This window comes from Ptychodera flava, chromosome 11 (genome assembly GCF_041260155.1).
Source record: "Ptychodera flava strain L36383 chromosome 11, AS_Pfla_20210202, whole genome shotgun sequence".
NCBI classification, from domain to species: domain Eukaryota; kingdom Metazoa; phylum Hemichordata; class Enteropneusta; family Ptychoderidae; genus Ptychodera; species Ptychodera flava.
This window is the reverse complement of record NC_091938.1, coordinates 8,885,847-8,950,791: the sequence shown is the minus strand read 5'-3', so window position 1 is coordinate 8,950,791 and position 64,945 is coordinate 8,885,847. Positions and strand designations below refer to the sequence as shown.

The following is a 64,945-nucleotide window of genomic DNA, read 5'->3' as shown; positions in this document are numbered from 1 at the left end:
AATTTATGTTTACTTTCAGCCGTCTGTGTTTGCAGGTGTACGCAGATAGGCCGCTGGTGGCGCACCACGAAGGCGAACCAGCATAGGTGGACTCTGACAAGACAGCCTATGGAAAGTTTAGACATTTTATGTATTGACGCGTTAACTTCTTTTTTTCCTGACGCGCTGTGTCCTAATGAGCTTCAGACGACGCCAATCGTACAATTATACCTGCACACTGCAGGTTCTAGATACAGCACGTATTTCGTCCGACATATTTGCGCTCAAGTTGCACCATAGCTTCACCCAACGGACACCCTCAATGGCTGTGAGCAGGTGAACACTGCAGTTCGCGGACATTCATAACACCTCAAAACAGTGAGTATCGATATTGGAATTGTTGCCTGAGTCCTATAGTCTCCGAAAAAAATATTTGTTTCGTCTTCCAGTTAGGAGGCGTCTTTCTCGTGAGTGCCTAAATTGTGCAGTTTTGAGTGCAGGGCTCAGTTTTGTCCGAAAAAATGGCCAGTTGATACTCCCGTCAGGATTTACTGTGAATGAGTAGATTGATGGTGTTTTTTCATCATTTGTCCGCTGTTGGTGTCATCACCGTAGAATCACACAACAGTTTCGCTTCTTGGCACGCAAAACGGTGATGTATGCAATACTTAAACAAAGCACCTCACTCGGAAACTCTGACACGGAATCAACGGGTTTTGATGTTGCAGCCACTGATTAAACGGTCAGGCGCGGTTGTTTTCCCATATTGATCGAAACGATCCGGGTCCTTGTGTCAGGTATGAAGATCGATGGTGCCGATCCAAGCACAACTCCATTTCTCTGTTATCCATATTTCAAAATGTTGATAGCTAAGGTTAATGTACTCGTCGGTTTTTCTTTTCCATACAGTGAAAACCCGCCATTTAATCAAGGACTTTTCGTAAGTGTTCACGTCACGAGCCAATTAGCAGTCTGAGTTTGAAATAAAACTCTGACATGGTTTGAGGTGATTCAAATCAAACTTAACTCACGAACAATGTGGTTTTGTATACATATTCATACTAAATTGCTTCGTGATACGATCAAATGCGACCGCCTTAAGCTAATTTTATCATTGATTTTATCATGTCCAGAGAAAATATATAGACATACGCTACTGGTCTTGTTTAAATTTCTTGATACAACTACTAGAATGCAAATTACTTCCCTGAGTAAACATGACTTCGAGAATAGTTCGCTAAATATTAAAACAAATTAGAAAGTTAATTGTTTTGACTCAGGTGCATCTAGTCCCTAATTTACTAATTCATTATTACAATTATTGTGAACTAATTGGAATCCTTGAGAAAGGACCTAAACATCCCCATAGACCATTTATAATAGGCCAGCATTTTCGAGGGTGAGAGCGCCCTCGTACGACAGGTCTACCAATAAGTATGAGTGACCGTGACACCGTGGCCATAAACATTTTGGATGTCTGCACAGAAGCCTGTATGCGCCTCTTACATGTTAATGACTTGTTATCGGCAGCTACTGTGTCATTGACCTTGACTTGTTCAGGTAGTACGCACCTCTGAAACTGAAATACTTAAACTTTTACTTAAACTTCTCTCCCGCCGAAACTTTCCAAATTCACTATCAAAATCAAAATTAAAGTAAGTGGTTACCGTGTAAATTTTGGCACACGAGTCACAAATTCACTTACACTGAGACACTTAAGATTCAAAAGATGGTCGCCATAGCAGTGTTAACAATTTTAAAACAACTTGGTGAAAGCTGTTTCAAATGTTTACACAAGCGGTAGACCGGAAAAATATTGTGAACATTTGAGATCTCGAACGTCTGCCCCCGAAACGCATCCTACCTTACCACTCTGACTCACAAATGAAACGTTTTTGTGGATCTGAGATTAACAGCATTAAAGATCTAGCATTGGGGAAAACTTTAATAACCAATGGCGTACTCTTCTATTCACAGTGCACACCCTCTGCAGATGAAAGGTTGGTACTGGAAATACGTTTTATGCGACTTCTCTTCCCCGGCGGTGAGACCTACAAATGACGGAATGGCGTGCAGCAAGGACGTCGGGAATTCTCACTTTGATAAGCAGTGAGAAGTAACAACGGATTCTGAAACCATTAAAAAGTTATGATAATAAGGTGATACTGGATTTTTCCGATGCATTTCTTCTTGGTCAACCCCTTGAAGTATATACCGCAACGGAAAGTGTCTAGGGTCCGAAAAGCGCTTTATGTAAGTGCCCTAGCTGTCTTTTTCGCAACATTTTTGGTTTTACGAAACCGACTTTCCGAAAAGTCGGTTTTCATCAGGGAAATCGGCTGTAAGTCGGACGTCAATGATCCGAAAATAACTGAAAATGGATTCTACAATACCACTGGAGAGCTCCTCGCCGAAGCCAGCAAGCAAAGTACCTCGGGTTTTCTCGGCAACAGTCGGAATCGGGGGAACACGACGCGCATTCTTCTCATGGCGTCGTACAGGTCTGGGTCTTCGTTCATAGGAGAGCTCTTTAACGAAAACGAGCGCTTTTTTTACGTGTTCGAACCAGGGCGTATCTTGAAAAACTATATAGTCGACAACGGCCTACCCGAGGCAATTTTCCATGCTTATCACATCGAAATGCTGAAACATATTTTTACGTGTGATTTTAACGATATGGACTTCTATTTCCAAGAAGTTTCTCATATGTCGATGCGAAGTCGAAAACGCGAGATCCGGACGTCCGTTGATGAAGTAAATTGCACCCGGAACGACAGAGGGCAACAGGTATGCCAACAGTTCACCCCCGACTTATTACGCAGTCTCTGCCGCCAGAGGGCGCACATAGCGGTCAAATCTATTCGAATTAGCCGTATCAATGACATCATTCACCTTGTTAAAGATGTACAGTTATCGATAAAAGTGGTTCATATAATACGCGACCCACGAGGAAGACTAACTTCTTGGATGGATAGCAAACGAGGCGGTAAAAATATCTATGACGAAGATGACATCGACCAGGCGGCCATCGCCACTACAAAATCTTACTGCAAAAATTGGCTGGACTCCTACTTTACAGGGATGACCCTAACCGAAAGAGCTTACTTCAAGGACAGTTACCTGTTTGTCCGATACGAAGACATGGCCGAGCATCCACACCAGACCGCTGACAAGCTTTACCGCAACCTCGGACTTCGTCTACCGGACGAAGTCCGGCGCTGGATCGGCGAAAACACGGTCGCGTACAAAGCGGACGGGGGCATGTACGGAACGAGTCGCGACTCCAGGCGGCAGTCTCAGGCCTGGAGAGAGAAGCTGACCGCACGAGCAGTGAGGGTTATCGAACAAATACCCGTATGTGGGAAAATGATGACTGCCCTGGGTTACGAATTCGCCGGAGCGAGTGACGATATTTTAAAAAATAGGAACAGAACCCTCGTGAAACAAGTGCCCGACTTCCATCTATGACGTAAACACTTGGTTCGAACATAGACAGCCGAGAGCGAGTCTCGCTCATATATGGTTCGCAATAGAGTCCGTAGATGTATAAATCTGTGCACGTTCAACAAGGAAAAGCACTATGCAGATTATTTGATCTGAAACAAAATTTGCATACAAACTCCTTGTGTCACGTATTAAGGATGTTTATAACATCTTCTGCCCCTGCATAGGAATAAAAATGCGAGATTCTCACGAGACCAAGACAAAGACAACGGCTGAAATGTTACTTCGGGTGATGCATAAAGCACCGACAACCCTCTCCCATCTTTATTTTCATTTCATTGTCATTGAAATGTAATGTTTAAATATATTGTCGAAATTTGCATATAGTGAAATGTAATGTGAATTTCAAAAACAAGATAAACTGACCTGTACAATCTTTCAAAGCCTCACCGAGCTCGTATTTTGTATGTAAAACGTCCGCAATCGATGTTAGGCGTTTGCGATAACAATTTCTTCCATCTAAATAAGCCTTGAAAGTGAACGACTTGAGCGTTTGCTCTATAACTTTCCCCAATGAAACTTTCAACCATTATCATACCTCATCAAGAATAATAAATCAGGGGTCAGCTGCAAAGTTTGGTACCAGAGAAGCAAATTACCTAAGATTTCCCGACATTTGAAATTCAAAATGGCCGCCGTTTATTAACTCTATGGGCAAGTAAAACTTCCGAGTTTCAAATAACTAAGACGATGGAAATGTTCCTCACACTAAGAACTTTAAAATGAGCACCACAAGTGGTAGATCAGAAAAGTGTTGGAAAAATTTCACCGTCGAATATCTGTGCCCGAGGCGCGTAAAGTTGAAAAGTAGTTGTTGGCAAAAAAAAATCTATTACACTCTGAATAAGATACAAACAAATGATTCGCAAAAAGGTCTGTTTCTCTTTAAAATGGGTAGTTTTTTAAATTCAAATATTTAAAAGATCAAACTACCTTTGCAATTTTACAGAATTTTCATCACTCTACAGTCAAATTTTACACAAATGTCATCAGGCAAGTCATTTTGAAACTCGTTTTCTTGTAGGTGCGATCCTTGCATAGTGTTATCCGATATTAGAGCACTTCATTGATTACATAAATAATTAATTTCTACAGACAAATATTCGACATTTTGGTAAAAAATGGATCATAGCATTTTATTTCTAAAAAAATTGCGATCAATCGAAACTGGATTTGATTTATTTTACTCGGAACCAATGTATTTAATTAAATCCGATATGCCATTTGTACCCTCTTTACACTCAACGCTACAGAGCGGTCGTAAAATCATACGTAGGATGCCATATAGGAAATTTAGGAATTGAGCTTAAAAAAAATAAGAAAACTTTAAAAGAGAGAAAACAAGTTGGCAAAACGTTGTACCATTGTGCTTACTAAGAATAATTACAATGGTTTACTGGGTGTTATATAATGTTGTGGAATTCGTACAAGTAAATATTTGAAACTGAATATTCACCCAGACCTAGAAAGTGCCAGGAGTCTACCCAACTTGACACGATTCCGTGGTAGGCCCGCGGTACGATGACAGAGGGCGTTGCTAGACACCTACCCATAACCTCCACTACTGTCATTTTCGGGAAAGGTTGCAACCGACTGGCAAAAATTTTTTGCAGCTCACCAATTCTGACGAATACAAGGTTTAGCCCTAAAACAAAACCAACTATATATAGTTTCACAGTCCCCTCTATTCTGGACTGCATTTTCTCTTTCTCTTTTATTTCTTTTCATTTTTTTTTTTTTTTTTGTTCCGTGATTTACTCAACAAGCTTTGAGCATGCGTGTGTTTTGTTCATAACATGGTATAGGGCTCGTGCAGAGAAACTCCCATGTTTCTTATTTTGACTGGAAGATAATCAAGAAATTCGATGGGAAGTAGAAAAGCAAGAGGGGAACAAGAGAACTGGTTAGTTTATTTTGAATTCAGGAAACAAGTGTTAATGGTATGGTATAGCAGGCGACTTTTACCGTCAATCTTGTTGGCCCTTTACTCTGAATATCAAATTAATTGGTGATCGATCCGATTTGTTGAAATTTAGCGCTTCTATGGTAGGGAAGCCCAGAAAGTTACGTTAAAGATATCGTCCTTGTTCCTTAAAATGCTCATCATTAGCCTTGGAGTTCATATCACAAATTACAAACTGTTAGAAACGTAGGATTCTGCTTTGTACAGTGATTGCCTATACTGTAATTTTTCGACACACAGACGGATAGGTGGCGCCAGAACCTCAAGCCATAAGTCAACTATTACCATTTTACCATTAATCTGTCGACACAACAAGAAATGGACGTACTCGCTCCCGAAATCGATTCTAGAGAGCGCGATCTCGATCAAAAGTTGCGGGAGGAATTCGCAAAATTGGCGGCAGACTTGGAAGAGAAATGTCGCCAGAAGGCATCGGCGCACGCCTACCTGGCATTCCGGTGGGATCGACTTGGCAACTGGATGGAGTTGGTGGCCGTCACCTTGGGCGTCGCTGGTACAATTCTTGCTGGAAGCATGTGGGCCGAGATGGTCTCCGGGACGGCTTGGCTGAGATCAATCGCCATAGCAACGACTCTACTGGCGAACGTGCTGCTCACAATGGTGAACATCTTCCAAAGCAGTCCCTATTGCCCACGGAACCGGAGCCTGTCTCACGCGAGGTCGGCAAACAGGCTCCGCGAGCTGGAGAAGAAGACAGAGGCGTGGAGAAGGATAACACTGGTCGACCCAGCTGTCAGAGCCGACGTGCTCTTCCTGCAGTACGGAGCCATACTTCGGGAAGCGTTCGGTGCCGGTGACGATCAAATCTCGGGCTGCGATAAGCCGACGAAGAACGGGAAACAGTTGCGGAGGAAAGCGAACCAAGACACGAGAATTGGAAACCGACGCGGGTCCAGCTCTCTAGATTTTGTAAGTTCCGTGTAGGACTGCTTCATCGCTCGGACATTATAATTTCATCGTGTTTCCAACGAGCAAAAGGTGCTCATGAAAATCAGTACAATTGCGCCTCGGGGATAAATAATCGTTTTGGAAAATTTAAGTATTTTTTTCCTCTGGTCTTTCGATTATGTGGAGTTTCTTTGAAAACTGACTCAATGAGAAAATTAGTTTGTATCGAAAGTGAACTCTTCCTTAGAGTTACCATCTCTCTTGCATTTTTCTCAAAGTTATTTTCTAAACCAATCGTCCGATTACTTTCAAATTTGCTTCGCAGGTTTCTTTGAGTGAACTTACTAGGTTGTGATTTCAATAATGGACATGAAAATTGCATCTGTATATTCAAGGATGTTTTCTTTATTTTGGTCAATACATTCTCTTTAATCGCTTGTTAGACAGCTTTCTATGTTTATGTAGATTTAATTACGGGGATGGCTGAATTCAGATGTGCACTAGTAATGAGAAATTTGCATATTGTCTCATTTTTAGTCACAACATTTTCACTTATAGTGCACGGAAGATAGCTGGTCAATTTTGCATGTAAAAATTTAGACACGATTTACATGACGGTACACGACGAGAACGTGCTCGATAACGTCATAAAATTTCATGTGCAACCAAAAATAGGTGAAGTGGATTGTACATTTCGCTTGAGTATCTCACTGTGTGTCGATCAGACATCGCAGAACGCTTGGTAATCTGTCAATGTGCGCGTAAAAACACGATCGATCAGCGTGACAAAAGGGTGCGTTCTAGAAACGTCACTTTGACAAGGTTCTATCAACAGCATGTGCAACGACCTTACGCTCGCTAACGATAGAGCATCAGAGAATGGATGAAGCTCTGGAACAAACAAAAAAAGGCGCGAACGTAAATCGATTTTTGGCAGGTGTGACAGTATTGGGCGAAACTAATTGTTATAAAAAGATATCGCATCGACACAATCTTCGTTTTTTTCCGTATGGTGGCACTGAACGCTTTTCATAATGAGACGTGGATAATTCAGAAACGTCTACATGGCAAACGGAACTCATTCAGTTGCGTTAAACCCCAGACTCCTACCCATACCGCCTTCTAAACGCCATAGACTACTCTATAGAAAATCCGATAACAAAGTTATGATTTGAATTTCCGAAAACAAAAACACGATGAATTACAGAAATTGTAACTTGTTAGAATTCGAAACTCTGTCGGGTCATTTCTGAACCACAAACAAATACTCTGAACCCCAAAATATGAACGGTGATTATAAGTATCACGCATCTACGTGGTTTTCATGCCGTTACCGTGGCATTCGCATACCGCGACTTTCTCGGTGTAATAAAACTAGAGCTACAACCATTCCCTTTGAACGGAACGAGTGTCGCCTGTGTCATCCGAGACCCCGCAGGCTTAAAGGTATACAGTCACCTGTAATCTAAATATGCCCATACATGGTCAAAGGGGCGTTCCTTGGTATTCAAAATGCCCATGTGAGGGCGCTGTTTTTAAAAAGGGGCCACCCGCTTAAAATCTGTGATTGGTTAGATTTTCTCTTTCCATGGTAACTGTGGCAAAATTGGAACAGGTGACAGTATACCTTTAAAACACAATAGGTTTTTCTCACCCCAAATCTCTCGGAAAAACTGACGGGGTTGTTCCCATTTTGATTTCATTTCTATATTTCTTGGCTCAGAGGATCAACTTAAGCAAAACAAGAATTTTTAAAATCGTCAATAATTCTGAAACACCGAACAATAACGAAGGTAACCTGTCGTGCGCAGTGCAATTTTAATTTTCTAACGTACCTGTAGTATAACGCACAAAACGCGCCGCCACAGTGCGCTACAGGCAGTAGCAGAGAACCTGTTTAAAAGGGGCAGTCCTCCATCCCTGGTTCTCGCATGAGTATCTGTTGACATGACCAATCACGTTATGTTAGTCCTGTGTTCGCCTTTGAAAGTTCTGTCTAATTTGCTGAGAGGTAAAGCTGATGAAAGACCTGCCAATTCTAAAGAGCAAGCGTAGGTTCAAGGAGTCTAATGGTGTCACATTTTTGCAAGAGTGACGTATTTGGTGAAATGTTACAATTTATTGGGTGATACATGGCCTGTAACCTCCATAAATGTAATAATCTCCACAAATGTAAAATCAACCACAATTGTAATAAAATCAACCACAAATGTAATAAAACAGTCAACCATTAATGTAACAACCCACAACCACAAATGTAATAAACAAATTAACCATAAATGTAATAAAACTCAACCTTAAATGTAATAAACTTGAACTTGCATATGTGATCATTTGTTTATCAATGCCCTGAGTAAATAATAACTTTAAGAAGACTAGTGTAATGTTATTGCATACTTTCCTGAAACTAGGTTTCCTTTCCGAAACACAGAATAGAATACTTTGAGAACGCTATCAGAAAATTGCGAGGTACCGATCAAACCGTTAGATGATGGAAGTGGAACAGCAACACTGATAATTACATAATAAGGAAGCGTCAAAATAACTGTTCAACCAGTGATACCACACAAAGTTTATGACAGATGACTCAGAACAAATAACAGAAAAATATACAACCTTATAACAGAAACTTACGACACAAAACATGTTGACGAGAACATATATCAATATTTCAATCTAGTAAAAACAATACGGACACTACCTTGAACACAGTAAAACAAAATTAGACATCCTAACATCACCATTGAAGGAACAAACTTCAAGTGAGACAATATAGGAATATAGAAAATCTATCGATTATTCCACACAATTTATCCACTGAAGACGAATTTGAGGAGACTGACTAAGAAAGTACGGCAAATTTTCGAAAAAAAAAACTGCGTTAAAGGATCGTAGTGTTATACAGTCTCCTCCACTCTGGAGTAGAGACTGCACTGACGTTTAGATTACAGCTGTGTCTCGCCGTGGCCAATCAGTTCTGTACACAAAACAGGGAAACGTAAAATACACTTTCAAATATACAAAACACACTAAACTCAAACAATTAAGATATGAATAATGTGTGGAATTGTTTTCCTTATTACATCGATAAATATTTAAGAGCAAATACCTCCATTGCAACGACAAAGTAGATTCATTACATTTATGGTTGACAGGTATTACATTTATGGGTGATTTTTTATTACATTTATGATTATCATTTATTACAATTGTGGTTGGTGTTTTTGCTACATTTATGGTTGATTTTTGTTACATTTATGGGTGATATTACATTTATGGGTGCACTTTATTACAATTATGGTTGATGTTACATTTATGGAGATTATTACATTTGTGGAGGTTACAAGGCCGAGCCAAGACAGGCATTTCTCGAAAGCCGGGAAAAAAGAAAATCAAGATGAACATGGCAAGCTTTCGACAAATCATAAACGCTCACCTCCAGATGAGGCCTCCGTCCTGCAGCGCCCTCACATCACTGTCGACAAGATGGCAAAACCAAGGTCGTCTAGCACCATTGCAAAACAAATATGTGTGTTTCCATATACATGCCTTCAGGAAGGGTCGGTCGACAACTTTTCCCCATGTGCGGCCTAAAAAACACATCAAATTTGGCAAAACAGTGGGAGAATTTTATTTTTTGAAATGCTAAAAAAATTAGGGTTGGAGGATTTAAACAGGGAAAGTCGTGTAAACGTATCTTTTCATTTCGCCTATGAAAACGTTGAGACCTACAACTCCAAACACTGATTGACACTCTATTGACTTTGATAAAACTGTGAGGAACAAAAACAGGGCCGGATGTTTAGCATGAACTTATGATGATGATGATGATGATGATGATGATGATGATGATGATGACGATGATGATAGTGATGATGATGATGATGATGATGATGATGATGATGATGATGACGACGACAGTGCTGCCGTTACCGCTGCTGCTGCTGCTGCTGCTGATGATGATGATGATGATGATGATGATGATAATGATAGTGATGATGATAGTGGTGGTGGTGAGGAGGAGGAGGAGGAGGAGTTAGGTTGACAGGATCCGAAGTTAGTTTGCTACATTCCGAAAGTTAGGTGGGTAGATTCTTGGGCTGGTTGCCCCAGGTGATTTCGAAGTTTTCATCTTGATCCTTTGCGACTGAACTTCGGATCTTATCAACCTAGGTTCGAATTCAAACAAGCCTAACTCCGAATCCTCGCAACTTAACTTAAGAATCTGTGAGCTCAGTTTTGGTGTTGACTGCGTCATACTGACCAATACCCTACCCTTTATGATAATCAGTTAATGAAAAGAGAGTAGGGTATTCTGTAATCTTTATTCTTACTGGTCTATCCCATCAAAACATCTTACTGCTAGCTCCATATTCGCCAGGAAGAGCTGCATACTTGAATTAGACGGTAGAGGGTGAAGACTCCGTCTAAAGTACTCCCTTCCTACCTCCATGATTAATGTAGATCGCACATCGAAAAACGAAAGACTTACACTTTTCCTTAAAATTTTCTTAAGCAAACTTGCAACCATTCTCTTTCAAAATCAAGAATAGAAATCGAAGGTCACCGTGCAAATTTTGGTATTAGAGATATAACCTACCTGACTTTACCAATATTTGAAATTCAAAATGGCCGCCATCCCTGTGTTATCTTCGGGGGATAAAATTTCCATTGAGTGCCTGAGTCAGGCGATAGGACAGGCTACCAAAAGATATGTTGAACAGTTCTGGCGTTTGTTTCACCTGTCAACTCAAATTGACCTCGCGATTAGCCTGAATGTGATATAGAACACGTGTTCAAACAAGATAACAGAAAGAACATGGAGGTCGGTTCAGTTCGGTTATACATTACCGAATTGAATCCGATGATCGTTTTCGTCTGAATGCATTGGACTGATTGGAATTCATCATTCAATCGAGCGTCTGACATAGCGGTTGAAACTGGTAACGCAACACTTCTATGTACGATGTGATCAACGTTGACAACAAAACTAAGCTGACACCTTAATGAATTGCATGACCTTTGACCTAAATATGCCCTTCAGTGTCGGAACCTACAGGTATCTTTGTTGAGCGATGTGTGCTGCTGTTTCCGAACTTATCTGATCATAATTTCACGGTGAGTTTATTCCTGACACTACATCTGGTCTGGCCACAGTTTCGAGGAGGGACAGTGCTCTGCCCAAGCATTTCAGAAGCGCCTTACACATGCTGGGTGGATTTGAGCGAAAATAGACCGCTAGCCAAACAAAAGCAGACGATTTATCAAATTGTTGGGTTTTAACGATGGGTACAAAATCGTCAAAATCGGTCCGATTCGGCTCAACGTCCGCCACGGTGTTCAGGGATAGAGATTCCGGCTATACTACGTTGAATCTGAAAGACAAGAGCTTGGATCAGCTACCCGTTCAGGTGTGCCGCCAAATGAAGTTGGAAGTCCTTGACGTGAGTATCAACCAGCTTCAAACGTTGCCGGTTGAGATAGTAAAGCTACAAAAACTCCGGGTCTTGTCACTTTACTCCAATCAGTTTCAAGTGGTTCCAAGGTGCGTGTTCGAACTGCGCAGACTCGACAAACTCATCCTGGCTAAAAACAGAATCTCTGCGATTCCGACCAGCATTCGACAGTTGACAAACTTGAGCTCGCTGTCGCTGAGCGGGAACCGTCTGGAAGATTTTCCGACGGTGTTGTGTTGCGACGAACTGATTGGTCTGAAACGACTTGATTTGAGTCACAACAAGATAAAGTACGTTCCGAATAATATCAACAAACTGATCTACCTTGAAGTGTTTATAATATCGAACAACGAGGTTGAACTACTTTCCGACTCAATATGTAAACTGCCCAGACTGGCCGTATTGCAGTTGCAAAACAACAGACTGACGTCACTTCCGACTAAGATGGCCACAAGACTGACCAATTTGGACGAGGTGAACGTGTATGGAAACAACCTGCCTGACGAGTTGGTAGAAGTCACGTCCAAGGGCGTATTTGCTCTGAGACAATATGAAAATACAAAATGATATAAATTTTCGTGGAATAATATTTTAAGTGACAAGACAACATTAACAACTTTTTTCTGTTTTTGAGGAGCAGAGATCGACAATGAAGAAAATGAAATGTTGAAGTCGCAAGATGGCGCACTTCGTACAAATTACTTCTCCTTCCACCATCCAAATAACCAGAATTCATGCAATCCAACATATGAAAATTAACTTTATGATTGGAAAGCAGACAGGATAGATTGACAGGGACCCAAAAATAACGATATGGGCAATGAGCGTGGTCGCCTCCCAAGAGGTCTATAACAAGAAACACTGGGGGGGCCGTAACACGCAGGATTGATAGCCATGTTTACGAACGAACCCTGACAATTACAGTCCGTTTGGTGATACTCGGAATTCGAATGGTCGCTCTTTCGACCAAATAGCGCAAGTGATAAAAAATTACTTGCCCATGGAGTCCATCCGTTCGAAGCCATTCTATTCGTTAATCTGTACATTCCGTATTTTATAGCAAGATTTAAACTTTAAAACTGGGATATTGGTATTGCGATAAATTATAGAGGAGATCCACATCGTTTCTTCGTTGTTTTCATACCAATCGAGTCTTTTTGAAAACTGCATTTGTGTTCGAAATTTTAAACAAGAATCGGATATACGGTCGTTTAGACTATTCTTACCAAACTAAAAAACATTTGTCACCCATCCTGTACCGCCGGTAATTATCACCTATACTATGTTACAATCGTGTGTAATCAGCCATTATACATGAAATGCGCCTGCATTGTTTTCAAATCATATATATAGCTGGGACTGAAAATAAAAATTCAACGTACACAGTCATGCCTTAAATTCATTTACAAATCAGTAACAACAGTAATTTCGACCAAATAAGGTTGAACGCGCCTCGGGGACAGATACTCGGACTCTCAAATTTCTACAATTTTTTTCTGCTCTACCACTTGTTGGGGCTCATTTTAAAGCTCTTGGAGAAAAAAAAACCTGTCACCGTCTTAGTTTTTTCGAAAATCTGAAATTTAATTTTTCCCCGTTGAGTTAACACAAAGATGGCGGCCATTTTGAATTTCAAATATCACAAAATAATTGGCAGTTTGTTTCGCTAGTTCCAAACTTTGCACGGTGACCCCGATTTGAAAGTTTCATTTAGGAAATTTTGAGCAAAATCTTTCACTCTCGAGGCACATACTACCTTAACTTCAAAGGCAGAGAGACAGGGGTGAATGCTTTTTTAAATCACATGCACCCAGCGATATATTTTACTGTCTGCCAACAGCATCTCTGCATATACATGTACACGGATATGGCAAAGGTCAAAAGGTTCTATGTGTACATTGTAGCTAGCTTGGTACTTAGAAATGTTACACCGGTATCAGTCAGAACTCTTTGAAGACAAGAATATTTTACATGACCATTAAAATGGTATTTAGATTGAAAAATGAAAATGCTCAGAATAAATGCACAAGATGCTGTCTGTCTACTATTTTATTACTCTGTATTTGGCCTTCAAATTTAATTTGATACACCTGACTACATCAATTTCATTGACTTCAAGTACATGTATCAATGCTCGCTGTAAAACTCTGCTTACAACAGGGAGAGCGACTCCGTTGATGTCAACTTGGGAAACCAAAGTTTTATTAAGACATTACTAAACCACACGTCCCTAAAAGATCAATGGACATACAGTGACCTAAGACCAACGATCTTTAAGCCAGTGTCATCTTATAATGTCATTGTCATGAAATATTGGACTGTTCAATTGCATCCAATTGCTCCACTAACATGAGAAGGTATACGATGCATAAAACATACATTTTTGCCTTTTGTGAGGTTTTTTTTTTGCAAGAACGTTTCGCCTTCTCCATTCACAAAGCCCCCCGGGCAGCAGGTGACAGCGGGACTAATCTTTTCACCGCCATGATTTGGGAAATCTGTTATCGATGGAGATTGTTGACCTGTTTACAGGGGATTGGGAGAGCACAGATTAATCAGGGGGGGGGGGTAGGTCTTAAACGTTAGGATAATCAACATTTGATAGGTGGGAATGAGGATATGGAGCTTCCAGGAGCTATATGTGAAGCGCTGAACTTCTCCTTCCTCCATTTTCTCAACTCCCTGTGCTGTTTACTGACTTATATCCTTTCTTACCCGTAGCTTTTACTTGTAATAGCAAGTCCTTTTATCAGGTATATGAACAGAGTACTCTTCAATTCCAAGTATTTCTTAACATGAGAAATTAAACAAAAAAATGCCACATGGGTATTTATTCATGTTTCTGACTTTTATTTATCACTACTTTTCTATAATTCATCAATATCAATTACATTTTGAAATCGTGTATCTTGATACATCGGAACACGTCGTAGCGTAACCAGTGGTGTTAGCTTGAGGTAGGACAGCAGGCTGCAAGGCAAGCAAAAGTAGAACGACCATTAAAACAACAACCATCACACTTCTGGAAACGCTTGTCAGTTCAAGGTGATTTTTTCTAACTCGAAAGGTCCAGCAAACTTCCTCCCAAGTAGACATTGCGTTGCGTCCAGCATTTGGTTGAAAGGCAGTAGAAATTTTAGAGGGAATACTTTCGAAGAAGACGACGCTGTGACTCCCTCCCCCCCCCCCCCCCCGCCGCTTGAAAAAATTCTTAAATCCTACTTAATGTTGGCTATTTTGATCGATGGCACCAGAGGTTAAAATGTTACAATTCCATTTTGATAAATAAATAACCTTACTCCTGAGCTGAAAAAATAAGCTCCTCTTTAAATATTTCCGTCAATACTGATCGATATTTTTAATAAACAATATGTTTGACGGCTACATACAGATGAATTAGCTCAGTTGTAAGTAATTCATGGTCATTATTCATTTATTTGTCTGTTTGTTTATTTGTTTGTTTGTTTGTTTGTTTGTTTGTTTATTCCCACTTTATAGAGTAACCGAATTACTGGTAAAGTAATTTGCATCGTGGATCACTAATACATCAAAAAAAGAAAAGAAAAGAATAACATAAAAATAAAGAAAATCACAAGGGCACGTTGCTTTTGACCTATTCTTTCGATTTACATTTGAATATAACCAGGATGGATAATTGTCTTATTTCAGTAATGAATTCCAAACTTTAATGGCACGGAAATCAAAACTACGTTGCCCAACATTTAATAAATACATAACAATCCTGACGAGAAGGGGAGTATGTACAGCATTCATCAAAATTGCCTAATCGTGGAATGAATAAATGGTGGTCAATAACCATTCATACATTTGAAATTTAAGATTGCCATGAAATAAAAAATAAATAAGTAATAAAGCCGACATCGGAAGAACAAGCAGTGTGTAAAAGAAGGCACGCGGACTGGTTCACCGGATTTTGATTTTGAAGCTCGTAGAATGATAGCATTCCACAACTTGGATATCACTTTCAAGAGGTCATTCATTGTAATGGAGCCCTTACGTGAACTTATGCACGTATGGTGTATATTTTGTTTGTCTGACATACCTCATTCCACGTCGATAACTGGGCAGCCATACACCTCAACCCTCAGATATGGATAACTGGAATAGCCCGTCACATAAAATCGTATTGCACTCATTCGAGTACGGACTTTCAGTTCGTTTCTTGTGATTTTGCTTCCTTGGGACATCGAGAACGTCTGTCGTAAGAATGCAAAGAAGACATTCAAAAATGGTCAAAAAACACTCAGTCATGCTTGTGAATCAGCTCAGAAACATCGTGTGATGAAGCATGCTTATGTTTGATTTCTGAAATTGAATAGCATAATTAGCATAATAGTTGACCTTTGTTAGAAGTATAGCATATGAAACAAATGAATAAACAAAAGCCATTTCACACGAAATGGCCCGAATCTCCTTCTGTATAACGTAGACCAGCAGAAAAGAAATTCATATTATCCCTGTTAAGCGTCGACAGCTGGCACTATTTTCAGTTTTGAGGTGTGGAACGTCCGTCAACTGTTCCGATTATGTTCCCTCGCTTATCCATTGCAAAACAATACACAGAGGACACACTAAAAGCGTGTAACTTCCGTACACAACATTAAAGCAACACATAAATTGCTTATAATATACTTTGCTTGAGACACTGAGACATGAAACTATGGACAGGTGTAGTTTAATCAGCGACATCTGAATTTGATAAGTGAAATGTTAAACATAAAATTCGACGTTTGTTCCATTTTCCCTAAACGCGGAAAGCCAACTACACTTTCTGTCGTCTGGTAGCTACAGAGGTTACGAAATCTGCTGTCGGACTGAGCTGCTAGTGTCCAGACGTCCCCAGTCAAGTTGGCCGGTAGAGCCTATGCACTGCGGGTGATGAAATGCGGCGAAGGCGTTTGTTGAATCTTCTGCTTAGCAGAAGAAACTGGCGTGACGGAAAGGGATGCTTTTAAAGAGGAGGAGATAACACAACCGGCTCCGACTGAGACGACCGCTCAGCTACTTAGCCCAGAGTTCGCGATATGTCGAATTTTGGAAGTCGACAAACAACACTTATGTCGAGGAACAACGCAAGAAAACACCTTAAAAGGTATACTGTCACCTGTTCGAATTTTGCCACAGTTACCATGGAAAGAGAAAATCTAACCAACCACAGATTTTAAGCGGGTGGCCGCTTTTTAAAAACAGCGCCCCCACTAGGGCATTTTGAACACCAAGGAACGCCTTTTGACCATTTATGGGCATATTTAGATCACAGGTGACTGTATACCTTTAAGAGTTACGAGTTGTGCTGTCATTCAGTTTCAAAAATGGACCGCAATGCGACCTACCGAGACTAGACCTATCTACGAAATTTCGGCAGACGAACTTTGCGGATACCTCGCTGCGATTACCAATGTCGGAATTCGTAGGCTCAAGACGAAACGTTCCCAGTTTAAATCGCAAAGAAAGGGGAATACGCCAAACGCTGCCGCAGAACTCACCGACAGGAAGAATATAATAATGATGTATGAAAGAGGTGCCACAGTTACACACAGCCCAAAAGCATTGGTTTTTCTTGTTTGGCTGAATAATAAACTTGAAGATGCACTTCGGTTTGCAGGGATATCTGCGATGGAAAGTCGGCAGGTCACCAGGTGTTGTGGGGTGATGTCGTCTTGATAAAGACCGTCGACAACATCGATTACTTGGAATTTAATGTAAGGGAAAATAAAACAAGATCGTCCGGAAAAGCAAATGAACAACTGCGGGCGTATCCACCGAATGCCGTCGTTGTTCCCGATGACTCATCTCGATGCCCCGTATTTTCATATCACAGCAATGTACACTCCATCGACCTCCATCCCACCTCAGTACTGTAGATTTATATCTCGCGAAAAATTACCGGTATATTCATGGCGGAAATACAACGATCTGATTGGTCCGAGACGTGAAAATAACCATGTTATTTTCCCGATATAATACGGTTGGCTCTCGACAAAAGAAAAAACCCCTTTTGACGTTCCAAGCCGGAATTTCCCATAAATACCACACGCGCAACATGCTGATTCTGTTGCGATTCGCCAGAATACGTCACTTGACGAGAAAATAGATACGTCTAGTCCCACTAAATCGAAATACTGACGTCAGAGGGTATTTTTGAAAGACTTTCCCTATGAAAATAGTCTTAGGAAAAATGCCCTGTCACGTGACCATACACGACTAGAAATGAGTGACAACTTGCCCATGGTGTATTGATATTATTCCAGAAGTAGTTCAAACATTTAAAAGCGGAATCGTTCGGGAAAACTTGTTTTGCCAAGACTAACGAATTCTTGACTTGTGCATGTGATCAGTATAACGTTATTCCCTCATATTATTCTTCGTTCAGACACTCCTTGTCTGTGGTTTAGCTCGAAAAATACTCGTGAAGTAATGACCGTGTCACCATCGGGAGTTGAAGATGAGTAGTGACACGTTCCGCCATTACGTCATTCGTATTTTCCTATGCTGAACGAAGAAAAATATAAGGGAATACAATCTCTAGCTGATGTAAAGAAGACACCCGACTTTAATCAGAGAATCACGTGTATACATAGGGTAAGGGATAAAAGTTGATTATTTGTTTGCCTTGTTACGTTCGCAAAAAGATATCGAATGACTTGGGAAAAAAGGGTAAAAAGTTGAGAATTATGGGAGAAGTATGTATGAGTTGCCTATTTTTAAAAAGTCGTGAATGTAATGTCCTCCAGATGAAAAACAACATATTCAATTTTAAATGTAAAGAACAAAATGTCTGTGCGACAAAGTGAACAGCGATGATAAAGGATATGATGTGTAAAGGTAGACAATATAATGTTTCTGATAAATGTGTGTGTGTGTGTGATCAATGAATTTGGAAGCGAACTACACATAATAAGGAACATGTTGATGTCAACGATACATGCATACCTTGTATGAACTGCTCGATTCAGTGTAGTACGTGAACGTATTACCATCGATACTAGACAATAGACGGAAGGCAGTCACGCCATACGAGCTGCTGTATCCTTGGGTTTCAACCGCGTAAACTTCATACAGCTTGTTGAAGGACACTTGAAGCCAAGAGCCCCGCCAATAATAACTTCCGTAGTTTAGACGACCATACCATGGATGATTTGAACTGTAGGTACCGTAAGACGTGAACTGTGTATCTTTGATGATATCCCTGTCGGCCACACCGACTGCATTCGCAGAACAATCTGTATGCAGTACATCGGAAATTAAGCTTTATATGTTGAAGATGATACGATACATGTATCTCCAGAACACTGTTTACTCATGCTGCTTTTGCAAAAGAAAATTTCGCGTGACTGGAAACTGAGAAAAGTGAAATTCGATCTTTGGTAAACAATATCTTTTTTAAGCAAGCAACCTGAAAATATATGTCAAAGTTTGGAACACAAATGAACGTTACCTATCTTCATTCGATCCATTCTGCCTGAAGATTTAAAACTAATTCAATGACAGTGTTGTGTAAGTAAGCAAACACATGTGATTGGTTTAGAGATATGTCTGAATATCAGAACATGACCGCACTTTCATCACCGGCCTGGACGCCACTTCTGATAGTTTTGGTACTTTAATATGGTGCACAATCGCGCACATGGGAAGAGCACAAACTGTTTAGAGACGCAACGTTAGATCTCATTATAGTGAAAAAGTGCGTGACTAGAGCGAGAAACTGACGCTTTCTCGCAATCGGTGAGAATCTGTTCTTATTCTCACCGCTGTCGGTGAGAACATTTTAATCTCCACTGGAGATTGGTGAGAAATGCACTCCTTGGCGAGAATCAAGTGTGAGAACAAATTCTCACCTGTGAGAATGGAAATTCTCACTAAGTACAGCGAGAATTGAAATTCACTGGCGAGAATCATCAAGACTCGCCGTTCATTGGCGAGAATCATAAAGACTCCGAAAGGCGAGTCTTGACGATTCTCGCCAGTGAATTTCAATTCTCGCTGTACTTTGTGAGAATTTCCATTCTCACCGGTGAGAATTTGTTCTCACACTTGATTCTCGCCAAGGAATGCATTTCTCACCAATCTCCAGTGGAGATTAAAATTGTCTCACCGACAGCGGTGAGAATAAGAACAGATTCTCACCGACTGCGAGAAAGCGTCAGTTTCTCGCTCTAGTCACGCACTTTTTCCCTATAGTGTCTAGGGAGGGGTGGTAAGGATGCTGAATTTAGATTTATTTGGCGTTTCAAACTTTGAAAAATGTTTTCCCCGATATTGCACAGCATTCATATTAATTTTCTTAATCTACATTTGTTATTTGCCGACTGTCATGTAAATATTTTATTGCAAAATTAAGTACATCTGCAAAAGAAATTTTAGCAATATTTGCCCTGAAAATTTCGTGGTTTTTTTTTTGTTTTTGACCACCCATCCTAATGTTCGAAGTTCAAAACAGTCGTTCAGGTTGATAGGGTTGGAAATCAGACGCAATGAGTTTGTTTGCCATTTTATCTATCCATTGCCCCGATCAGAGATATGAGGGCGCTGTTTGAATGTCATTAGACGCGTACGTCTGTGCAGATTGAACACTGAGTAACCGTTTACCATTTCTTGGCGTATTTTCGCTCAAAATATTCACATGCTTTGTTCCCGGCCTTTTCGGTTGCAATTACGATCCTGAATGTCGTCCGATAGTTCTAAACATACTGACTTTTAGAGACGGTATTGATGACCGCGTGCAAAACCGTTATTTCCCGTACCAGCGTTCGTGTTAAACACACTGGCCCTCGTCAATCACCTCACACAACGATATTTTGGATTTGATAAAATTTAATTCGAATTCAAGTAATCTCTTACCCGACGTTTATAACAGAGGCCCTCAACCGCCGATGTTGGGAGTAAATCGAGAAACAGGCTTAGAATCTTTACCAATTTAAATGTGCCATCAAATTTTGCGAATACAAAAGCTTTGTTTATCGTATTACATCGATGTAAACCAAATCATGTCGATGAATAATTCCATTACTATTACAATTTTTCGATATAAAATCGTTTTCAAAAACCAGAAGTATCAGTACACATTTCACCAATGCAAATATCTATTGATTGGCATCCTGACCACCCCCCCCCCTAGAATCTAATGGTCCATCCCTGATTATAACTCACCGAGTTCACAGCGATCGCCCCCGAAGGGCACAGCGCATTTGCAAACTTGGTTGTAAGCCCCATCGTCCTCCAGCGTGCAGTTGCCACCGTTGAGACAGTCGTCGTCATCAGAGCACAGAGTCAATCCACGAATATCCATAGTGAACACAGCATCAGCACACCTCCCATGCTAGTTGGATGCGCGGATACCAAAACTGAACGAGGCATCGATGTAGGGAGCTACCCCAGAAATTTTTCCAGTCTTTGCATCCAGCGTGACACCCGCTGGGAAACTCCCAGATATTTTCTTGTAGGTCACTTCCCCACCTTCCGAGTCCTTTCAAGACAAGATTGACCAAACTTGTGTTAAACACCAACCTTAACGTATCATAGGGAGTCAATTGTCGAGGAAAAGAATGTTCATACCGCGACACAAAAGTATTCATGCTCAGACGCTGAGTACGAAAGTGCCTTTCGTATGTTGAACTTTCCGACTAAATTTTGACCGTAACACCAGATCTAAAATAAAGTCGCTTTAATTCAGTTATTGTTTGGATATATTTCATAAATTAATTCTCAATTTGTGTCCTTCGACTCCCCCATGAATTCAGCGCACATTTTCTGAGATCTAATGCTTTCATAAAGGGAGGTCTTCGATTTGTTATTGTTTTACTCATTTCTGTTGCCAGGTGTCAGACTGTGACATATCGTAGGTGACAGAAAGGTTATCAAAAACAGTGCCGATTTAGCTCTTGCTGTGCAGCAGAAGGCCAAAGCAGAAGATGTGAATGTGTTCTGATAAAAATTGAAGTTATAATAGATTTTGTATTTCTCTTTCAATGCAAATATTCGTTAAATCTTTGATTATCATTCAAGATCTTCGACATTTTGTACCGCTTACATTGCAGCTAACGTCAACTGATGTAACCCGCTACATCTTAAATCGAGTTTCACCAAACAGAAGGCGTATAAAGCCACTTTCTGTTTGCGTTCTCGCCGAGGAAAGGATCTCAGTATCTATAAACCGAATCAGGAATACTTGACATGCGTACTCGAGTTATTCAAAATGGACGACAAGTTAAGCCCAATTGGCTGTATTGTTTTGTATTTATTTCGATACGATGGCCTGCAATCAAATGCAACTCATGCTAACCGATGCGTGGCCATATGACGTTTTCAAAACATTGGCGATTCATGAACAGCTTTTGAAGATTTTAAGAACTGAACAATTTCCTATTTCAACTCAAATATGGCCACCCACGTATACGTAAGCGCGTAAATCATCAAGGAATGGTGACATTTTAAATGACAATATGGCTTAATAGCAGGAATCTAAAACATTGCTCTGAAGATTGGGTGGTATATTTTTGTACGTAAAATGCGCAAAAACACTACTAACGGGACTTCAATAGAGAGCAACTGGCCAGCACCGATAAACCTTGATTTATCAATCGCTGACTCGATTCCATATATATGGACTATTACAATAAATGGTTTTTAAAAATATTAAACTTAGATGTAATTGACCTGCATGAAGTGAGAGAGACCATTTCCGGAGAGGAGGTCTAAATGTAAAAGTCAGCCGGATAGAGTTTAGAGAAAACAATCGACACTTCGCACATATCTATCCTGGTAAATGGCAAATCTAAGAATACAATGCTTTTCATATAAATTAAAATGCTACAAATATACACTTTTTGTGAATATTTTATGATCATATTATGATCACCCCTCATGAAACCTAATGGTTTGCCCCAGTGAGATCAGGGCTTTATACTTATCAATCTCGCTATTGTCATTGATTACCTTGGCTTCCACGTAAACTGATATTGGAGATCCTGCCGTGTAGCTTCCTAAGTTCCCATGATCCTTTCCTTCTGCCCAAGTTGGCGGGTCACTAAACTTCATATTCTCAACGACCCGCAACCGAGCCTCTATTTCAGTTAAGTTCTAAAACGAGAAAAAATAACATTACTTTTTTAAATCGTTCAAACAATGATGTATGCTTTTGTTTGTTTTTTGAATAATTTTGTTTGTTTCAAGGAATTATTTTTTTAATGATTTTAAATTCGAGGACGCCAATCCTACACAACAATTGCACAGGTGAGCGACACACTTGTACAAAAACAGTATTAATTCATTCATATATTCATTCATAACTCATGCAGATATTCATTCATTACTTTTCAATATATACAATCAGTAAACGGAACATGTTTTCGACTAAATCGTTCTTCAAAAACTTCAAACAACACTCTAAATTATGGTTACCTTTCAATTGTTTTAAGATATCATGCTATCTTACCTTAGACAACCGTAGAGTTAGCGTGAGGACATTATAGATACGAAGCAAATATTAAGTTTCCCTAGAATTTGTATGCATATACATACAAGACATGGTTTCCAAAGTAAGAGAAATGATGCACGTAAGCTAATCGCTTACGGTTACAGCTCCATAAGCTGTGTCTTTTGGTTATTTTTTCAAGACTTTTTTTTGTGGTTTCCCAACACTTTCTGCATTGAATCCCTAAACTGTAATTTAATGCCAAGTATTTAGCATATCAACACAACCTATATGAGTATAATCTCCATTGTTATTGTTGAAAATTGTATTCAAGTCCGGCCTAGAATTAATTTGTAAACAATAAACAATGATCACTACACACTTACAAGCTGTGTTGATAAAAAGAATACTCGAAATTTTAGCAAGACAAACGGATTAGGGTCAGACAGGGTAGTTGATATACAGAAGCAGAATACTGAAAAACTTGCCACAAGTTACCGCTTATATCCCTTTAATCCAAATTTCACCGCAATTGGCCAAACCCGGAATTCGAATCGATCATGGTACAAACAAAGCCATGTGCGCAAACGCGCATTTACTTAGTATATAGACGTACGTGTATTTCCATACGCGTTAGTACACATGTGGGTTTGTTTGTACCGGCATCACGTGATTATTTGGGCGTAATGAGTCTCTAGATCGCATCGCGTCCTTTTTATTCCGGAGTAGAACCATTAACCAGTTTGTGTTTTACCTGGTACTGTACCTCTTTGTTATTTGAAGTAAGTACCGATGGACTGGAACTATTCAATATGGTCTGTCTGCATTGGTTCAGAAATCAACTTGTGAGCCATATATAGCAAACTTGAATTACTTTACCGGTAGTACCACTTTACACGGAGTCTAAACATGGCGGCGTGGATATGTCATAAACGCAGGTACATTCGCATTTGCCATGCTTTACAGTTTTGAACACTGTATGTATGACTTGAATGTTAAGAAGCAAACCATAAAATTGATTTACAAACAAGCGTCTCGAAAAGCACTTGGCCCAACGTTTTCCAAACCTTTGGTTTGAAATTGAGAAGATTCTACCCGGGAGATTCGAGCACCTACAATATTTTTCAGGGCCAACTTGAATTACGAGATGTGTTAGAAACCTGAACTCTGAATCAGAAAGAGAGAGATGCAAGGCTATAGCTAGACTTGGTTCAAGTCGGTGAATTTTAAAAAATAAAATCATTATAGTTTCTCTTGTGTCTCTCCTATTTCGTACATACCTATTCGGAATTTGGTAGCCAAGGCCAGGTTTTCTCAGCGATTGAATGCGTTACTTTTGAGTCTGCGCAGTATAGTGAGTTAGTTTCTGCCGGATTCACGGGTGAAACTCCCCTGTATAGCGTTCATCCCGCTCATCGCGTCCACTCCACTCACGCGCGCGTTTCACATGAAAGCAAAATACAAATCATTGCGTTCACTCCATTCAAACATTCACAAATCACAGACTTGAACCAAGTCTAGGCTATAGCTTGCCACGTCGTCTGAGATAGTTACCCAGATGACACGCAAGGCTGAAAATGCTTGTCCGATACCAAACAAACAAATCAACATGATCCTGAGAGGTCCATGGTTGCTAAACAAGGACATCGGCGGAGGGTTGCGAAACCATGACGGGTTTCCTGAGTAACATTTGGTTCGTTGTTCTTCAGGTAAGACGATGACACCGATACGTATAGATACTAAAACTGACCGTTAAAAATCGTAATTGTGACAAAATTATGAGGTATAATTCGCCTCGGGGACAGATATTGGGACTCTCAAAGTTCTACAATACACATTGAGTCTACCACTTTTGGAAGATCCTTTTAAAACCCATGGAGTTACTGAAGTTTATACCAGCTTATTTCTGTAAAATTACACTATTTGATTTTCCTCAATGGCGCTAACTCAGGGAGGGCGACAGTTTTGAATTTCAAATGTCCAGAAGGGTAATTTGTTTACGACGATGCATAAAATATTGACTCCGATATCCTGTCCATATATGGATCTTGGATTCATCATCATCGGATAGCGAGTCAGCTGCCCTGGCTCTACCTGGGTCTCTAACTCGCTGCCGTCAGATCATGAGTCCGCCGCAATGCCTCCTCAGTAGGAAGAAGCAAGAGACAAACTTACCGCGTCTTGGAAACTCAACGTGCACTCTTGGTTCACACCAACGCTGCAATCTCCCCTGCAAAGGAAACAGTGTACAGGTCGTAAATAGATAGCGAAGTAAGTTGTCTGTGTTCCATTGAACTGTTTCTTCTACGTGCATGGCAGTACCCCTCTTTTCGCTACTGCTTTCAAAAAGAGAGCATTTTTTAAATCCCCTCCCAGAAATCAAATGGTCCACCCCTAAGGAGCCTAGACAGGAACTACTACACGATTGCCAGACAATCAGGAGGGTGGTTGAATGCAAATTTGAAGTGTAAAATAATTGGTAATATCTCAACCGGGGTTTGAAATCTTTTTACGGAGGTCAAATAAGTAAAAACGATAACTGAGCATAAATTTCAAGTTTGTAACCTCCGATGACAATGGAGTATTGCCGTGCGTTCAATGTTCGGACAGAGAAGATGGAAGAAGTAAAAGGACAATAATAGGCTGAAGAAAAAATAGGCTTACATGTATAATCATTACGTCACTGGTATTTTCTTTCGCTGAACGAAGAAAAATATTAGGGAATAATATACTTGTCGCATGCACAAGCCAAGAATTCGTTATTTTTGCAAAGTACAAGAAGTTTTCCATATCGATTCCGCGTTTAAACTTTTAAACTACTTTAGGAATAATATAAGGACGCCGTGGGCAAGTTGTCAATCATTTCCAGTCGTCCGACGCGTGAGTGAGAAACACGTCGTTCACGTTCGTGTATGGAGCGAATGCCAGACGACCTCTCGGTCTACACGTACCTTCCGCAAAGTTATACACTATATCAAAGATAGCATAGGCCTAGAAATTTAACTCAGACAAAGTTACGCCGTTTTTCGAGAACAAATCTCAACGGCTCGAACACTGTGTAACGTCGCGCCTGACACTGGTTACAATGCTTATGGGAACCCACGGTAACGCGACCAGCTTCGAGTTCTTTGTTTCCTTTAATTATTCACGCAATTCCTTCGGAATGTACAAGCGTTACACTCTGCAATCAGCAGCCTAAACGTTTCAGTCGAACACAGCCACCCGATGAGTGTAGGCGGCTCTGCTGTCTATACGAAACAAATTTGTAGAGGAATCTTAATTTACATTATCCTGTTCAACTCAGTTGTGTATTTAGCTCTACTCTAGTATTGAGGCTGATCTTGAACTAAACAAGAGTATATATATATATATATATATATATATATATATATATATATATATATATATATATATATATATATATAATTTCAACCATTGTACATTGCTCGCTATTAAGTTAGGCGCTTAATCTACCCTGAAGTTCAATCAACAACGGCATTTCCTTCCCTCTACCAATTTTCCCGTACCCACTGCCAGAAATTTTCCCCCCGCCGACTGTTAAAATAACTTTTTCTCCCCGCCTGCCGATTAGCTTATTAATTTGTCCACCGCAGAAGATCTACACTCGAACACCTTTTGGCGCGATCAGCTTCGTTGGCCGCACCTGTTCACCGTAGAGAAAGTGCTTCCCTGTAATTTCGTTTTGTTAGTTTTTGCGGAATTTGTGCTGTCCGGCGATCACCGTCATCTTTTTATCCGTCACAATTGTGCGAAAATATTATCATCATTCTGAACAGAAGTGTGAACAAGGTCCCTCTGTGACAAAGGGACCGTGGTTCAAACCATAGAGACTACTAGACGACGACACTGAAAAACAGACTTGCGAACGGCCATCGATACACCAGAACTAGGTAAGAGCATAGTCGTTACCTCAGCAACGGATTCGGAAAACAGCAGAGTCCGCTTTATGAAGTACCCCTGAACAATCAATGTCCTTTCGTATTCACCTATTCCTTTTCTTTTCTTTTATATTAATTTGTTTCGTAGCACTTTTGCAGGATTTTTCAAATTCAACTGCGAGGTTTTGAACGGACCACCGGTACTAGTATAGTCGTACTTCGCTGAAATTTATCAAAGAAACTAAATGATCTAAGGTGCCACCTGCTTGCGATTTGCTTTGGGTCAAGTGAGTGTATCGGCGTATTGTTGAAGTTGATGGGTCATTTATAGTCTTTTACCATGGTAAGTTATACTTTTTGGCTGGGACGACCATTTTCGTGCTCTCATTGCTTTGAACATACCGTGTCATACATCGGCGCAAAGTAAATCAACAAAACCCGGCCAGACCCTGCCGAGAAACATCCGATTCCGTCAACAAAAACAAAAACTACTGGTTCATGACATGCGGAAAAAATATTGGAAAACACCAATGAGGGTCCACGCCAAGTTGGCTTGGGCCCCGCAGACATCAAACTTGTCGATGTGAGAAATATGACAGTGAACTTACCATGCTGCCCTGACGATTGAAGCGGCAACAAACAGCCACAGTATCATCTTCATTTTCAGATCCAAGTCTTCAGTAGGTTGTGAACCAGCTTCACCTCTGAGTCCGATTCAGCCTCTCTTGTATGAACTGGCGTTCTGGTGACGGTGTTGGTACGGCAGCCGACTTTTATACTATTCGACAACTCATGAAGAGCCCATTCTTTGAACAATAGGAGGTTCGGGGTAGAGGTTGGAGTTCAACACGTTTAGCCTTCATGTTAGTCGGGGGAGGATTTGGGATTTAAAAATGGCATCCATATCTCTACATCATTGATAGAAGTGAATCTTAATCAGCGTTATCGGATGTATAGATATGATAAATTTACCAAATTTGGTAATTCGAATCAACGCCATGCGCAGTTTATCAAAATGGATATAGCATTGCTAATTAAAACAAACATAACTTCCAAATTCGACGAACCGACACAGTGTTATTGAGAAAAATACTTTGAAGCAATAATAAGCGCATCGCCATCTGTTGAACTCCCTCGGATGCGGATTATCTTATATCCGTCTGCAGTCTTGTTTGCCTTGGAACCGTTCAGAACCGCACCATTTGTTTGTAGACTTAAAGTTTCCCATTAGCTGTAAAATTTGATGTCATTTCAACATTTCGCTTTTGTTTTTGAAATACAGTTTCTGATTTCAATCTCAAAATCATGTCAAAATATTCAACCTACCTATGCAACCGCTACATGTGTACTGTTTGGTGTTAGCTTAAATTTTAGTGCGGACTAGAATTCATTTGGTGTGTGCCAAAATAATATTGCATGTTGAACACAATTGAGCTGCGCTGGCAATGCAAATGTTGTGCATTTCCGTATACTTTAGCAAAAACAAGTAAATTAAATTGTTTAATGGAACAAAATTTTGATTGTTTAGTCAAAAGTCAAAGCTTTGTGCCTATCATGTATTAGGGGAACGTTTCGAAAAAAAGCGACACAATGCAAAGAAAGAGTAAAGATATGCCGGACTTCGATATGCGTGCTCGATTTCCTACCAGGATTTGTTCGAAATTATTCAAGGGCGGAATATTGAATCACAATGTTTGAATTTTGAATTTTATGACCTCATGGCAGAGTAGCTTAAAATGTCCAATTTCTTTTAGATGTAATACATTTCATTTAGGTCGTTAATTGTGGTTACATTATGTGTGTTGCAATGCGCATGCACCTAACGTTCCGTTAACATCTGGAGAAACGTTTCACCGTTAGGGACCGTTCAGTTTTTTCGGCCGGGGGGCGGCAAAATCGAGGGGGGGGGTCCATCGTAATTTTGGAATCCGCGAAGGGGGGTCATCGCTTTTTCACTGGTAGGAAAGTGGGGGTCACTACATTTTCAAAAACATAATACCTACAATAAAGTTCACTTTATGCCATGGCCATGATCGACCCTCTTTACCGGCGGGTCGCCTTTGGCAGCCAACTACAATAAAGTTTACTCTACGTGTGGCCCATGACCCTCGTTACCGGCAGGCCGGGACTTTGCCAACCCACTACAATAAGCAGCGGGCTGCCTTCGGCGGCCAACTCATATTACAGTAGTATCTGGTCAGGTGCCTATCTCATCTTTGAAAGACCATTTATATGCTCGCGACTTGAATGGTAGCACTGAAACAAAAAGGGGAATTTGCATAATAGTGTGATGGACATGTTGTCTATGGAAATGAAGTTAAAAATTGCCTTACAGTTGTCCTAATTAACAGACTTTTGCATGGATGTTGCTGAGAAGTTTGTGCACTGGCATCTCTGCTACACGAATAAAGTGCGCCGCGTACCGGAGTTCAAATCCAAACCGTGCGGGTAAATTTGACATATGGGTTTTGGTTATTTTTCAGCCGTGGGGGGGGATCATCATTTTTTTCGTCTGACAAAGGGGGGGTCATCTTTTTTCACGAAAAATGCAGGGGGTCTATATTTTTTTGAATACCGGCGACAAGATTTTGCCGCCCAACCCCGGCCGTAAAAACTGAACGGTCCCTTACATGGATGTCATACCCACATCGATATGTACACCAAACGTTCATAATTTTTTAACTTCGCGTATTGTCGCTAAAGGAGCCTGCAATATGTTCTCGCTACCGGGTCAGTGATTTAATATATATTTATCATGTCGATAGAGTCACGGTGCCTCTAGAAATAGCGATGGTTCGAGTGCCAAAACAGGTAAACGATGTGAAAATTAAAGATATACGGAAGGCAACGATTGGAGTGTGTCACGTGGCTGTATCAGACACTTTTATCAAACCACAATTTGTTTAGAGAAATTCAGCAATTTCAAACTAAGCTTATACATGGCGAGTCTGGGCTTCCATCAACCTTCAGTGTTTCATTTCAAATAAAATTTGTTTTCTTACACCTGACAGGGAAAATAAATGAAATATGCCTGTGCCTAGCCTTGTGTTAATATTGATTACATGTGGCCACTGAGAACTCCGGCGATCAATACATGTCCATATTGAAAGTTTGAAGAAAATCACAAGTACCACTGTGCGCGTCAAACACAGCACAAACGAACTAGCTGTTCAAATATAGTATCTAAACAGTAGCATACAGTGCCATTTTAAAGATAATGTGTGGTGAATTTTTCAGTAACTGTCTACAAGCGTTCTGCACGCTTTTATATCCATGACTCAGAAACCAAAACTTATTAAAATAGAACGCGCCGCGGGGGGAGATATTCGGATTCTCAAATTTTTACAATTTCATTCTGATCTATCACTTGTTGGGACTCATTTTAAAGATCTTGGAGTCAGAAAAATTTTCCCATTCTTAGTTTTTCCAAAATCTATTTTTTTTTATTTTCCCTATAAAGTTAACAGAGGGATGGCAGCCATTTTGAATTTCAAATATCGATAAATATCAAGTAGAGCGTTTCTCGAGTAGCACACTTTGCACGGTGACCAATGATTTCCATACCTGATTTGAAAGTTTCATCGAGGAAAGTTTGAGCAAAAGTACACTACCTTAAGTTGGAAAGGGAATTGGTTCTGTTGTTTGAAGGTCGTGCGCATCGCAATCCCTGACAAAATCGTACTCTCCTTTTTGGTGGATTTTTTCAAGCTAGTGAACGAAGCTTACGAACTCAAGGTAGAATGATCCCCTGGGGTATAAATTAGGACTCTAAACACTTTAGGATAATTTTCCTGTCTACTACTTGTGCGGACTCTAAGCTCATGGAGTAAATAAAATTTTTACCGGTGATGTAATGTTTCTCCATGGAGTCAATACAGGGAAGGCGACTGCTTTGAATTTCAAGGGGCGGTAAATATCAGGTCATTTGTTTTATCTAGTACAAAATTTTGCAGTGAGACTGGCCCTTGATTTTTATTCTTAATATCGAAAGGGAATCATGGTTGAAATGGTTAGAAGTCTCCTTAACCCTTTCACCCCCAGTTCCCTGTATACGGGTCCAACTTTACCATAGAAGACAATGGATTTGGGACAAACCATGGTGGTGAAAGGGTTAAGGGAAGTTTCAACAAAAGTTTTAAGATTCATTCCACGTGCATCGGGAGTGACTGCAATCTCCACTACCAGCTACATATTTCGGCCACTCTCGGGGCTGTTAATTTTTTGACAATGATAATATTATTGTTATCTCATATTATATGTTAAATAATTCTCTGTCCGGATCCGCCAGCGTATGGAATTAATTATCTCGGCTGTCTCAACTTCATCCTGCTGCCTCTCAGCAAACCATACGTCATACCTACAAAATCTTCGGGCATTTTTATCACAGGTGACAGTTGATCTGTAAATTAATCTACACAAGCCACGGCTGTAAGCTGTAAGTTTTCAGCCGCGCAGTAAGTTGAAAATCTTTTCAAAAGTACTCTCAGGAAAATGCACAGCATTAAGCATGAGGAAAATTCAACTTCTGAACAATATCCAATGTCGAAAAGGCGAGTCCCATCATCTTAGTGATAATAATGTTGGACAGCTGAGTGTAATCCCGTTGCAGCAAAGTCTTTCTACGAACTTGACGCAACCTCGGATCTGTTGCGTAAGTCGCTGAATTCGCCGAAATATTAACGCGACAGGTGTAGAATTACCACGGCTATACGCAAAACAGTTGTGTCTCCGTGCTTGGCGATGCTTTTACTCACATAATAAATGAACATTTACGTAGTACGCACCTCGAAGAGGTTTCAAGGTTTGCTCAGATGTTCCCAAAGGAAACTTTAACCATTCTATTTTCAAATCAAGGATAGAAATTATGGAGTCGCGGATATCTAATTTTGGTACTGGAGTAACAGATTAAATTACTTCAAATTTATCTATTTTTGAAATGGCCGCTATCCCCATGTTAACTCTATGGAGAAAATAAATTGTCGACTTTCACAAAAATACGACGATAAAAATTTTATTACGCTAAGAGCCTTAAATGAGCCCACACAAGTGGTAGGGTGGGAAAGATTGATGAAAATTTGAGGACCGACTATCTGTCCCCGAGAAACACTCTACCGTAAGAGAACGAACAGAATTGATAGTTAATCGTTCCACGACCCTCCCAAACAGAATCATCAAAGTTTCAGGTCAAATCTCCGTAAATGAGAAAAAGTTTGAACACTTGCCGCTGTAAAATGACAATTTTAAGCTCGTACGAAAATTTATGAATTATTTTATTTTTATTTTATTTATTTATTCAGCTTTGACATAAAGTCAGGATGAGTCGCACAGGTGACTAACACCTATACAAAAGCAACCCTCCGATAAAGCACACATTTAACAAGTTACACATACAAAATTAAAAACAGAAAAGACAAACACAGAATATAACAATAAAAAAATATACAAAAAATTTCAAAACAGAACAAAACAAAACAAAACAAAACAGAGAAATTAACAGAGACGGCAATTTTTACAGTGGCACTTTCCCACCCAAGTACAAGTGTTATCAGGATAAAATTTATTGTTAAAATAGACTTGTATGACCTAACACTTGTTGAAGATTTGCCATGAAAGGGCATAACACTCCACAAGTAAAAAGCTTATACGCTTATCAAAATGTACCCTCCCATACGACGTTCTGTCATCAATTGAGAGGTACAGCGCACTGTAGAGCACACTTAAATGGACACACCTTGAGTTTTCGGTAAAACCAAACAGTCAACCACCGAAACGGTGTCCTTTGATCATCTTTGAAGTGTTGTTTTTTTTAAAACTTTGTTTACAGTTTTTTCTCTTTCTACCAAAAAAAAAACTATTGAAAATAGATGATTTCGCCATTCAATCCGTATTGTTAGCACCGTTGATGATCGGAATTGAATCAAATTCGGACAGAAATTCAATTGTCGACAACACTGAGAAATCCATGTCTCACAACATACAAGCTGCCTTGACCAGCTCCTGAAAGTCATGAAACCCCAACATATACACTATGGGTGCATATTTTTTGCAGTATACAGGCAGCCCCAGTCACAGTGACGTCATTGACAATTACCATTTGATGTTATGTTTAATGAAAATATTAACAAACTACGACGGCAACAACATCGGCGTTGGAAATGTTGATTGTATTTTATTTTTGAGAGCCGAAACTGACTGATTTGGAAGTCAGTAATTGAATCCAACTGGACACGAAGAAAACAGTGCGGTTTGTAGCCGTGGTAATTCTGCACCTGCCGTGTTACTATTTCGGCGAATTTAGCGACTTACGCAACAGAACCGAGGTTGCGTCAAGTTCGTAGAAAGACTTTGCCGCTATCGATTACACTCAGCTGTCCAATGCTATTATCAGTTAGCTGATACAGTATGGAACTCGCCTTGTCGCAATTGGATATTGCTCAGAAGTTGAATTTTCCATTTTTTCTGTGTTTGTCATCAGGAAAAATGTTTATGACCAGAAAAACGAGTCAGGTATGGTATGATTTTCTCAGGGATTGTGATACTCAATTAAAAAGCACGACGTTCAAACAACAGAACCAATTCCCTTTCCAACTTAAGGAAGTATGCGCCTCGGATGGGAAAGACTTAAAATTTTGCTCAAACTTTCCTAAGTGTAACTTTCAAACACACTCTTACCAAATCAAGTGTAAAAATCAGTGGTCACCGTGCAGAGTGTGGTACTGGAGAAACACTCTACCTGATATTTATCGATACTTGAAATTCAAAATGGCTGCCATCCCTCTGTTAACTCATGGAGTAACATAAACAGAGTGGCAACACTTGCATGCCTTTTGTTCCATGGTCGTCTCGGTAGACTATTGGCTTTTTCATATTAAAATGAGCTTAAAAGGTGTTAAACTTTTTGGAGGCTTGGTTTGTGGTTGATAATTACACGAGATTATGCGAAAAATACGACGAGATGGCATCGTACTGCCAGTCGCGTAGCAACTATAGTTACTTTGTGAGCTCTCAGGCCAGAAACACTGCCTCACGCCAATCAAAACATAACACGCAGCAGTTTCATAAACATGTCCTTTCTTGGCGCACGTGTAAAAGACGGTATGACTAACCCGTAAACCATTGAGTAAAACCAGACAGTATCGATAAAAGACTTTCAAATTTGGTTCAAACACACTCATTATATATTCATAAAAATATTAGAGGAATTTTAAAACGGTAAAACCCACTTTCCTGAAGCTCAAAACATTCCCGTTTTCGCCAGCACATCAATTCCGATCAGCACCACACGACAACAACAACACAAGCTTTGTCGAACATACTTTCGCTTAACAATTGGTGAAAATCCGAAAATTACCGAAGGGTGCATGGTCGGCACTCTTCGGAAAAGAGAGCCAAGAGCTTCGTGAGGCGAGGCAAACATGGATTGCTTACGTAACCGCTTCACGCCTTAAACAATAGCTGTTGCCACTCTGTCTATGATATTACTCTGTGGTTAACTCTATTGGGAAAATAAATTTTTGGATTTTCAAAAACCTAAAACGGTGAAAATTTTTCTTATGCAAGAGCTTTAAAATGTGCCCCCAAAAGTGATAAATCTGAAAGAATTGTAAAAATCTGAGAGTCCGAATATATGTCCCGATGAGCATTCTACTTTAAAAAGTTTGCTTTCTGAATCATGGACATAAAAGCGTGCAGAATGCTTGTAATAGGCAGTTACTGACAAATTCACCACACATAATCTTTCAAATGCCACTGTATACTACTGTTTAGATGCTGTGTTCCATCAGCTAGTTCACTTATCCTACGTTATACGTGCACAGTGGTACTTATAGTTTTCTTCAAAGTTTCAGTATGGACATGTATTGATCGCTGGAGTTCTCAGTCGTCACATGTAATCAATATTAACACTCAGACCAGACCACATTGTTTATATTTGTCCCTGCCAGGTGTAAAGAATAAAATTATGATTGTTTCAAATATAACATTGAAGGTTGATGAAAGTTCAGACTTTCCATGTTTAAGCTTTAGTTTGAAATTGCTGAATTTCTCTAAACAAATTGTGGTTTGATAAAAGTGTCTGATATAGTCACGTGACACACTCAATCATTGCCTTCCGGTTGTCTTTAATTTTCACATCGTTTACTTGTTTTGGCACTCGAACCATCGCTATTTCTAGAGACACCGTGACTCTATCGACAGGTAAAATACGTATGAAATCACCGACCTGGTAGCGAGAACATATTGCAGGCTCCTTTAGCGACAATACGCGAAGTTGAAATTTAGGAACGTTTGCCGTACATATCGATACGGTTATGACATCCACGTAATGGTGAAATGTTTCACCAGATATTAACGGAACTTTGCGTGCATGCGCATTGCAACACACATAATGTAACCACAATTAACGACCTAAATGAAATGTATTACATCTAAACGAAATTGGACATTTAAGCTACTCTGCCACGAGGTCACAAACACCCTACTAAAAAATTTCAAAATCCAAGCATTGTGATTCAATATTCCGCCCTTGAATAATTTCGACCAAATCCTTGTAGGAAATCCAGAACGCATGTCGAAGTCCGGCATATCTTTACTCTTAGCATTTTGCTTTCTTTGCATGTGTCGCTTTTTTTCGAAACTTTCCCCTAATACATGATAGGGACAAAGCTTTGACGTTTGACTAAACAATCAAAATATTGTTCCATTAAACAATTTAATTTACTTGTTTTGACGACAGTATTCGGAAATGCACCACGTTTGCATTGCCGGCGCAGCTCAATTGTGATCAATATGCGACATTAAATGTGTTTTTAGCACTCACCAAATGAATTCTAGTCCGCACTAAAATTTAAGCTAACACCAAACAGTACACATGTAGCGGTTGCATAGGTAGGTTGAATACTTTGACATGATTTTGAGATTGAAATCAGAAACTGTATTTCAAAAACAAAAGCGAAATGTTGAAATGACATCAAATTTTACAGCTGATGGGGAACTGTAAGTCTACAAACAAATGGTGCGGTTCTGAATGGTTCCAAGGCAAACAAGACTGCAGACGGATATAAGATAATCCGCATCCGAGGGAGTTCAACAGATGGCGATGCGCTTATTATTGCTTCAAAGTATTTTTCTCAATAATACTGTGTCGGTTCGTCGAATTTGGAAGTTATGTTTGTTTTAATTAGCAATGCTATATCCATTTTGATAAACTGCGCATGGCGTTGATTCGAATTACCAAATTTGGTAAATTTATCATATCTATACATCCGATAACGCTGATTAAGATTCACTTCTACCAATGATGTAGAGATACGGATGCCATTTTTAAATCCCAAATCCTCCCCCGACTAACATGAAGGCTAAATGTGTTGAACTTCAACCCCTACCCTCCAACCTCTTATCGTTCAAAGTATGAGCGCTTCCAAAGTTGTCGGATGGTATAAAAGTCGGCTGCCGTACCAACATAGTCACCAGAACGCCAGTTCATACAAGAGAGGCTGAATCAGACTCAGAGGTGATACTGGTTCAATACCTATTGAAGACTTGGATCTGAAAATGAAGATGATACTGTGGCTGTTTGTTGCCGCTTCGATCGTCAGTGCAGCATGGTGAGTTCACTACGATGTTTCTCACATCGACAAGTTTGATGTCTTCGTCGCCAAAGTCCATTGAGTGGACCCTTACTAGTGTTTTCCAACATTTTTGCCGCATGCCATGAACCAGTAGTTTTTCTTTTGTTGACGAAATCGAATGTTTCCCGACAGGGTATAAATCTGACCGGGTTTGTTGATTTACTTTGCGCCGACGTATGACACAGTATGTTCAAAGCAATGAGAGCACGAAAATGGTCGTCCCAGCCAAAAAGTATAACTTATCATGTTCGGTAGGCGGTAAATGACCCATCAACTTCAACAATAACGCCGATACACTGACTTGACCCAAAGCAAATCGCAAGCAGGTGGCACTTTAGATCATTTAGTTTCTTTGATAAATTTAGGGATTAGAATACCGTGCTCTGCTCTCACACTCCCTGTTCTGCTATTTTTAACCTTCATGTGTGTACAAGCGGTTTATGAAATTTATTGTCTATTTGAGAAAGAACTCGCCGTCAGATCTCAGCGAAGTACCACTGTAATAGTTCCTGTAGTTTGTTCAAACACTCGCAGTTTTGATTTGTAAATTCCTGCAAAAGAGCTTAGAAAAAAATAAAGAAAGAAAAGGAATGAGTGGATACGAGAGGACATTGAATGTTCAGGGGTACTTAATAAAGCTGACGCTGGTGTTTCCAGAATACGTTGTTGAGGTAACGATGTTGCGCGTACCTAGTTTTCTGATATATCTGTATGTTGTCCGCAAGTCTGTTTTTCAGTGACGTCGTCTAGTATTCTCACATTCCTGGCCACTGGGAGTGTGGGATCGACGGTGTGGGAAAAATCGATCCCACACTCTCAGAAACCGTCCCACACTCTGCAGTATATAATACACGAGCTCTGATAGGATTATAAATAGCCTTTTGTTCAACGCTCAAAATATTATCCAATGGCACGATGAGTAACAAACTGACCGGAACTAAAAAGTAAGCAGGTCAGAGTACGGGGGCAGACGACAGCATTGTCATGATTTTGGATAACGTTGTACGTTGTTTGTGACCCCAGGATGGTGACAGACTCACAAAAAACGGGCAGAATTTCCAAATATTACTGGTGGACATAGGCTACTTGGAACATATGGCTAATTTATTTTTTCTGTTGGACATCTCGTCCGTAGCAGAAGTTGAAGTATCGGCAGCATAACTCACCACAGAGTTCGCGTGTAATTGACACAGAATACTGTAGATGGCCACGAAGTAGGATAGTCGCCTATACAGTGAAACATTCAATGTTTCCAGTATGAATTTAACGCATTTTGTGTTCATGTGAGAAAAAGGAATCTCACACACCAAGGACCTGGGATCAGATATCCCTAACGAGTGTGAGAAATATGATCCCAGGTCCTTGGGGTGTGAGATTCTGTTAGTCTCTATGGTTTGAACCACGGTCCCTTTGTCACAGAGGGACCTTGTTCACACTTCTGTTTAAAATGATGATAATATTTTCGCACAAGTGTGACGGATAACAGGATGACGGCTTCACCGGTAGCTTTTGTGACCGCCGGGCAGCACGAATTCCGTAGAAACTTGCAAAACGAAATTACAGGTCTACTGTTGACGACCACAGAACGTGTCCGATAATCCGGAAGCACTTTCTCTACAGTGAACAGGTGCAGCAAACGAAGCTGATCTTGCTAAAAGGCGTTCGTGCGCAGATCTTCAGAGGGTGGACAAAAACTAATTATCAGGCAGGGTGAAAAGGCAGTCGGCGGGGGGGAATTTCTGGCAGTGGGTACGGGAAAATAGGTAGAGGGAAGGAAATGCCGTTGTTGATTGAACTTCAGGGTAGATTAAGCGCCTAACTTAATGGGGAGCAATGTCCATAGGTTGAAATGATAAGTATAACCTTGTTAGTTCGGTAGCTTTACAATGAAGACGGGTGTATAGTACATCCATAGACTAGACGAACGCACACCGGGTGATAGATAAATAGTTCATTTGGGAATATGTATATCTAGTGGGCAATGGGGAACTTTCAGTGGTGGGGAGAAGGGAGAGGACAGACCATAGATACTTGGAGGGCTGTGGGGTATCATAATTCGGGGCAAATTTTCCGCATATGCCGGTGGGAGGGCAGTTACAAACAGCCCCACTTTCTCCTCCAAATTTTAACAAGGTCAAGGTCGAAAATATGTAAAATTAGTATACCAGCCTTCGAAACATGTTTTGTGATGATTTTGTTTAATTGCCCAAATTCACCAGTTGACTGCACCTGCATGAACGCTATGAATGATGTCATCTATTGCAACAATGAGTAACAGGATTTTGCGTGCGGAACTTTGCTTCAATAAAACCCACGATTCTTGTATTTGGACAGCAAATCTTATCAAAGTTAATAGAGCATAAGTCTTTCACTTTCGAGGCGCATACGTAACGGTATAGTTACTGTACTTTCCATTGACTGTCAAACGTTTTCTATTCCTCTGAGTAGTTCAGGTCATGAATCATAATATTTGTCAAATATTGGATGTGTTTCATGTGGCTTGTCAGTCATAATATTTACACATGGTGCACCTTGGTGATATTTTCTCTATGTGTCTGCATGTAGACAGAAAGAAACAGTTCAACGGAACACAGACAACTTACTTCGCTACCTATTTACGACCTGTACACTGTTTCCTTTGCAGGGGAGATTGCAGCGTTGGTGTGAACCAAGAGTGCACGTTGAGTTTCCAAGATGCGGTAAGTGTAATCATGATTTTGTCCATTGCTTCTTCCTACTGAGGAGGCATTGTGGCAGACTCATGATCTGACGGCAGCGAGTTAGAGACCCAGGTAGAGCCAGGGCAGCTGACTCGCTGTCCGATGATGATGAATCCAAGACCAATATATGGACAGGATATCGACTCAATGTTTAATGCGTCGTCGTAAATGAGGAGCCCCTTTACGGCAACAGCATGGCGCTACCCGTAATTGCTTAGGTCCGCTGAGTGGAAATCATGCTCTGGCTCGCGAGAATGCAGCGGATGGTGAGTTCGAGACTAGAATTTGGTGTTCCCTCCTTGAACAAGGCACTTAACCTCTCATTACAATGTATTTGCTTCATTGGGTCAGGTGCCGCCAACTAAGCTGTTCGTGCAAAAAGGTGTTCGTGCGAAGTTCTTCAGCGGGCGGGCAAATTTCAAAACTAATCAGCGGGCGGGGAGAAAATATCGATATTTACTGTGGGCGGGGAAGAAATTTCATTACTTTCAGCGGGCGGGGAGAAAATTTTTGACAGTGGGCACCGGAAAATACGTAGAGGGAGGGGAAAGCGGCGTGGTTGATAGAACTTGAGGAGAAATTAAGCGCCTAACTTAGAGGGGAGCAATGTTCCAAGTATACTGCTAACTACTGGCATGGTTTTGTGTTGATCTGGGTTGCCTAGTCGGCATATAGTTGGCAATGGGGAATTTTAGTAGTGGGGAGAGGGCAGCGGGGAGCTTGAATTGTTGTGGGGAGCGGGGAGCGGGCAGACTGTAGATACCGGAGGGCAGTGGGCATCAAAATTCAGCGGGAGGGCACATTTTCAGTGTATGCCAGTGGGAGGGCAGTTACGAACAGCTCTCACTTTCCCCTCCAAATTTTAGGTCAAGGTCAAAAATAAGAAAAATCGGTATATCAGCCTTCAAAACATGTTTTGTGATGATTTTGCGAAATTCATGAAATTTACCAGTTGGCGGCACCTGATTGGGTAATGGGTAGTAGAAAACTAACATCCCTTAATTGGGATTTGCCTTTTTGATGATGGCTCGGGTATAAATGACAAAAAAGAAAACAATACAAGGATTTCACCACAATTTTTACACATCTGACAGAAGACAACCCTAGGATCAGAAGTATGAAGTTTCATAGTACTCCAACAAATACTTTGGGAGAAAATGATTTTTTGACCAAAAATGGGAAAAATTACTCCAAAAATACAAATATGAAAATTTCACCACAATTTGAAAAATTTGACAGGGGGCCAACCCTAGGATCATGCATACCGAATTTGAATGCAATGGGACAAGCGCTTTCAGAGAAGTAGATTTTTGACCCAAAACGGGAAAAATTGCCCCAAAAATGCAACTATCAAAATTTAACCACAATTTGAACAAATGTAACTAAAGTCACCATAAAGAACCTGCATACCAAGTTTCAACAAATCTGGCCTGTGGTTACAGAGTTTCAGCAATTTGCAGGATTTTCCTTTATTTACCTCATTTGCATTTTTTTGACATTGACATGTCCATTTGAACAAATTCACATCTCCACCCTAGGGTGCACCTGTACACCAAATTATAAGATGGTAGGTGCTGCGGTTTAGGAGTTTTTGATGTGGACGGACATACATCCACACATACATACATGCATGCATGCATGCATGCATGCATGCATGCATACATACATACATACATACATACATACATACATACATACATACATACATACATACATACATACATACATACATACATACATACATACATACATACATACATACATACATACATACATACATACATACATACATACATACATACATACAGACAGACAGACAGACAGACAGACAGACAGACAGACAGACGCCGCCGACCTACCGTATAAGCTCTCTTTGGTATATGTACTATACCAAATGTGAGCTAAAAAGGAAAAATATAAACAATCTTAACAATGGACGTCACTAGTGTCATTCATAAGTTCTCAGTGTGACGATGTAACCCACGCCTTTGTGTAAGTCCACGCAAACATCCGGCACCAAAAGTCGCTATGCACGTACAAAAACATTACGATACTTTTCCAGACTACAAAGCCACCATTTTTTTTATTAAATTATGCAATTCATGACAACCGTCGTAAGTAGCTGACAGAGATAAAACAAACTTTTGATTCGCATGTGGAGCTCTTGACACATATATTATATTGCTCTCGAAATATAATGACTCACAAAAGCGATACCATTGAATGATGTTTGCATTCTTAAGATATTACGTGCCTCAAAATTGGAAGACTTAAACTTTTGCTAAACTTCCCATGTAGGAATCTTCAAAGCGCCCCTTTCTAAATTAGGGATAAAAACGGGGTGTCACTGTGCACAATTTTCTACTAGAGAAACAAATTACCCCTTCTGGACATTTGAAATTCAAAGTTGCAGCGATCCCTATGTTAACACCACTGAGGAAAATTAAATTTTGGAATTTTACAAGAATAAACTGTTAAAAACTTCAGTAACTCCATGATTCAAAATGTGCTTGAACAGGTGGCAGACCCAAATGTATTGTTAAAGTTTGAGAGTCCCAATATCAGTCCCCGAGGCGAATTATAGCTCAACTTTGTCACAATTACGATCGATTTTTACTGTAACAGTCAGTGTTAGGTCTATACGTATCAGTGTCATCGTCTTACCTGCGGAACACGGATCCCCAATCTGATTAAAATCAGATGTGGAGTACCGCGATGTCTATACTTACGTGGTATTCTCTTGCTGTAGTGAGAGGCGACCCTGTAGTTGTCTATGGTAAAATAGTATGAAGTTCTTGAAACGATTGAAAGGTAACCGTTCTTCAGAGCGTTGTTTGAAGTATTTGATGAACGATTTAGTCGTAAAAATGAATATATGAATGAGTAATGAATGAATATATGAATGAGTAATGAATGAATATATGAATGAGTAATGAATAAATATATGAATGAGTAATGAATAATTATATGAATAAGTAATGAATGAATATATGAATGAGTAATGAATGAATATATGAATGAGTTATGAATGAATATATGAATGAGTAATGAATGAATATATGCGTGATTAATGAATGAATATATGCATGAGTAATGAATGAATATATGAATGAGTAATGAATGAATATATGAATGAGTAATGAATGAATATATGAATGAGTAATGAATGAATTTATGAATGATTAATGAATGAATATATAAATGAGTTAAGAATGAATATATGAATGAGTAATGAATTAATATATGAATGAGTAATGAATGAATATATGCGTAATTAATGAATGAATATATGCATGAGTAATGAATGAATATATGCATGAGTAATGAATGAATATATGAATGAGTAATGAATGAATATATGAATGAGTAATGAATGAATATATGAATGAGTAATGAATGAATATATGAATGAGTAATGAATGAATATATCAATGAGTTAAGAATGACTATATGAATGAGTAATGAATGAATATATGAATGAGTAATGAATGAATATATGAATGAGCAATGAATGAATATATAAATGAGTAATGAATGAATATATGAATGAGTAATGAATGAATATATGAATGAGTAATGAATGAATATATGAATGAGTAATGAATAAATATTGAATAAATGTTTGAATACTGTTCTTTTAAAATGGTGTCGCTCAAATGGTCAGAAGTAGAGTGAGTTTGGCGTCCTAGAATTTAGAATCATAAAAAAATATTTTGCTTCTTCGAAACAAAATTATTTACAAAACAAATATATATGTCATTTTTGTACAGTTTAAAAATTAATGTTATTTTTCTTGTTTTAGAACTTAACTGAAATAGAGGCTCGGTTGCGGATCGTTGAGAATATGAAGTTTAGTGACCCGCCAACTTGGGCAGAAGGAAAGGATCATGGGAACTTAGGAAGCTACACGGCAGGATCTCCAATATCAGTTTACGTGGAAGCCAAGGTAATCAATGACAATAGCGAGATTGATAAGTATAAAGCCCTGATCTCACTGGGGCAAACCACTAGGATTCATGAGGGGTGATCATAATATGATCATAAAATATCAACAAACAGTGTATATTTATAGAATTTTCATTTTTATGGAAAGCATTTTATTCTTAGATTTGCCGTTTACCGGGATAGATATGTGCGAAGTGTCGATTTGTTTTCTCTAAACTCTATCCGGCTGACTTTTACATTTTAGACCTCCTCTCCGAACATAAGATGGTCTCTCTCACTTCATGCGGGTCAATTTTATCTAAGATTGATATTTTTAAAATTACTTATTATAATTCTCTTTAATATGGAAACGAGTCATGTATTGATAAATCAAGTCTTATCGGTGCTGGCCAGTTGCTCTTCATCGAAACCCCTTTAGTAGTGTCTTTTGCAGTTTACTTACCAAAATATACCACCCAATCTTCAGAGCAATGTTTTGGATTTTCGTAATTAAGCCATATCGTCTTTGAAAATGTCTTTATTTCAATCCTTGACGATGATTCAGGCGCTTAGGTATGTGTGGGTGGCCATATTTGAGTTGCAAATCGAAAATTACTCAGTTGTTAAAATCCTTAAAAGTCGTGTTCATCGCCATTGTAAAACGTTTTATGGCCACGCATCGGTAAGCATGAGTTGCATTTGATTGCAGGCCATCGTATCGAAATAAATACAAAAAGATAGAGCCAATTGGGCTTAAACTTGTCGTCCATTTTGAATAACTCGGGTACGCAGGTCAAGTATTCCTGATTCGGTTCGGTGAGATTGAGATCTCTTCCTCGGCGAGAACGCAAACAGAAGGTGCTTTAATAAGCTTTCTGTTATGTAAAAACTCGATTTAAGATGTAGCGGGTTACATCAGTAGACGTTAGCTGCAACGTATGTCGGAATAAAATGTCGAAGATCTGGAATGATAATCAAAGATTTGACTAATATTGGCATGGAAAGAGAAATGCGAAATCTATTATTGCTTCAATTTTATCGGAAACATATTCGCGTCTTCTGCTTTGGCCTGCCGCTGAACAGCAAAAGCTAAATCGGCACTGTTTTTTATAACCTTTCTGTCACCTACGATATGTCAAAGTCTGCCACCTGGCAACAGAAATAAGTAAAACAATAATAAATCAAAGACCTCCCTTTATTAAAGCATTAAGTCCCAGGAAAATGTGCGCTGAATTCATGGGGGAAGTCGAAGGACACAAATTGAGAATTAATTTATGAAACATAATCCAAACAATAATTGAATTAAAGCGACTTTATTTTAGATCTGGTGTTACGGTCAAAATTTAGTCGGAAAGTTCAACATACGTAAGGCACTTTGGTACTCAGCGTCTGAGCATGAATACTTTTGTGTTGCGGCATGAACATTCTTTTCCTCGACAAATGACTCCCAACATTAAGTTTGGTGTTTAACACAAGTTTGGTCAATCTTGTCTTGAAAGGACTCGGAAGGTGGGGAAGTCACCTACAAGAAAATATCTGGGAGTTTCCCAGCGGGTGTCACGCTGGATGCAAAGACAGGAAAAATTTCTGGGGTAGCTCCCTACATCGATGCCTCGTTCAGTTTTGGTATCCGCGCATCCAACGAGCATGGGAGGTGTGCTGATGCTGTGTTCACTATGGATATTCGTGGATTGACTCTGTGCTCTGATGACGACGACTGTCTCAACGGTGGCAACTGCACGGTGGAGGACGATGGAGCTTACAACCAAGTTTGCAAATGCGCTGTGCCCTTCGGGGGCGATCGCTGTGAAGTCGGTGAGTTGTAACTTGATCAGGGATGGACCATTAGATTCTGGGGTGGTCAGGATGCCTATCAATAGGTATTTGCATAGGTGAAATGTGTACTGGTACTTCTGGTTTTTGAAAACGATTTTATATCGAAAAAAAATGCAATAGTACTGGAATTATTCATCTTCATGGTTTGGTTTACATCGATGTGATACGATAAACAAAGTGGCATCGCTTTTGTATTCGCAAAATTTGATGACACATTTAGTTTGGTAAATGTTCTGAGCTTGTTTCTCGATTTGTTCCCAACATCGGCGGTAGAGGGATTCTGTTACATACGTCGGGTAAGAGATTACTTGAATTCGAATTAAATTGTATCAAATCGAAAATACACAAAAACGATGACAAATGTCATTGTGTGAGGTGACTGAAGAGGGCCCTTGAGTTTAACACGGATGCTGGAAATGACGTTTTTGCACGCGGTCATCAATACCGACTCGAAAAGTCTGTCTATCTAGAACTATCGGACGACATTCAGGATCGTAGTTGCAACCGAAAAGACCGGGAACAAAGCATGTAAATATTTTGAACGAAAATACACCAAGAAATGGTAAATGGTTACTCAGTTTTCAATCTGCACAGACGTCTAATGACATTCAAACAGCGCCCTCATATCTCTGATCCGGGCAACGGATAGTTGAAATGCATGGTAAACAAACTCATTGCGTCTGATTTCCAACCCTATCTCCCAGAACGACTGTTTGGAACTGCGAGCATTAGATCTAGGATGGGTGGTCAAAAAAGAAAAAAAACCTGAAATCTTTAGCGCAAACATTGCTAAAATTTCTTTCGCAAATGTACTTAATTTTGCAGGCAAAATATTTACATGAAGGTCGCCAAATAATGAACTGCAGATTTAGAAAATTAATATGAATGCTGTGCAATATTGGGAAAAACGTTTTTCAAAGTTTGAAACGCCAAATAAATCTCAATTCAGCATCCTAACCACCCCTCCCTAGATCTAACGTTGCGTCTCTAAACCGTTTGTGTTCTCCCCATGTGCGCCATTGTGCACCTTGTTAAATTACCAAAACTATCAGAAGAGGTGTCCAGCGCGGTGATAAAAGTACGGTCATGTTCTGATATTCAGACATATCTCTGAACCATTCACACGTGACGTGTTTGCTTACTTACACAACACTGTCATTGAATTAGTTTTATATCTTCAGGGAGAATGGATCGAATGAAGATAGGCAACGTTCGTTTTTGTGTTCCAAAATGTGACATATATTTTCAGGTTGTTTGCACGAATATTGTCCACCAAAGAATTTCACTTTTCTCAGTTTCCAGTCAAAAAAAATTTCTTTTGTAAAAGCAGCATGACTCTGCATGTTTGTTTGCTTTTTGTTATGTTTTGTTTTGTTTTGGCTCTATATTTTTCGTTTTAGAGATGTTACCGTCTTCTACATATAAAGCTTGATTAACGATATTCTGCTTACAGATTGTTCTGCGAATGCTGTCGGTGTGGCCGACAGGGATATCATCAAAGATGCACAGTTCACGGCGTACGATACCTACAGTTCAAATCATCCATGGTATGGTCGTCTAAACTACGGAAATTATTGGAGGGCATCTTCTTCTTCTTCTTCTTGGCTTCAAGTGTCCTTCAACAAGCTGTATGAAGTTTACGCGATTGAAACCCAAGGATACAGCAGCTCGTATGGCGTGACTTCCTTCCGTCTAGCGTCCAGTGTCGATGGTAATACCTTCATGTACTACACTGAATCGAGCAGTTCATATAAGGTATGCATGTAACAAAAACGGTGATGTCAAAATGTTTCTCACTGTGCAATTTTCGCTCTAAAAAAATTATCGAACACACACATTTACATAATACATGAAGAAACATAACTTTTAAACTTATCCTCCATCCATAGCTAGTTACTTTGTCGCGTCGTTTTATTCGGGTTGCCGACAACAGCCTTGGCTTGTGTACATTTAAAATCTTTTCTGTCTGGAGAACATCACGATTTTTATGAGTAGGCAGCGCACGCTTACTTCAAAATCCCGAATTATTCTAAACGGTTATTTTTCAAGTCATTCGTTTTATTGGGTTTTTTGCCATTAATGTGACAAGGCTAACAATAATCAAATTCGTACAGTTCTTCATTTCACCCCATCCCTTACCATATGTATAAATATGCATATCCAACTATAGTCGTTTTCTTCTTTACATCGGAGCTAGACACTCATTAACTTTGCATTAGCTATTTTCTAGCTCCTATTCACATTCATTCTTCGTCGGAAGACCATTACTTCAAACAAAATGAGTCGTTTTAGATGAATAACACTGATATATAAAGTGTTCACTCTTTATCTCTATACGTACAAATGTAGTTCCTAAGTCGTTCTCTACTCTATTCCCACCAACAAAACATTCAATACTCATTTCATTGCGATCTTTATCAATACTTATGATAATATCACAAGTTGTTCTGTTATCTGTTTTCATAGCATAATATCCAACCAAATCGTCAAATTCATCTCCAGTAGCTAACTTTACACATCTAATGAGAACTGTACCATGTTGAAGTATTTTCATATTATCAGTCATCTGTTGATTTACAGTCTGTAAAGTTAATTCAGCTGCCTCATCACCGACACTTTTAAGACCCAGTTTCTTTAAAGTTGTGTCCCAAAATAATCTAACTGGAACTCCGCTAGCTGTATACGAGCAATAATTCTCCCCCTCGTTTATCCACCTTCTTAGTGTATTATCTGCCTTCATTATTGTATTAAGAGGACTAATTTTAAGATGAATTGGTATACCAAGAAGTGCAATGTATGGATTCGTAGGAGTAAGCCAACTACGAAAATCTAGCAACTTATATTTGTTAACATTGCTATCGAAATAAATAACATTTGGAGTTCCTGGCAGTTCAGTAACTCCACCACTAATTTCACTATCCAATATATCTAAGATGTTACGCGGTACATTATAAGGCATGAATTTCTGACTATCCCCATCCCACGTCAGAGCAAAAGGAGTTGGATCATTCGAAGCCTTTGTAGCGTCTATTATGGACTCATCAATGTCTTTCAGTTCAGAAAATTCTACAGCATGCTCGTGGGAGGGTGGCACAGCGGCAGAGGCTAAGACAAAAAGTTTCTCGCGGTCCTTATAACGAAGGACGTAATCCTTATTATGATTACCTGCTATCTTAGTATTATTGTTCACTTTAACATCACTTAAATCTTCAAGCTCAAGATTTTGTACGTGAATTGCACCTAGACCGAAGTTACTTGGACCAGACATAATTAACCTATATACAGTGGAAATTAAAATAATACCTTGTAATATACACAACCATGGCTTCAGCTATAGGAATGACAGTTCTCGGTGCTGTATTAAATGCAACGGCATTCACAGGAGGAAACATTATCGGACAAAAGCTTAGCGGGAATGGTGACGCTCTTATTGAAGAGAAAATTAGACATGATAAAGCATTAGAAAAATTTGAACATGACAAAAATGTCTGGTCAGAAAAAAGATTACTCCAGGCTGACTGGGAAAGAGAAAATCAGGCAAAGGATGCACATGCTGCGGCAGAATTAAGAGATACAGATGCAGAAATCCTTGAAGAAGCAGAAGCGGTGCAAAGCAACTCTACGTCAGGCCGTTCCGAAGGGGCAGTTCAATTCTCAGATTATTATCAGCCCAGTCCTGAGCAAAAGAAATATGAAATGATTTATATTGCTGGAGGATTGGTCGTGGGATGGTTTATCTTCCGATAGGGTTACACCGGTAGGGCCCGCTTCGAAACGGCTACAATAATTCAATACAAAAACTAATTGGCCAGTTATTGAAATCGATCATGTTTCCATCCTGATCTGTTATCCAGATACGCATTGAATCCATCCAGTCTCCCCCTTTTTTCAATGGCATGGAAAGGGCCCCGTTTTTAAAATCGTAAGTAACCTTTTCACTTATTTCTTTTGTATCCTGGACGGGAAGTATTTGTAAACAGTTCGATACTTTCCCCTGTATGTATTCGCCAGAGCCAAATGAAACATAATTTCCAGAAACATCAACGACATCTGAATGAACCACGTATTTAGTAACTGTTAAGAAATCTGCTCGACCTGAACTCATAGTACTTTTTGTCACTGGGTTATCCTCTGGCTTATCTGAAAAACCAACGACATTGGCAAAGCTAGCTACCTGTAGCATTGAAATAGACTTTAACATCTTCAGCCAAAGTTAGATAAACATGGTTTGTTGGCAGATGTTTTTCAAAATTAATTTTTTGCTTCAACCCGATTGCCTTGTTTAACGTATCAATATTGTAGTTACCCGGACGTATTGATTTTGTTGTCTTATTTTTTGGGTCGTTTCCTTCTTGATATTTTAGTACATTATTCGCCCTCGTTATGTTATGCCATGAATTATATAGTCCACACTCTAGCAGTCTTATTTTAGTAAACTGTGTCATGTCAATGCAAGGGTAAAAATTAACAGTAACCGGTTCGCCTGTTTTGCTTACAATCCAAATGATCATCGTTGTACGTTGTATATATTACTAAGTATAAGTTTTTTGATGAATAATATTATTATTCCGAAGGTGCTCATTACTAAGTGTTCGATGAATAATATTCCGAAGGTGCCCATTACAAAGTATAAGGTTCTGCAGGAATAATATTTTTCTGTTCAAGAAGATCTTTTGTCGCAACCGCGGCAGCAGTCGCACCGCCTAATTTTGCCAATCGAGTTAAATTTGGTCGACTTGGATCGCCCATATCCATTTTCAGAAATTTGCTGGAGATCATAAGATATCCCATCGCAAGTCCTGCGATTACAATACCATCGTACATTGTGTTTACAACTGTTTTAATATCCATGATTGCTGACTAGTATATAAAAATAAAAATAAAAAATATGGGGGAGTTGGAGAACAGGTTCAGTAGGACACTGTCGCAGGAATCGCCATCCTCAGCTATCGATGTTACAAAACGCGCCTCCCACCGCGAGTACGAGGTACCGGTTTATGTAGATTATAAGTAAGCTGAGTTTTTAACCAGTCCTGCACCTCTTTCTTAGTGACTGGGAGTCCGCTGGCACGTGCTGCGTCATATAATTTTTGTACACCTCCAAATCCAGTTTTCGGGTTGTAATATAATTCTCTAAGAGTACCTTCGGTAGTGTCGCCTTCGGTGTTCCTATCGGTGTTGTCGTCTTCCATAATTGCTATATTATACGTAAAATTTTATGTCGTACGGATGCCGTAAATGAAATACTAGTTTACTGAATGGTGTATCTCTTAATTGCTCGATTAGGTCCACGAGCTTCCGGCCTGACACAACCATTCCATAATCTTTAATAATAGTCTTATTGTCTTTCATGCTCGGTGTGAAAAATAGTACTAACATCTGTATGTTTTCCCTGAATGGTTTACAAATACTAGTATATTGCTGAGTCAGAACCCAGACAGAAAATCCTTTATGTCTTCCACTGAAACCAAGTTTGACTAAAGCGTCAGTGCGCTTCTTTATATCTTTGGACGCGGCGCAGTCGTCGAGTACTATTAAAGTGTTCGTGCGGGCCCATTCCTTATATACGTAGGCTAGTGTATCACCCACAGCATCGAGTCCGACTGGAAATATAAACACATTATCTTCAGCGAAAATGAATCTTCTATTATACGCTTTATTATCAATGAATGTCGGGCAAATGAATATCACATATTCGAATTTTTCTTTGTCTTTGTGAGAAGGTCCAACATAAATTCTGTCTTACCACATTCCATCGGTCCAGTTATAATCATGTTGAATGGCGGGTTCGCAAACATCTGATCTATATACTGTAAATAAATGTAATTAATATTGCTAAAGATAACAACCCAATTTTACCATATTCGTGAATAGGGTCTGCGGTGAGTGTTGCAGATGCTGCCCGTTCCGAAGGCGATAGGGGAGGGGAGGGGAGGGGAGGCCCCCGACTCGTATCAGTCGCTCCTCCGGGCTCGTCCTGCCACTTCACAGGATCCGGACCCCCTCCTTCCATCTCATGTATAGCACTTTCTCGAACTTCCGTGTTTATATCACCATTCACCCCGAACACCATAGATTCTGTTGCATATTGCAATTCATTATTATAACCCGAGATTGCCGGGCCTGAAAGAATAACCATCTCAGACGGCGCAAGAGAAGTAAATTGGGTGAGACTGCCATATCAAGTTTGACACCAGTATTCATTATTGTGTCTTGGTATCGCCGATAACTGATTACTTTGTCGGTATTACGAATTTCATCTTCGAGGAGAATGCCGAATTCTTTTTTCGGACTTGCTGTGCACTGCCAGTATCACCCACTATGGTACTGCGAATATTTGCTTGTGCGCCGAGTATGCAATATACGTAGGCTTCAAGGCTTTCATTGAGGCGGGCGAGACCGCCTTTGTCAATCCCGAGTCTCCCTTCAGAGGAATGAAACTATTGTATTGTCCCTCCGATCCATCATTTCGGAAGAAATAGTAGTGTGGTCGGTCTTTGTCGGACAGTACATGTTTTTTCTTTCCAAAAATTGTATGTGTATAGAAAACGCCTCCGTCGGCAGAGAGGAAAAAGTCATGACCGTTGTATACAGCGGCAGGCTGTCGAACGGGCCCACGATTAGTGTAATATTCATAACCATAACCAAGACCCTTATTTTGACCTTTTCGATAACGAAAGTCGGACTTCGTTGGACTTATATTTCCAAATTCTGTACATAGAAGTTCATATTGGACGAGATTGTACGGATTGTCGCCCGCTTTGAAGGTGGGGGTATCGTCTGGAAGTGCAACGCCCATTTCATGAAGAATACGACGTATTGTAAAATATACATGGAAACGGCAGAATGATCGTATTTGCGGAGGAAATTTCTTATCAAAGAGATGGGCGAATGATATACCACAACCAGTAGTGCTACACCATACAGCGAAATTCAGTTGCTGGTCCCAATATTTCATATGCGGGCTGCCCAGCCAGACATTACTTTCTTCGCTGATCGATGAGTGTTTACGTTATCTTTGAACACATCCCTTGGATGAAAAGTAAATTTTTCTGTCGGCGTTACATATATTTCTAAGTCCATGAGAATAGGTTTTACCCCCCCATTCGGTTTGGTAGGAATATCAGCATGCTGTACTGTCGGTACGCTCGTCTTATTCAATTGAAAAGCAACTGGGAATAGGTCTGTACTCATTATTTGTGTTTCTATATACATATAGATTTAAATGGAGGAGAATTTTCCCGGAATCCCTGTCGGAATCATACTAACATTCCAGACTATGTTAATACTTTATTTCGGATTCAGGTTTAAACGAATTTTTTATTTTTTACTAAGAATAGATAACATACTGCAAACAATGGAGAATTTAATAAAGTCATCGGCAGCGGCAAATACGACAGTGCCCTATCTGAACGGTTCTGAAGGGCCAACCGAAGCGTCGGACGCTCGATCCATAATAGAGACGAAACGTGAAAAAATACTCTGTGTCATCGCAAGTGGTCAAAGTAAGTTATTTTTTGGTAAGGAGATTTCAGTTGCTGACGTAGAAAAATGGAGAGATGAAACGGTGGATAAAGCCTTCAAAATGTACGAAGCGAAATACAGTTCTCTTATAAGTGATACCATCACTCAAAGTTTCATCGATCTAGGAGCCCGTGCAATAAGTCAGGTAGTTCCAATCGATGATCGAGATAACTATGCCACTGATCTTAAAAAGGATTTTATTCTAAACAGTGAAATAAAACGATTATCAGGACGGATAGCCTACACATGGGGGCCCGTGATTGCTCTAGTTTCCACCGGTTTAATTACAGGTAAACATTTAAATTTTAAAAAAATCGGGTTTAATATAATACCCGAAATAAATGGATTCAACTTCGCAAACGGTTCCGACTCAGCAAACGCTTCCAACACCGACTCAGCAAACGGAAACGACGACCTTCCCACCTCCGACACAGCGCAACATAGAGAAAATTACGTTACGACGAAGCATCTAGGGAGAGTTGCTGCAGGGAAGCGACTAGCGTAATGGAACAGGAAACACAGGGAGAAGAAACGCCTAAACAGTGAAATAAAACGATTATCAGGACGGATAGCCTACACAGTGGGGGCCGTGATTGCTCTAATTTCCACCGGTTTAATTACGGGTAAACATTTAAATTTTAAAAAAATCGGGTTTAATATAGTACCTGAAATAAATGGATTCAACTTCGCAAACGGTTCCGACTCAGCAAACGGAAACGACGACGACCCCCACACCGCAAACGGAAACGACTCCGTCAGGGACTCCGTCAGAGGCTCCGCCAGGGACGATCCTACCACCAACACCGACACCTCCGACACAGCGCAACGTAGAGAAAATTTTGTTACCGCCGAAGCATCCAGGGAGAGTTGCTGCAGGGAAGAAACTAGCAGAATGGAACAGGAAAAACAAGGAGAAGAAACGCCAAGTAATGGAGGGGGAGGGAGGGGATAGTGATGCGGTAGCGAGTCCCTTTCTGGACCCCTCTCAGAACGGTTCCGACAGGGGTTCCGATAGAGTACCACAACAGTGTGATAGCTCACGCGATAGCTGGTATAATAAATGTTATCTTGTTTTAGGAATTGTGGGAGTTTCATTGACTGCATTAGGACTATATTGGGGGCGTGCTTGACATAATTGTCCCCCGGAAAGATGAACCGCTTCAGAAAGCGAAAAAAACAGAGCCCGTAGCGGCTCCTTCCGGAACAGTTCCGACAGGGGGAGGGGGAGGGGGAGGGGGAGGGGGAAGGGAACCCAGCTACTCTACATTGCATGAGATGGAGTAATACATAATTTTATTATGACTAATGTTTCCAATTACGAAACACGTGTAGGCTATCCGCCCTGATAATTGTTTTATTTCACTGTTTAGGCGTTTCTTCTCCCTGTGTTTCCTGTTCCATTACGCTAGTCGCTTCCCTGCAGCAACTCTCCCTAGATGCTTCGTCGGTAACGTAATTTTCTCTATGTTGCGCTGTGTCGGAGGTGGGAAGGTCGTCGTTTCCGTTTGCTGAGTCGGTGTTGGAAGCGTTTGCTGAGTCGGAACCGTTTGCGAAGTTGAATCCATTTATTTCGGGTATTATATTAAACCCAATTTTTTTAAAATTTAAATGTTTACCTGTATTAAACAGGTGGAAACTAGAGCAATCACGGGCCCCCATGTGTAGGCTATCCGTCCTGATAATCGTTTTATTTCACTGTTTAGAATAAAATCCTTTTTAAGATCAGTGGCATAGTTATCTCGGTCATCGATTGGAACTACCTGACTTATTGCACGGGCTCCTAGATCTATGAAACTTTGAGTGATGGTATCACTTATAAGAGAACTGTATTTCGCTTCGTACATTTTGAAGGCTTTATCCACCGTTTCATCTCTCCATTTTTCTACGTCAGCAACTGAAATCTCCTTACCAAAAAATAACTTACTTTGACCACTTGCGATGACACAGAGTATTTTTTCACGTTTCGTCTCTATTATGGATCGAGCGTCCGACGCTTCGGTTGGCCCTTCAGAACCGTTCAGATAGGGCACTGTCGTATTTGCCGCTGCCGATGACTTTATTAAATTCTCCATTGTTTGCAGTATGTTATCTATTCTTAGTAAAAATAAAAAATTCGTTTAAACCTGAATCCGAAATAAAGTATTAACATAGTCTGGAATGTTAGTATGATTCCGACAGGATTCCGGGAAAATTCTCCTCCATTTAAATCTATATGTATATAGAAACACAAATAATGAGTACAGACCTATTCCCAGTTGCTTTTCAATTGAATAAGACGAGCGTACCGACAGTACAGCATGCTGATATTCCTACCAAACCGAATGGGGGGGTAAAACCTATTCTCATGGACTTAGAAATATATGTAACGCCGACAGAAAAATTTACTTTTCATCCAAGGGATGTGTTCAAAGATAACGTAATCACTCATCGATCAGCGAAAGAAAGTAATGTCTGGCTGGGCAGCCCGCATATGAAATATTGGGACCAGCAACTGAATTTCGCTGTATGGTGTAGCACTACTGGTTGTGGTATATCATTCGCCCATCTCTTTGATAAGAAATTTCCTCCGCAAATACGATCATTCTGCCGTTTCCATGTATATTTTACAATACGTCGTATTCTTCATGAAATGGGCGTTGCACTTCCAGACGATACCCCCACCTTCAAAGCTGGCGACAATCCGTACAATCTCGTCCAATATGAACTTCTATGTACAGAATTTGGAAATATAAGTCCAACGAAGTCCGACTTTCGTTATCGAAAAGGTCAAAATAAGGGTCTTGGTTATGGTTATGAATATTACACTAATCGTGGGCCCGTTCGACAGCCTGCCGCTGTATACAACGGTCATGACTTTTTCCTCTCTGCCGACGGAGGCGTTTTCTATACACATACAATTTTTGGAAAGAAAAAACATGTACTGTCCGACAAAGACCGACCACACTACTATTTCTTCCGAAATGATGGATCGGAGGGACAATACAATAGTTTCATTCCTCTGAAGGGAGACTCGGGATTGACAAAGGCTGGTCTCGCCCGCCTCAATGAAAGCCTTGAAGCCTACGTATATTGCATACTCGGCGCACAAGCAAATATTCGCAGTACCATAGTGGGTGATACTGGCAGTGCACAGCAAGTCCGAAAAGAATTCGGCATTCTCCTCGAAGATGAAATTCGTAATACCGACAAAGTAATCAGTTATCGGCGATACCAAGACACAATAATGAATACTGGTGTCAAACTTGATATGGCAGTCTCACCCAATTTACTTCTCTTGCGCCGTCTGAGATGGTTATTCTTTCAGGCCCGGCAATCTTGGGTTATAATAATGAATTGCAATATGCAACAGAATCTATGGTGTTCGGGGTGAATGGTGATATAAACACGGAAGTTCGAGAAAGTGCTATACATGAGATGGAAGGAGGGGGTCCGGATCCTGTAAAGTGGCAGGACGAGCCCGAAGGAGCGACTGATACGAGTCGGGGGCCTCCCCTCCCCTCACCTCCCCTATCGCCTTCGGAACCGGCAGCATCTGCAACACTCACCGCAGACCCTATTCACGAATATGGTAAAATTGGGTTGTTATCTTTAGCAATATTAATTACATTTATTTACAGTATATAGATAAGATGTTGCGAACCCGCCATTCAACATGATTATAACTGGACCGATGGGTTGTGGTAAGACAGAATTTATGTTGGACCTTCTCACAAAGACAAAGAAAAATTCGAATATGTGATATTCATTTGCCCGACATTCATTGATAATAAAGCGTATAATAGAAGATTCATTTTCGCTGAAGATAATGTGTTTATATTTCCGGTCGGACTCGATGCTGTGAGTGATACACTAGCCTACGTATATAGGAATGGGCCCGCACGAACACTTTAATAGTACTCGACGACTGCGCCGCGTCCAAAGATATAAAGAAGCGCACTGACGCTTTAGTCGAACTTGGTTTCAGTGGAAGACATAAAGGATTTTCTGTCTGGGTTCTGACTCAGCAATATACTAGTATTTGTAAACCATTCAGGGAAAACATACAGATGTTAGTACTATTTTTCACACCGAGCATGAAAGACAATAAGACTATTATTAAAGATTATGGAATGGTTGTGTCAGGCCAGAAGCTCGCGGACATAATCGAGCAATTAAGAGATACACCATTCAGTAAACTAGTATTTCATTTACGGCATCCGTTCGACATAAAATTTTTCGTATAATATAGCAATTATGGAAGACGACAACACCGATAGGAACACCGAAGGCGACACTACCGAAGGTACTCTTAGAGAATTATATTACAACCCGAAAACTGGTTTTGGAGGTGTACAAAAATTATATGACGCAGCACGCTCCAGCGGGCTCCTGTCAATTACTAAGAAAGAGGTGCAGGACTGGTTAAAAACTCAGCTAACTTATAATCTACATAAACCGGTACCTCGTACTCGCGGTGGGAGGCGCGTTTTTGTAACATCGATAGACTCACAGTGGCAGGCTGACCTCGTGGAATTCCCTCCCCCGTTCGCAAAAGAGAATCGTAACATTCGATACATGCTAACAGTAATCGATGTGCTCAGCAAATATGCATGGGCCAGGCCGATACAGTCAAAAACGGCTGATGATACGTTACAGGCGCTACAAGACGTGATTAAGAAATCCGGGAGAAGGCCCGACAAACTTCAGACAGATGAGGGGCGGGAATTTACTAATCGAAAAATGCAGGGGTGGCTCCAGGAGGCGGGAATTCACTGGTTTCACACCTACAGTGACAAAAAAGCTAGCGTTGTTGAACGTTTTAATCGGACTCTTAAGACGATGATGTGGAAATACTTTACATATAAACAGACACGAGAATGGCTCCCCATTCTACCAGAACTTCTTGAGAATTACAATAACACCGTACACGGAAGTATCAAAATGAAACCCGTCGACGTAACAGAGGAGAACGATTGGCAGGCATTTTATACACTATTCGGTCCTGAGTTGGCAGCCATGGGAGTTAACCCTGAATTCAAGCCGGGAGAACGGGTTCGAATTACAAAATACAAGACCACTTTTAAGAAAGGATATTTACCAAATTGGACAGAGGAGATTTTCGTGGTTTCAAAAGTTGTGTACGCAGCTGGACTGGGAACGCCGCCAGTTTACAAAATAAAAGATCTGAATGGAGAGGAAATACTCGGCACTTTCTATTCTGATGAACTTCAGAGCGCCCTTTCGGAACGGGGAGCCGACGAGCTGTACAGAGTAGAACGAATTTTGAAGACGAAAAAAATTAGAGGAAAGAAATATTATCTGATAAAATGGAAAGGTTATCCAGAAAGTTTCAATAGTTGGGAGCCAGAGGAAAATGTTATTAGAACTTCGTAAGTACTCGACCAAGTTCCTGTGTTGGTACTTGTCAAGTACTAACGTAAGTACTACGTAAGTACTAACGTAAGTATTTACGAAAGTTATTCAATAAGTACCATGGGAAAAGTCTTAATTTCTTGAAAGCCGAAAGTGTCAGTTTACCACCCCGCTTCCAACCACCTGGCCAAGTATTTATCATGTACTGTCGTAAGTAATGTTCACTTACTGCATCTTTTTCGGCAGTATGTGGATGAGGTGGTACAGGGGAGGATCCTGAACATATTAAGTTTGCAAGATCTTCAAAGCGACTTCTCATGTTGCCATGGTCCGTTCTTTCGAGTCCCCCTTTTTCAGCTTTATCTATAAGTTCTGGTTGAAGTATAATGTACACAACTGACATGAGCCATAGACAAGTAACTTTAAAGTCCCCCCTTTTCATCATATCAAGTGCCCGTAAGTCAAAAGAAGCATTATAAGCGTGCACAGATTCACAAGCGTTAAGAAGTTTGTGTAGGTTCTTTAGTGAGACTCGAGGTTGTTCTAGTTGTTCTTGACCAGGTGGATAATAAGCTTTTTCAAGTTCCTCCTCCTCGAAACCGTCTATTAAAATCCCTGGCTGCCGCCGCTCCATGCAATTCCAAAGTCAAAAGCTTGTGGAGATTCTTCTACTGGTCCGACTGTCTCGGTATCAATTGTTGGATTAAGTATATTCTTGAGAACTTCAGGCGTAAGAGATTGATGAATTACCAAACATGGAAGTCTGTAGTCGTGGCAAATTTCTAAGAAAGTCTGTTTGAACTTGTTGTGAATCTCTTCTAGTTCTTTTAAGGCGGTTATTTCGTACGACCTGGCTCGAGTCAACACATTCCGCCTGCAATAATCCCAAGGCATATCTTTGAATATGATAATGAAACTATGTAAATGGTCAAATGCTCTAGAAACAATCTTTTTTTCTTCCGCTGCCACGCCTCGGATTCGAGAAAAAGTTAGATGTTGAATTATGGAAGAGTCACAAATAATGTAGCGTTCCGAAGGGAGGGCCTCCCTCCCAGCCTGACATTGTAAACTAAGAGTATGTTCTATAAACTGATTCTGAAAATCAGCAATCGAAACGTGGCGCCCATTATAAAAGTCGGCAATGTTGCTAGAAAAACTAGTGTCAAATTCTGGTACGTGAGACGCAGCCAAATTTACTGCATCGTAACTCTTACCACTTCCAATTGGTCCATTTATGAATATGTATGACATTTTGGGGATACTATATCATAGAAAAATTTTTTTTTATTAAGATATATACGATAAGACAATGACAATCCTTTCTATTTCAACTGCAATAAAAATACTTGAAACCGGAGAAGGCGTCCGAATCAGTGACGGCAAACTCATATTTGAAGAATATTTGGTAGATCCTTTCATATACGTAGACAGTGAGCTAGAAGTAGTTTTCCCCATCGGACCTAAGTACGGTTCTAAAGATCCTGCTACATGCGATGAAATGTGTGTCCGTTGGCAACAGAGTCTTCAAAAGTTTACTGATTTAATAATATTCCGTACCCTAGGTGAAAGTTTCGATGCAAGCACTGCTAAAAGTTATGCTGCAAGCCTGGCCGCTCACTCCAAGAATACTACTGGATTTTACAATCCATCTAAAGTGTATCAGAAGCGAGGGAGCGGGGCGCAGGGCGTGGCGTATTTTAAATTTCGGTTTAAAAGAGGGGGAAACACTTCCGATTTCGCTACATGTATTGATATGGTTCAAGAAATTGACTGTGCTTTTAAAGCAGTGAGCCCATTGCCAGTCCGAGAAAATCCTGCTATTGTACCTCGTAATATCCGGAAAGGTAGTAAGATAGAATTCTTAGCATTTAAACCGCGCTTAAGTAAGCGTGGCCTTTCTTTCACTGTTGAGAGGTTATTTTGTGCTGCGCCTAATAAACCAGAAATTCAAGATGCGGAAGAACTAGTCGACTTAGAAAGATTAGGCGAGATATATAAACAAATAAATGCTGCCAAAAATATTATAGTGGATTTTGATTGACCTATCATAGAATAATTATTTTTCATTTCTAAAAAATTTTAGGATAGTATATATCATAAAGATTATTATGGCCCGTCGATTACATACAGCATTCAAGGGAGCAGTTTTACGAAAGAATTTCCTGAAGTCAAGCGAATCGAGGATATCGGGGAGCTGGTGGATATTGAAGGTATGGGTCAAAGAAAGAAAGATGTACTCTGTTTATACCGATATGGAAGTCAAATTATCGGATCCGAAAACTGGTAATACACAAAATCGTACATTGCCTGTTAAATTAAAAGATACATACACAAAAGATGTAAGAGGGGCGGATGTGAAACAACAATTAGTAAAACGCTACGACAATATGCTTGATACAATTGAAGCTGTTGAGGGTTCTGGTCTCGTTCTCGAGGAGATACTTAATTTTGAAGTAATTCTAGTAGAAGTTTTACTCGGTGCCGGGGCTGGCGCAGTCCAACTTCCCGGATGGTTAAAAAATAAGCATTGTGTGAGCGAACTTATTCTACCGGTGGGGGCCGAGAATTGTTTTCAGTATGCCGTCGTAGCAAGTATAAAGTTGAGCGATCCCGAGTTTCGCAAAAAGAAATGTGGTCAGGTAAGGAGAAAATGGAATACGTTTGACAAATTTATTGCTGACTACTGTTGGGAGAGCATTCCATTTCCCACGCCCGCCGATCTGACTGTATTCAGGCGCTTCGAGCAGCAAAATCCGAGCACGAAACTTCAAGTGTTTCAGATCTATGAGTCCGATCCCGACCCGTCAGACATAACTGTGTTATATAGCGGAGCCGAGGGACCCGGCGGAGCGGATCGGGTAGCAAATATATTACTGATAGTTGGTGAAGATGGGAACGGGGGTCACTTCGTGCCAATTACTTCGTTAAATCGTCTTCTTAATTCATATACTAATCGCAAGAATGAGCACAGAAGGAAGTGTATTTGCCCGGTTTGTAAAAGAGGTTTTAAGTCAACAGAAGAATTAGAAAAACATCAGGTATACTGTGGAACAGACGCCGCCCAGCCAGTTTTTCCTGAGAAAGTATGTCAATTCGAAGGACATCGGAAGAAGGTGGTGTCCCCCTACGTCGTCTATGCAGATACTGAGGCAATTATTGAGAAGGGGACCGCCGACACATTCCAATTTGTCTTTCGTATGTTATGGTGGAACGGTGGGGCGAAGGGCGGCCAAAAGTTTATGGTAAAAGAACATTCACGGGGCTCTCCTGTGTTACAGACTTTCTAAAGGATATGAAAGAACGGGCTGAGAATTATTCGAAATCGTATTATTGGAAAATAAAACCGATGAAAGATCCTTCTAATTACGACAATCCAGTCTGTATTGCATGTGGAGAGCCGGCAGGATACCGAGTAGTGAAGGAGGAAACGACTTTTTATTGCGAGGGATGCCGGCCGTCGAGAACCATTCCTATCTACTTTCACAACCTCAAGGGATACGATGGTTCTTTTATTTTGAAAGAATTACATGAAATAGATGATGGTCCCGGACCAGAGCCAAATATCATAGCTAAGACGAGCAATGGAGGAATTATGGGTCTCTCGAAAACATTTATTTTTAGTGCCTCAGTTGTTGTCGGCGGAGAGTGGCCGAACCGGAAGAGGGAGATAAAGAAACGTTTCTTTTCTATAAAGTTTATGGACAGTGCTCAGTTGATGATGGGGTCGCTCGCGAAGTTGGCAACGACTGTGCCGGACCACGGATGGACGGCAGTACCACTTACGTACCCGGACATTCAAAGGGCGAAAGGTTTCTTCCCCTACGAATATTTAGACTCGGTTGACAGACTGGGAGAGGAGGAGCTCCCGGAGAGGGATAAATTTTATAGTGAATTGACGGAAGAGGGGATTTCTGAGTCTGATTATGAACATGCTTTGCGAGTATGGGGTGAAGTTGGATGTAAGACGATTCGTGATTATATGGAATTCTATTGTGAGACTGACGTTCTACTTCTTGCAAATATATTCGAAAATTTCCGTGACACATGTTTAGAAGCGTACAAGTTAGATCCAGCCCACTATATGTCGGCGCCCGGCTTGACATGGGATGCTATGTTACTTTACACAGGTAATAAATTTGGGCTCATTCAAGATGCTGAGCAGATGAATTTCGTACAGAGGGGGATTCGAGGCGGCATCAGCCAGTGTAATATTCATTATTTACAGACAAATCATCCGGCTTATGCAACAGATGAGCCTGATGAGGCCGCTGGTGGGAACTGGGATCCGGAGAAGCCGGTGTCCGAAATAAAATATCTCGATGCAAACAATCTCTACGGCTGGGCAATGAGTCAGGCAATGCCCACGGGCGGACTTCATTGGATGACGATGGAAGAGTGGGACGAATGGTATGCCCGAGCTGGCGGAGCAGGGGCGTGGGGACCTGGCGCCACCTTTCCACCAAGTTTTCTAGAAGTAGACTTAGAATATCCAGTCGAATTACATGAAGAACACAGCGATTTGCCATTAGCACCACATCACTATGAATTTCCGAGGCAGGGCACTCGACTGATTACAAGTGTGTTGGACAGAGAGAGATACATCTTACACTACAAGTTGCTGGAATTCTATCTTCGGATGGGAATGAGATTGAAAAAGGTGTATCGGGTGCTTGCCTTCGATGAGAGGGCGTGTCTCAAACAATATATTGACTTTAACACTGAAATGAGCTAGGACAAAGGGGACGACAGATTTTGAAAAGAATTTCTATAAGCTGATGAATAACGCGATGTTCGGTAAGACAATAGAGGATGTTCGAAAGTACAGAGACTTTAAATTTGTTTCGGACCGGAACGGTACGGATAGTGGCAGTAAAAAGATTCAGAAGTATAATCCAAAGACGAAACATATAACTTTCATAACTTCCGAAAAGGATGGAGATTCCTGCGACAGTGTCCTACTGGAACTGAAAAGGGATCAATATGAATATAAAAAGCCAGTTTTCATTGGCGCCGCAGTACTGGAACTTTCTAAGCTGCTAATGTATGAGACGCATTACAATTACTTTCGGGTACGGTTCCCTGGAATACGATTAGCCTACATGGATACTGACAGTTTTGTTTACAGTGTGCCGATACCCTCCCCGGACGTAACTTTCAATGATATAGTCCGAGAAGATGTAGAACAGAATGGTAAGAAATCGGTGTACGATACTAGTGGGATGAAAGATGAGATGGGAGTTCCGAAGATTAATAAAAAGTGATAGGTAAATTTAAAGATGAGTTGAATGGTGTACCTATTCTTGATTTTGTCGCCATACGCTCGAAAGTGTATGCTTTTCGAACTCCAACTTCCGAAACGAAAAAAAATAAAGGGATAAAAGATGTTTGTGTTAGAAAACATTTGAACTTTGAAGACTATAAGGATCTGTTTAAAACTAGGAAGGAGCCCGAGCAGGCACAATTTGTACAGTTTGTACGGAAAAAGGCTGGAGAAATCCGTAGTGAAAAGCGTAGTAAAATTATGATGGCGCCAAATGATATCAAACGTGTGCAGTTATACGATCTGGACACGGGCGAATGGCTGGCAGAAACAGATCCGATAGGAATGACCTACGTTACGGTTTAAAATTGTAAAGAATCTAATTTACTATTCTTAACGGTGACCTGGGCATCACTGATAACATAAACGTGGGCAAATATATTATCATCGCGAGCGTCGTCGCCAACTTTTACCGAAGTGTCCATTTTTATTATCTCAAGTTGAATTCCATCCTTTGTGTTCATTACTTTAAGACCATTTCCATGAAACTCAATATCTTTAAAACTACGCAGATCGATAAACAGACAGAATTTATTCTTCAAATAATCGACCTCATCTATATCAATTTCACACCAATCTTTATCTTCAGCAAAATACCGTCGTGTCTCTCGCCAAAATTGTCTTGGTATCATCTTCTGAGCGTATACTTTATTTGCAATACCTTCGATTGATACAGACACAGATTCAATGGATGGGTTAAAGAAAAGTTCACTATTAAGTTCTGACTGATTCTGATTTTAGTGAAGAGTAATAAGATACCTCTAATGCTACGTCGTGGTACATTTATATTTTCATTGATAACCGTGGTTGATTCTTTGAATGGGATTTTTCTAAAATAATGTATATGCTCGTAGAGAAAACTTTTCCCACTGTTGTAATAACCAGCAGTATCTCTCGCGAATACGGAATTGGAAATTGTTTCGTATTCCATTTGAATGTTTTTTAATTTATAATTGGGTGTAACAACATTATTACTGGCAAGTAATTGGGAGGCGGGTGCCAACGTAATTTCCCATTCGATATGACTCCCTAACTCTTTTGGATATGCAACTCCATGGCCTGTTATGAGGGGATGAGTGAGACGAATAGCATATTTTGTTTTATATGTGTCGAAAAGTAAAAGATCGTCCCATTTTGAAAGCCTGTCGGCATTTGCATCGGCCGCGCCACTTCTCAATTTTCTTAGATTTTCGTTCTGAATTCCGTACAGTGTCATGTTCGTTCTCTCCTTTTTATGTTTGAAGAGATCGCGATAACATTCAATAAGGTTATATTTATTCAAATCGAAAAGTGTCTGACCCTCAAATGTGAGTTTCATACGCTCCACCAAATTTTTTGCAACATTTTGTACTACTCGGTTTTCTTCGTGACCCGTTACTTCGAGATCAAAAACCAGGTCGAAAGTATCTGGAACTAGTACTACTCCGCTTTCTAACTTCGGACATCGTATGATAAGTGTCTGGCCTGGATCTGCCTCACTTGGATTATGAGCAATC

The 64,945-nt window shown here is 40.2% G+C and overlaps 2 protein-coding genes and 1 long non-coding RNA gene across 4 annotated transcripts; 1 reads left to right on the top strand and 2 right to left on the bottom strand.

Annotated features, from left to right (window-relative positions):
• Positions 1-8,190: 8,190 nt before the first annotated feature.
• Positions 8,191-12,228, bottom strand: LOC139143465 (uncharacterized). The gene is made up of 3 exons (XR_011554593.1): positions 10,956-12,228; positions 9,792-9,945; positions 8,191-8,294 (listed from the first exon to the last, which is right to left on the bottom strand). It is a non-coding gene; the product is annotated as an uncharacterized lncRNA (long non-coding RNA).
• A 2,408-nt stretch (positions 12,229-14,636) lies between these two features.
• Positions 14,637-27,909, bottom strand: LOC139143454 (lactadherin-like). 2 transcript variants are annotated; one of them, XM_070713784.1, is made up of 7 exons: positions 27,753-27,909; positions 25,421-25,475; positions 22,768-22,911; positions 20,983-21,298; positions 18,766-19,055; positions 15,875-16,028; positions 14,637-14,781 (listed from the first exon to the last, which is right to left on the bottom strand). In XM_070713784.1, exons 4-6 carry the CDS (start codon positions 21,119-21,121, stop codon positions 15,876-15,878), a joined length of 582 nt encoding a protein of 193 aa, XP_070569885.1. In that variant the 5' UTR covers positions 21,122-21,298; positions 22,768-22,911; positions 25,421-25,475; positions 27,753-27,909; the 3' UTR covers positions 14,637-14,781; position 15,875. The 2 variants fall into 2 exon arrangements, with proteins under 2 accessions (XP_070569885.1, XP_070569886.1); XM_070713785.1 differs by having other exon boundaries at positions 27,753-27,907.
• An 8,687-nt stretch (positions 27,910-36,596) lies between these two features.
• Positions 36,597-47,035, top strand: LOC139143453 (uncharacterized). Its single transcript, XM_070713783.1, has 5 exons — positions 36,597-36,749; positions 39,418-39,472; positions 43,296-43,439; positions 44,917-45,232; positions 46,707-47,035. Exons 1-5 carry the CDS (start codon positions 36,697-36,699, stop codon positions 47,018-47,020), a joined length of 882 nt encoding a protein of 293 aa, XP_070569884.1. The 5' UTR covers positions 36,597-36,696; the 3' UTR covers positions 47,021-47,035.
• The last annotated feature ends 17,910 nt before the right edge of the window (positions 47,036-64,945 follow it).

Bases quoted from the DNA above. Each gene is read 5' to 3' on its own strand.
- LOC139143454 (XM_070713784.1), bottom strand. From the start codon at position 21,121: ATGGATATTCGTGGATTGACTCTGTGCTCTGATGACGACGACTGTCTC. The intron at 19,056-20,982 runs GTGAGTTATAAT...TACTGCATACAG, and splicing joins GGGCGATCGCTGTGAACTCG to ATTGTTCTGCGAATGCAGTC. The intron at 16,029-18,765 runs GTATGCATGTAT...TTCTTACGACAG, and splicing joins AATCGAGCAGTTCATACAAG to ACGTTCTCGATGTCCCAAGG.
- LOC139143453 (XM_070713783.1), top strand. From the start codon at position 36,697: ATGAAGATGATACTGTGGCTGTTTGTTGCCGCTTCGATCGTCAGTGCA. The intron at 43,440-44,916 runs GTAATCAATGAC...TTGTCTTGAAAG, and splicing joins CAGTTTACGTGGAAGCCAAG to GACTCGGAAGGTGGGGAAGT. The intron at 45,233-46,706 runs GTGAGTTGTAAC...TTCTGCTTACAG, and splicing joins GGGCGATCGCTGTGAAGTCG to ATTGTTCTGCGAATGCTGTC.